This window comes from Juglans microcarpa x Juglans regia, chromosome 6S, assembly GCF_004785595.1.
Source record: "Juglans microcarpa x Juglans regia isolate MS1-56 chromosome 6S, Jm3101_v1.0, whole genome shotgun sequence".
In the NCBI taxonomy this organism is placed as follows: domain Eukaryota; kingdom Viridiplantae; phylum Streptophyta; class Magnoliopsida; order Fagales; family Juglandaceae; genus Juglans; species Juglans microcarpa x Juglans regia.
The window spans coordinates 7,338,566-7,410,654 of NC_054605.1; the positions used below are offsets into that span (position 1 = coordinate 7,338,566).

At 38.0% G+C, this 72,089-nt stretch overlaps 3 protein-coding genes and 2 long non-coding RNA genes across 5 annotated transcripts; 3 read left to right on the forward strand and 2 right to left on the reverse strand.

Moving 5' to 3' along the window:
• The first annotated feature begins 18,978 nt into the window (after nt 1-18,978).
• Nucleotides 18,979-21,755, forward strand: LOC121237820. The gene is made up of 3 exons (XR_005934992.1): nt 18,979-19,204; nt 19,289-19,376; nt 21,416-21,755. It is a non-coding gene; the product is annotated as an uncharacterized LOC121237820 (long non-coding RNA).
• A 2,374-nt stretch (nt 21,756-24,129) lies between these two features.
• On the forward strand, nt 24,130-47,510 carry LOC121237821. The gene is made up of 3 exons (XR_005934993.1): nt 24,130-24,445; nt 39,332-39,337; nt 47,500-47,510. It is a non-coding gene; the product is annotated as an uncharacterized LOC121237821 (long non-coding RNA).
• On the reverse strand, nt 28,134-30,849 carry LOC121237818 (pentatricopeptide repeat-containing protein At1g74630). The gene has a single exon (XM_041134710.1). It carries the CDS (start codon nt 30,765-30,767, stop codon nt 28,836-28,838), a length of 1,932 nt encoding a protein of 643 aa, XP_040990644.1. The 5' UTR covers nt 30,768-30,849; the 3' UTR covers nt 28,134-28,835.
• Nucleotides 47,511-56,357: 8,847 nt separating the features above from the next.
• Nucleotides 56,358-56,870, reverse strand: LOC121236579. The gene has a single exon (XM_041133027.1). The coding sequence runs from the start codon at nt 56,868-56,870 to the stop codon at nt 56,358-56,360; it is 513 nt and encodes a 170-aa protein (XP_040988961.1).
• Nucleotides 56,871-61,847: 4,977 nt separating this feature from the next.
• On the forward strand, nt 61,848-63,559 carry LOC121236451 (protein PHYTOCHROME KINASE SUBSTRATE 3-like). The gene has a single exon (XM_041132879.1). It carries the CDS (start codon nt 62,026-62,028, stop codon nt 63,328-63,330), a length of 1,305 nt encoding a protein of 434 aa, XP_040988813.1. The 5' UTR covers nt 61,848-62,025; the 3' UTR covers nt 63,331-63,559.
• The last annotated feature ends 8,530 nt before the right edge of the window (nt 63,560-72,089 follow it).

The window sequence follows — 72,089 nt, forward strand, 5'->3', positions numbered from 1 at the left end:
CCAGTAACCATGTCACTTCATGACATTCCCTAGTCATGCTTCTGTTCCACACTCTTACACTTGTTCTGCCACTTCACACATACTCCCAGCCATAAGTCAATCACGGTGACACTAGTCACCTCAGACTGCAGGCCACATCACAATTATTTCAGGATACTGTTCCACAGTTCCCGACACTACTCACCACGTTCTTCGCCCATCAACCACACAACCATCCTTATCTTTGTAACACACCACATGGTGTATTGCTGCGTCTCATGTAGTACGCTCCATGTGTACTCCTTCCATACACGCTGTGACCCATCACCACTACGGCATACTCGCCTTATAGTGCATCACTCCACCACATGGAGTACACTCCATGTGTACTCTCTTCACACACACTATGCCTTTATCTTTCATGGTGCCAAGGTAGCACACGTCGAAGACACGGCGGCTCGTGGAGGAGTTTAGGCCGTGAGTCTCAAGGCATGGAAAATAGAGGGGGAGCTTGGCTGGTCGTGGCTAGCCATGGAGGAGCTTAGGAGGTTGCTGGTGGAGCTATGGTGGCGAGGTGGAGGCAACATGTAACACCCCATATTTTAGTGTATTTTCACTGAAGGATTATTTTTAACAATTCAAAAATTTATTTTCTTATTTTATAATTATCGGATATTTTAAATGGGTTATTTTATGACCTTTAAATTGTGAAAATTAAATTGTTATGTTTTCTTAATATTTATTTATTGTTGTACATTTAAATTGTTCTTCTTTTAAATTAATTGATTGTGAGATTTAATTATTTTATTTTCATTGTATCATTACGTTTAAATTATTTTAATTGATTTGCTGTTTTAAAATAGTTTCCGTTGGATCATTTTTGTGACCCAAGATGTGAGGATTGGACCTCATTTCTTTCCCCTTACTTTTCTTTTTCTCTTTTTCTTTTCCCTTCCCCTTTTCTTTTTCTTCCTCTGCCTTTCCCCTTCCCGCGCGATAGCCTCCCTCTCTCTCGCCTAGCCCATCGCCGCCGCGCCGCCGTGGCCCTCACCGCCCCTGCCTTTCGCTTCCCCACCCGCCAGCGACCACCTCCCTCCATTCTCAGCTCCTATCGCGCCGCCGTTAGCCTCCACAAACCATCCAAAGCCGCGGCCTTTACTTCTTTTACGCACCACCGTCGCACCACCTCCGACCACTATTTCTTCACCACTTCATCCTCGACCTCTTAGGAACCCAATGCACCTATCCTTGGCTCCGATCTACCACCGGTGAAGCTCATCTATCTCCATCTTCGATTTTGACATTTTTGGCCTTAAACCACCCTTTGCGCCGTCATCCACGGCAAACCACCACCACCACTAGTTTCACCGACCTCTCTAGGCCATACCCTATAAATTTCGGGTCTTAATTTGTCTCCGTTGAAAAATGTGTTTTTGAGACCCACGGCAGCAGTGTATTTTACACTGTTATGTTGCTGAGTCACCACTTCTTGCACCTCCAGGATCCTTCGAAAATCATATTATAGCGCTGTAAGTATTTTTCCAAAGAACTATCATGATTTAAATATATTGTTACAGTAACACATCTTGTTGTGATCTGGTTGGACATGCCAGACTGAGTCCGAGGAGTTCGGGGGTCGGATGGATTGTGGACGGAGTTGTGTATTTGGTTGGTATTGTGAAATGTTGGTTGTTGGTATGGTGTTGTTCATGTACATGGCATATTGCACGCATGATAATGTTTGTAAAGGAAACTGGGTTTTCGTGTACATGCATTCATGTTCATGTGTTTCATGAAAACTGGGTTTTCATGTGTTAAAGGATTTTGGGTGCATGTGTATCATGACCCCAAGATGGATGCGGCAATATCTCGATGGAGCTCCTCTGGTCACTCGGGAGCGGAATATACTGAGTGACGTCCCTGGGTTGTCGCTAGGCGACAACGGGATCGGACGAGATGGTCTCGTGCCGACTCCGTGGTCCCTCTACTGGCAGGGGCTAGAGGTTGCTTAGCCACGAACGCGTTGGGCGCAGAACTGGGCATCGCTCGTTTTGTAGTGGGTGCTTGGCCACGAACGAGCTGGGCGCGGAACTGAGCATCGCTACGAAGCCAGGACGTGCGGATGATCCTTAGGGGAGATCATGGTGCATTGGTTAATGGAATAATGGGCTGTTTTCTGGAAAAATTGCGTGTGTTGATTAAAAGGATTTTATGTGATTCATTTTCTAGGAAAATGAGGTTTTATTGATTTGGGTCATTTTTTTAGAAAATGACGGAGTATTCTTTTTGGGCCAAAATGGGATTTTGGCGTGTGTTGGAAAATATCTATTTTCGAAAAAATAGTATTTTTGGATTTAATGCATATTTCATCATATGCATGCATGTTGGTCGCATTAATGTATTTTTATCTCGTAGTTCTTTGGTTTATACTTACTTGCGGTACCGTTCTATGGTAATGCAGATTTCGATATAGATGAGGCTGAGGGTGAGCCTGAGGAGTTGGCTCCGCCCGAGGAGTGATTGGATCACTCGCATTCTAGTTTGGGACTTGTAAAATATTTATTTCGGATGACTGTATAATATTTAAACCTTTTTACTGATTGTTTAAATTGTATTAACAATTCTGATACTTAGTTGTATTAATTATCCGCTACGTTGTTTTTGTACACTGTTGCATGTACACACACTTGGCACTAACGTTGGGATGTGTGACCCTGTTGTCATCATCCCGGCGTCTCGATCCCCGTGTCTCCTTACATGGGGGTCGTGGGCGCCACAGATGGTATCAGAGCAGTTCGGCTCTGGGTAAAACCACATGTCCCATAGGTGGAGTACCAGAAAGTTTTAAAGTTGTAATTTGAAATTATTTGGTTTGAATTATGTTATTTTAATGGTTTTAATTTATTTATGTTTTTATATTTTGTTGGTTTTATTTATTTTATCGTATACTACTTGTTTGTTTATTTTATATTATTTGTTTTATTTTATGGCAGGTTATTTTATTTTATTTATTTTTTATTATTTTATTCTGCACTACTTCATTTGTTTTATTCATTTTATCTTATGATATTTTATTGTTGATTTTATTCATTTTGTTGTAGATTATTTATTTATGGAATTTTTTTTTTTATTTTGTTTTGTTTGGAATTGAAAAGCGGGTTAAGAGTTGTCCTATGGCAGGAAGATGGTACGATTGTGAATGTCATTGTTAGACTTGAACACTTAGTGTAGTAGGACTGAACTCTTGGCAACTGGTTTGTTTTAATATCGAGGCTTGAGGGGAACGGCATGATCTGGGTGAACTCTTTGGAGTAGGAACTCAAGTCGCAACTGAGGAGGGAAATAGTTTTAAATCGCTTAGGTTAATTGAGGTCGTAGCCTCCGTAGAAATTATGTAGTGAGTTTATGGAGTAGGAGGTTGTAAGTTCAACGAATTCCAAGGTTAGATTTTTGAGAAGGTCACCTAAGGTTTGAGGCCTCATAGTTTTTAGGAAATAAGTTTATTGGCTTTAAGGTGATAGGTTCAACAAGCATTTGAAGGATTACTTAGATTAGAAGTTTTCGATTTTACCGACTTTGATAAGAAGTTTGATAACATTCAGGGTTTTAGAATTTACAAGTTTTATAAGGTGAATGTTTTAGATTTAAGGGCATGGATCTTCAAGATTTTGGGAAATGATTTTTTATCTGGTTTAAGGTTTTAAAATTACAGAGTTGAAGGGTTGAATTATAATAGGATTTGAGTTCTTAGTTTTGTAGACTTGGTACGCTAGCTTGGTCTATTCTATCAATTGATTAGTTGGTAACCATTAAATTGGGATTGATCAGAGTTGAGTTACTGATATGAGAATTTCTAGGAGATAACTTCTTTGGAGATGGAAGGTAATGATCTAGTTTGTGTATTTTCCGAGGATTGAAGATGTTGATCTAGTTCAGATAATGATTGTTTTTAGCTCGAGGTTAGTGACAGGTTGAGGATTTAATCCATATCAATTTTAAGGAATAATAGATGGTGCAGACGTAGGAAATGATTCTTGTTGATTTCGAGGATATAGGCCCAGATGATGGAAATTGTAGTGACAGATCACTTGCACGTTTGGAGGATTATTGGTTCTGGCTAAGTGTGCATGAGATCGATGCGTAGTAGTGGTGAGTGTGTATGCATTTTGGAGAGTACAGGGGTCCTTGTCTCATTTTTGGCTTAGAAGAAGTGTCTTGGGTAGGTGTTGAAGATGAATAAATACAATAGTATTAAATTCAAGAGATTTTGGTTTGGAGTTTTTATTGAGTCAATCGGAGTGTGTAGTCGAAACAGATTACTCAATGGAATGATGGTTGACAATAATTATTGTGATTATCTATAGGAATTAATTGTGACTTGAGGTTACGTAGGAATTTAAATTTTGAGGTTATACTTTTTTTGGAGATTGAGAATCCAGTTGGTTGAATTAAGGACATTGTTATTTGACTTGAAGAGAGATTGATGGGTCGTCATGTTTGGTGTATGATAAGATCTTGGAAGTTGAAGCTTAGGCATTAGCGATGAATAATATAATCAAGTATGTGAGTTAATCAAGCATTAGGATCCTTGGGTGATTTGCATTGGCTTTTGGTGGATTGATGATTTGAGCAATATGGTTAGCCTTAAGGTTTAATAGTGATGTGCTATTGAAGGAACTAGTCGTACTAATACTAGCTTATAGGAGTAGAAGTAGGCGGGAGAGTTATCAAATAGGTTTTGATAATGTTTTGGTGAAGTCAATGATGGTTCGTAATGAGTTTAGTCACCGCTAGAGTAGATGTTATTCTGAATGTCGGTGATGAGCTTATGGGTTTAGATTATTGGATAGAAGTTTATAGGTGTTCTTTTTGGTTGGTCGGGTTGGAATCAAATCTTTTTAAGGTATGTTCCTTATCGTAGATGAGACGGATATATTTTGGGTTGAGGTTGCTTATTTTCAATTTGGGATGCTAAGGTTGGTTTTCTGTCTATGATCATAGATGTATTTTGCGGAATATTGATTTTGATCAAGGCAGCAGGAGTTAATTGAGGAATATGAGTGATAACTCCTGGTGTTGGGAAAAAGAGTATTTTCTACCAAAAGGTGGTAAGAGTTTTCTGGTTAGTAGGTATGAAGCCACCTTGTACTCGATGGTGCTAGTTTTTATGAGGACATAAATTTTATGCATGTGGCGAATTATCAGAGTGTGCAGCAGAAGCGTGATATTTGTGATTGTAGTTAGGAGTTCGGATTTTGTGCTGATCTTGATGAATTAGTGGTGATTTGAATTTTTAGATGATGCTTGTAGTTGGAGATTAATCTTTTGGTTGTGCAATTTGTTATTGATGGTTAACCTTGGAAGTGACCATTAGGTTACCAAAAGTAGAATTCAATGGAGGTTTAGAAGTTGTAGCATAGGAGCTGATTGAGGTTAGCATGGATTATTGTATGGAGCTATTGATCATTGAAATTTTCTAGATATTGTATTAAGGTTCTTGTGGAAAATAAGATTTTGGTTAGCATTGTCATCTAGGAATACTGGTCGTGATGTGCCACTGGAGGACTAATACGAGTATGTTGGATATCGCCATATTTTTTTTGAGAAATGTGCCACGTGCCGTCAAGTTAAGATTGAGCATCAAAGATCTGCTGGTAGGCTTCAACCTCTCCCTATTCCTGAGTGGAAGTGGGATGTTATTTCTATGGATTTTGTTGTGGGTTTGCCGAGGACTCCTAGTAGAAAGAACTCAGTTTGGATGATTGTTGACCGGTTGACCAAGAGTGCCCATTTCTTGCCTATCAATAACAATGACTCTTTGGGTAAGATGACTTGGTTGTATGTCAAAGAGATAGTGCGTTTGCACGGAGTACCCAAGAGTATTGTGTCAGATCGGGACCCGCGGTTCACGTCCCATTTTTAGAAGAGTTTGCAGGCAGCTTTAGGTACTAAGTTGAAGTTTAGTACTGCATATCACCCACAGACAGACGGTCAATCAGAGCGTACTATCAAGACTCTTGAGGATATGTTGCCTGCTTGTGTCATGGAATTTCAAGGGAGTTGGGAGAATCACCTGCCGCTAATTGAGTTTGCTTACAATAACAGTTTTCATTCCTCCATTCAGATGGCCCCGTATGAAGCTTTGTATGGGAGGAAGTGTAGATCACCGTTGTGTTCGGATGAAGTTGGGAAAGTAAATTGATTAGGCCTGAGATAATTCAAGAAATGAAGGAGCAAGTTCAATTTATAAGGACTAAAATGGCGGAAGCCCAAAGTCGCCAAAAGAGTTATGCAGATACAAGGAGAAGAGACTTGTCATTTGAGATAGGTGATTGGGTTTACTTTAAAGTCTCTCTGATGATGGGGGTTAAGCGTTTTGGCAAGAAGGGAAAGCTTAGTCCGAGGTATGTTGGTCCTTTCCAGATTATAAAGAAAGTTGGGCTAGTTGCTTATAGAGTTGCCCTGCCGGATTATTTTGGGGATGTCCATGATGTGTTCCATGTGTCGTCTTTTAAGAAGAGTTTTGGACAGCTATAGCCGTGTTTTGTCAACTCTGAAAGCATTGAACTTCGGCCTAATCTTTCTTATGAAGTTGCCCCGACTCAGATTGTGGATTGGAAGGAGCAAAGGTTAAGATCTAAGACAATACCTTTGGTGAAGGTGTCATGGGGCGATCCGATGGCTCAGGATTTCTCTTGAGAGAGAGAAGTTGACATGAGAGAGCAGTACCCGTATTTGTTCGAATGATTCTAGCAGTATGTTCTTAAGTTTGCTCCTAGTTGAATCTTATTCATGTCTTAGCCTTAATGTTTGACCTTGCTAATTTCGAGGACGAAATTTTTTTTAAGGAGGGAGGATGTAACACCCCGTATTTTAGTGTATTTTCACTGAATGATTATTTTTAATAATTCAAAAATGTATTCTCTTATTTTATAATTATCGGATATTTTAAATGGGTTATTTTATGATCTTTAAATTGTGAAAATTAAATTGTTATGTTTTCTTAATATTTATTTATTGTTGTACATTTAAATTGTTCTTCTTTTAAATTAATTGATTGTGGGATTTAGTTATTTTATTTTCATTGTATTATTACGTTTAAATTATTTTAATTGATTTGCTGTTTTAAAATCGTTTCCATTAGATCATTTTTGTGACCCAAGATGTGAGGATTGGACCTCATTTCTTTCCCCTTACTTTTCTTTTTCTCTTTTTCTTTTCCATTTCTTTTCTTTCTTCCCCTTTTCTTTTTCTTCCTCTACCTTTCCCCTTCCCGCGCAACAGCCTCCCTCTCTCTCCCCATGCATTCCGTCGCTCGCCCAGCCCATCGCCGCCGCTCCGCTGTGGCCCTCACCGCCCCTGCCGTTCGCTTCCCCACCGGCCGGCGACCATCTCCCTCCATTCTCAGCTCCTATCGAGCCGCCGTTAGCCTCCACGAACCGTCCAAAGCCGTGGCCTTCAATCCGTTCGCGCGCCGCTGTCGCGCCACCTCCGGCCACCATTTCTTCACCACTTCATCCTCGACCTCTTAGCAACCAAATGCACCTATCCTTGGCTCCGATCTACCACCGGTGAAGCTCATCTATCTCCATCTCCGATTTCGACACTTTTGGCCATAAACCACCCTTTGCGCCGTCATCCACGGCAAACCACCACCACCACTAGCTTCATCCACCTCTCTAGGCCCTACCCTATAAATTTCGGGTCTTAGTTTGTCTCCGTTGAAAAATGGATTTTTGAGACCCACGGCCGTAGTGTATTTTACACTGTTACGTTGCTGAGTTACCACTTCTTGCACCTCCAGGATCCTTCAAAAATCATATTATAGCGCTGTAAGTATTTTTCCAAAGAACTATTGTGATTTAAATATATTTTTGCACTAACACATATTATTGTGATCTGGTTGGACATGCCAAACTGAGTCCAAGGAGTTCAGGGGTCGGATGGACTGTGGACGGAGTTGTGTATTTGGTTGGTATTGTGAAATGTTGGTTGTTGGTATGGTGTTGTTCATGTACATGGCATATTGCACGCATGATCATGTTTGTAAAGGAAACTGGGTTTTCATGTACATGCATTCATGTTCATGTGTTTCATGAAAACTGAGTTTTCATGTGTTAAAGGATTTTGGGTGCGTGTGTATCACGACCCTAAGCCGAGATGGGGCATTATCTCGGTGGAGCTCCTCCGGTCACTCGGGAGCGGAATATACTGAGTGACGTCCCCTGGGTTGTCGCTGGGCGACAATGGGATCTGACGAGATGGTCTCCTGCCGACTCCGTGGCCCCTCTGCTGGCGGGGCTAGAGGATGCTTGGCCCCGAACGCGCTGGGCGCGGAACTGCGCATCGCTCGTTGCGTAGTGGGTGCTTGGCCACGAACGCGCTGGGCGTGGAACTGAGCATCGCTACGAAGTCAGGACGCGCGGAACAGAGGGAAATGGATGAAAATTTGCTACTGCATTCGATTAAATCAAAACTTTACACAGTACTGCTACTTTATACTAAAAATAGACCAACAAACCTAACAAACTAAGGAATCTTTACAGCATTGTACCAGCTCTGTTCATCTAAGAATAACAACTTCTAAAATTACAAAATGATACATTACAACTCAGCTGGAAGAAGGACCATTTAGTAATTTAACTACAGATTTATTACAAGAGGTAAGTCCATTTGATGAAGAGTGTGGCTGCATATCAGAATCATCCATGTTGCCACAAGCAGCTACGTCCATATCTGAAGGCTTGAGTGTACTGATGCCATGCTGCTCTAATACCCCCTACAAGATGGAGAATAGATGTTGACTATTCCCATCTTGGACAGATGTGAGTAAAGGAGATAAGATGGAAGGGATTTAGTGAAGATGTCAGCAAGCTGTGACTGTGTATTAACATGAGCAGTATGAATGCTGCCTTCTTGTATTTTATCTCGTATAAGATGACAATCCACTTCAATGTGTTTTGTCCTTTCATGAAAAACTGGGTTAGCTACTATATGTAAGGCAGCTTGGTTGTCACAAAATAAGTCTGCAGCTTGTGGATGAGAGATGGAAAGATCAGCGAGCAACTATCGAAGCCAAGTGAGCTCAGTACAAATAGATGCCATTGCACGATATTTTGCCTCAGCAAAGGACCTTGAGACAACTGTTTGTTTCTTGGATCTCCAAGAAATAGGTGACTGACCCAAGAAAATGCAAAAACTAGTGACTGACTTGCGTGTGTCTGGGCATGAAGCCCAATCTGAATCACAGTACCCTCTAAGATGGATGGAAGAAGTGGAGGAGAGGAGTATTCCTTGGCCAGGTGCATTTTTAAGGTATCTTAATACCTTGTGGGCTGCAGCAAGATGGGATGTAGAAGGGTGGTCCATGAATTGACTTAGCACTTGGATAGGATAACTAATGTCTGGTCTGGTTAAGGTTAGGTAAAGTAAACAACCAATGAGCTGTCTATAAGATGTGGGATCAGCTAGAGGTGTCCCAGAAGATTTGCTTAATTTATGGTTTTGATCCATTGGAAGCTTGAGAGGTTTAGAAGCTAATTGTCCTAATTCAGCAAGAATATCTAAAGTATATTTCCTTTGGCAGAGATGAATACCAGTGGGGGATCGAGCAACCTCAATGCCAAGGAAATATCGTAAGGATCCAAGATCTTTAATTCTGAAGTTGGCATTCAAAAAGGTTTTGAGGTCTAAAATTGAGTCAAGTGAATTACTAGCAACTACTATGTCATCAACATAGACTAGTAGTGATGTAAAACTTGTATCAGTGATATGAGTAAACAAACTATAGTTAGACTTCGATTGGGTGAAACCAAATTTAATCAAAGAAGTGGAGAACTTATCATACCATTGGCGTGAAGCCTGTTTGAGTCCATAGATGCTTCTGAGTAGCTTACAAACCTGTCCAGGTTGACCTTTGGTGTAGCCAGGTGGTTTTTGCATGTATATCTCTTCATTGAGTTCACCATTGAGGAAATCATTGTTAACATCAAACTGTTGCAAGTGCCACCCTTTGATTGCAGCTAAGGCAAGTATGGTTCTAACAGTTACAATTTTCACTACAGGTGAGAAAGTTTCATGATAGTCCACCCCTTCTTGCTGGGTGAAACCCTTAGCAACTAACCTTGCTTTCTTTCTCTCAACAGTACCATTAGAATGGTACTTGGTTTTATAAACATATTTGCTTGCAATGGGAGTTTTGCCAGGGGGCAAGTCAGTAAGGATCCATGTATGGTTAAGCTCTAAAGCTTCAATTTCAGTATCCATTGCCTTACACCAATCGGGGTCCTTGGCAGCTTGCTTGTAAGTGAGTGGATCATGATGTGAAGAAATAGTAGCAGAAAATAAAGAAAATGTAGGTGATAAATTGGCATAAGAAAGTGAGGAAGAAATGGGGAAAGGAATACCTGAAGAAGTTGATGCCATGCTCACTGATTGAGTGGATGAGATGGCAAAGGAAGTCTTTGAGATATTGAGGAGCTCTTCTTATTCGAGTAGATCTCTGAAGAGGAAGTGAAGAGGGAGGATCTGTGATGGATGAGGTGGGAGATTCTGGTGATGGGTTAGTGAGAATAGATGATGTTTCTGAAGGGATGGGCAAGGGAGTGATAATTGGGTGTGAAGGAGAAGAAATAGAGGAAGGTGAAATTGGATGAAATGAAGCAGAAGGTAACAAGTTGGAAGATGATGGGATTTTAGATTGATGATGGAAGGGAAAAATATTTTCATTAAAGGTAACATCTCGAGAGATAAAAACTAACTTGGTGTTTAGATCAAGTAGCTTGTACCCTTTTACCCCAAAAGGATAACCAAGAAAGATGCAATGTCTACCTCGAGGGTCAAATTTTTTTCTGTGTTGAGATATTGTAGAGGCAAAACAAAGACATCCCAAAATTCTCATGTGAGAATATGTGGGGGGTTTGTTAAAGAGAAGCTCAAAAGGTGTTTTATTAGAAAGTAAGGGGCTGGGAACTCGATTAATGATGTAAGCTGCAGTGAGGATGCAGTCATTCCAGTATAAATTTGGAAGATTAGACTGGAATTTGAGAGCTCTATCTATGTTCAAAAGATGTTGATGCTTCCTTTCTGCAATCCCATTTTGTTGTGGGGTTTCCACACAAGTTCGGTGGTGAATGATTCCCTTTTTATTGAAGAATTCTGTCATTTGAAACTCAAGGCCATTGTCACTTCTAAGGGTTTGCACTTTGGTGTGAAATTGAGTTTCAACGAGGTTACAAAAGGCTTCAATGCATGATCTGGTATTAGATTTTGCCTTTAGTAAATAGATCCAAGTACTCCTAGAGTAATCATCTACAATGGTCAAAAAATATTTTGTTCCATCATATGCTGCTACTGAGTTGGGTCCCCAAATATCACAGTGAATGAGTTGAAAAATTGTGTTGCTTTTATGTGAGCTAACTGGAAATGGTAGTTTATGGTGCTTTGCAAGTGGACATACGAGACATGGATTGGTATGGGTAATAGTGGAAACATGATTCTGAATGAGAGGAACTTTGATTACATTGAGTTTAGAAATAGGTGTATGGCCCATTCTACAATGCCAGAGATCAGAAATTAGATCAACATCTTTGAAAGTAGCTGAAACAGAAATATTTTTATGTAATGAAGTAGAAAAATGATCTAAGAGAGCTGTTGGGGACACTGGTTCAACAAACAAGTGGTAGAGACCATTCTTCATCTCACCCATGTCAATCGTGGTCCATGACAAAAGGTCCTGTATGAAACAAAATTGTGAAAGAAAAATAAAATAGCAAGAGAGTGAGTTGATCAACTGTTCGGCAGAAATCAAATTAAAATGGAAAGAGGGAACACATAAAACATTATTTGACGTTAATGTGGTGTTGATATGAACATTGCCAATGTGAGTGACAGGTGCAGTGTGATTATTTGGGAGTTTAACAACAAAGGAGACTTGAGATGTGATAGAAGAAAAAAAGGAGGTGTTGCAGACCATGTGGTCTGTAGCACCAGTGTCAATGATCCAAGGCAAGTGTGTGTTGGAATGATGTGTGGAAATGAAGGAGGTGAAGCAAGAAGTGATACCATTCATGGTGGAGGGATGAGTACAATCTGCCTGGACATTATTGACTGAGTGACTAGCAATGGAAACCTCTTTTGTCTGCAATAGAGATAACAGTTGCTGGTATTGGTCCTTAGTGAAAGTGAAGTTGTAATCGGGTGAATCTGTGGATTCAAGTGAAGTCATATTGGCAGAAGAGATGCCATGCTGCTTAGCCTTGCCATGTAGTTTGTGCCCAGGTGGATAGCCATGTAATTTATAGCATTTGTCTGCTATGGGACCTGTCATGTGACAGTGAGTACAAATGGGGGCTTGGGCATTTCCTGCCTTGAAGCGTGTATCCAGAACATGCCCTTGAATTTTACAATGGCTGCAAAAAAGTCTGTCACGTTTTGGTTGCTGGGATGATTTGAAATTTGGTTTATATGGAGAATATGGTGGTTTAACAGCAAGGGCCATCGAGTCAGGTGAAGGAAGGCCAGACAACATGAGGTGTTGCATTTCTTGCTGCTGGATCATGGAGAAGATTTTAGTTATGGGAGGTAAAGGATCTAAAAGCATGATTTGATCACGGGTAACCAGAAATGAATCATTCAACCCCATGAGGAATTAAATGACACAATCCCTTTGGTATCTGTCAAGTAGGACAGCAAGTTTTCCACAGGTGCAATCAGGCATAGGATCATATATGATAAGTTCATCCCACAGTGTTTTAAGTTTGCCAAAATAGACACTAACAGAATCATTATCTTGTTGCAAACCTGATAAAGCCCTTTTGAGCTGAAAAATCCTGTGACCATTTTGTTGAGTGAACTTGTCTTTGAGTTCATTCCAGATTTGTGCAGCATTATCCACTAAGGCAATATTGGATTTAAGAGAAGGGTTGATTGAGTTGTGAAGCCAAGACACAACTAAGTCATTGCATCGTTCCCATGCATCATAAAGAGGGTTAGTGGTCTTTTTTGGTTTTAGCAACGTTCCATTGATGAAACCAAGCTTGTTTTTGGCACGAAGAGCTCGGGTCATAGCTCTTGACCAGGTTGTATAATTCTCAGAGGTGAGAAGGTCAGGTACCAAGGGTAGTGAAGGGTTATCGCCATGGTCGAGTCTGTAGGGATTGGTAATGTTGGTGAAATCCAAAAAGAAAGATTTGTTTTGATCAGGAGCCATTTGAAAAATATCCTTACTCTCAGCGGCTCTGTGATACCATGTAAGAATAGCAGGAAAACAGCAAAAGAGAGCAGAGGGAAATGGATGAAAAGTTGCTACTGCATTCAATTAAATCAAAACTTTACACAGTACTGCTGCTTTATACTAAAAATAGACCAACAAACCTAACAAACTAAGGAATCTTTACAGCATTGTACCAGCTCTGTTCAGCTAAGAATAACAACTTCTAAAATTACAAAATGATACATTACAACTCAGCTAGAAGAAGGACGATTTAGTAATTTAACTACAGATTTATTACAAGAGGTAAGTCCATTTGATGAAGAGTGTGGCTACATATCAGAATCATCCATGTTGCCACGAGCAGCTACGTCCATATCTGAAGGCTTGAGTGTACTGATGCCATGCTGCTCTAATAATCTCTTTGACAATTTCTTTTATCGATACTTGTGATCAATGTTTTACAAACTTATCATTATCCTTATTTTTTTTATCAATTACAAAAAAATATTAAAAGCCCATAGAGCACCCACCAAGAGTGTATAGCACGAATTGGGTTCCGATATGAGCAAAAGTTTTTTTTTTTTTTTATACCCCTAAACATGTTTAAAAAAAATCATAACATCATTAAAAATATTTCATTAATCATTCAGTACAAACAAATTAAAAATAAATAAATTTCGGGACCAAGACCCAACAATCGGTGAGATTAAATTTACTCAAACCAAAAATTATAAGAATTTAAAAAAATGTGCTATATTAGGATTTAAAACCACAATCTTATTATTAAGAAGTCTGAAAGAGGGAAATAAGTTTGACATGAAAAAATAAGGAATCCAATTATATAAAACAAATATAACACATGTTTTTTATAATTTTTTAAAATATAAACAATATAATTTTTAGAATACAGTTAAAAGTTTACGTTAATATATTTTTCAGTACAAAACTATTAAATTTTTGGCAAACAATTATAAGTTACTACCGGCGTAATAATATAAAGGTTGGCAAAATTTCTGTTTTATCGGCACAACAAATAAGCACTGGCAATAATTTATATTGACCGGTACATACAAAAATGTCAGGAATGTAAACGTCAGCAAAATTTATTATTTACCGGCACAGAATTAATAAATTTCTAATGATTTTATAAACGCCAGATCAATTATATATATGGTTTTGCCAGTGTAACAATGTAAACGCCGGCAAAACTTCTTATTCATCAGCGTAAAAAATAATCGCCGACAATAATTTATATTTACCGATGCAATCAAAAAATGAAATCGGGTTTTTTTTTTTTTTTTTTGTAGTGCAATTATAATTAGAGTATTATATTGTATATATGGTTGTTGGTTGATATATGGAATTATTGTTATTATTATTACTCAGGATTAGCTAGGATAAGACTGAGATTACGGACTTTTAGAGAATTTACTGTGTTGATTTCTAGAGCTTAGAGTGGGGCAAAGACAACAGTTACTTAGAGTGAGATATGCTACTTATCATTTCTATACCACACATAAATATGTGATTTATCATTTTTATTATTCTATTTAAATAGATATATTTACACATTAATATGTATATTTAAATAAAATAACAAAAATGATATATCACATGTTGATATTTGATGTACGAGATAATAAGTAGAATATGTGTAGTTAGAATAAGGCCTAGAAACCAAGATTTATACTTGGATCCCCCACAAAAGCCCAAAAATAGTGACCCAAACAATGACCCAGAACCTTGAACTCGAGAATGACCAACTTGGACGACTTTACCTAGTTAGCTAGTTGTAAAGTAGAGAATATATATCGCTGCATATCTAGCCGAAATACCATCCTATAAATACCTCTCTTTCCCCTTCATGAATTGTTTAAGTTCTCTCACATTCTTCTTCTTCTGCTCCCCTCTTCATTGTGTCAAACTGAGAATCATGCGTTAATCAAGATTTTCAAACTAGATTAGCCACACGAGGAAACTCACAACGCTGCGAGAATTGCAGGAGGGCTCGTTGTCTTTCACTGCAGAGTCGTCGTGTCCTGACGTTCACAAGATTTCCATATATATGTTGTACGTGAATCACCAGTAAGTTTTCACATCACAGTAATACGTACGTACTACATAAAACACACATGGATCACATCGTGTTTTCCTCGTTTCCCAGGGAACCACTATAGTAGCAAGACTAATCGTTACGAATGCTTCCTGACGTTGACAGACTGCATTTGGATTACTGTTGTTCTTTACCGTCACTTATAGCATGTAAACTTCCCAGTCATCACATCTTCACCCTACATCTATGCACACCACTACGATAAGTTTCTTTTCATTCTCTCGGATTCATGTGCAGTCTCCTTTTGCATACCGACAGTTAGACTGACTATAGGACGTGGGATTAAGGTTTGGTAAGGGGAATGAAGCTACAAAGTCAGTGTTGTGTGTTGTGTAGGAGAAGAGTTGTTTAGGTAAGTGACCGAGGATTATGTTATTTTAAGTAAGGGGAAGTTAGGTTAAAACTGTGCAATAGTGTAATGGCTCTCTCTTTTTAGAAAAGTTTATAGAAGACTTTGTCATGGGTGAGTTTCTGAAGAAGCAGTGGATAGCAGTAGTAACTATTGGGCTTAACGGCTATTTGAAGGATAACAGTTATTTGAAGAATTGAAACAATGCGTTGCATTTAAGTTTGAAGAAGGAAACGGCTACTTGAAGCGGTGCGTTGCATTTAATAATACGGGGCATTTTGGCCAATGTAGATAGCCGTTGTTTTTATTGATTAGTTGAATTAAAACAGCTGCATTTTACTGTGTAGCCTTAGTATAAATAACAGACTCTTGTAAATGGAAGGGGGAACTAATAAAGTAAACTACAAAGTGAATTTTCATTGTTGTAAAGAGTTTGGAGATTACTCGAGAATCTCTCTCAGGAAATCGAAAGTAGATTTCTTGGTTTGATCTTGTGTTCTTTCTATTTTCAGTTTTATTTCCTTATTGTTCTTGTTCCTGCACATTACTGGGTTCTTAATTCAGAAAGACCATTATAAGTAGTTGGGTGAGAAAACAGTTGGGCGAGGAAAGAGTTGGGCAAGAAAAAGGCAAACTATAGGCGAAGGAAAGTCTTAGGCAAGCAAAGTGCAGTAGGCGAATAAAGAGTTTGGGTTTAGTGCATGATTCACATTTCGCTTAATGTATAACGATTACAAATGCTTAAATCATTACCTAAATATTATTGGTTTGGGCTAAAGCTTGGAGCCATGCATTGTTAGCAAAATTTATAAGAGGATCGAGGTAAGTAACTATGACCATAATATTCTACACATGCATAGAAAACTTGGTGTCTACCGGCTCTGGCCACATCACTTTTTGCCTCGTTCAATTAGGTTCCATTGGTCCTTGTCACATCATCTACCATTTCAGGAGAATAGTAGTTGAGACTGCTACAGTGAGATTTATAAAATCTTAGTAGGTAAGGCTGCTAAACTACCAACAGTATGAATAGACATGCATGACAATAAATGACATATATGCTTCATGATATGAGCTTGAACATGAGTGATGTGACTTGTGAATAACATGACTATACATGAACATAACATGACTTAACTTGAACGTGGCATGACTTGACATGAACATGACCTCGTTACATATACATGTTTGATTAACTTGAACTACGGATGCTCCATAACTCCCCAATGACGGTGCGCTCTTATTGGTACCGTATCACATTATAGGCATCTGAACCTATTGTGAGCAGGTCATGATAACTAAACTGATAAAATTGTTAAACATGTAGTTGGTAGCACCGGCGTTGGGTGCCTGACTTCACCATGTCACTAGTTACTTAGGTCCAATTACTTAGATCCCATTCGAATGCCATGTTGCCAATTACTTAGGTCTCATTCGAAACTTGTTGATTGTACTTCGTTAACCCAGGTGATTCCACATCCAATCTAAACACTCCAACGTGGACAAAAGAGTTTCACTAAAATAATTCCTCATCTTACCACTTGGGGTCGTGATAAAATAAAAGACTCATGTACGACATAGATGTAACTCATGACATACTCATGTAACAAATGACATGGTAATCTTGGCATGTAACAGAATAACATGTAATAGATGACGTGATATTCGTGGCATGTGATAGTGACATGGCATTCATGTTATATATAAACATGTAACATTAATAGATGACATGTCATTTGTATATAAAATAAATGTGTATCAGATAACTGATGACATGGCATGGTATGTTATGAAAATTACAACAAGCATAAGTGGCATGAATATAAATAGCATAACTATTACCACCATACATACATGAATATACCCAGAGTAAGTTAGAAGCTAACTTACAAAATTGTAGCATAACTTAAAGCGAAGCATAAAAATGCATGAGCTACAATGAGATATTTTCTAAGGTTATAATATCTCACTAAAACCTTATAAAAATACAACTTGCTAAATTAGGGCTAAATTTTCAAAGTTACCCCTCAAATTGTGGAAAATTATAAATTTGCTTCTAAAATAAGAATTTTGCAAATGAGCTCTAAGACTTACCAAAATTTATATTTCTTATGTAAATCTCATCCTAATTCAAAAAATGAACTCTTAAAAATTTAAAACTAATCATAACTAGGCCAACTCTCTTTACAGATCTTGTTGCTAGGTTGTGTTTTAGGCTTCTGGTTTTGTGATGATCGTTTTGATTTTTTTTTTTTTTATGGGTTTTGGTTTTTCTTTCGAAATGGGGTTTTAGATTTTTCTTGAGTTTGTAATGGTATTACTTGGATTGTAGGAGAATGTACCAATTGAAGAGGGTTTTCAGACGTTGTGGTGTAATAAAGATGGTCACACAACAGAGGCTGCTCAGGAGAGGTTGGCCATTTTCGGCTACAACAAGCTTGAGGAAAAAAAGGTACACCACTTCTATCATTTATTCTCTAGTTGTTTCAAAGGAAAATATTTAAGAAACTTTTACATTTCAGTTTTAAGCAAAAATGATATTCTTCTGGTGTGAGATACACTTTGAAAGTTTCCAACAATTTAGCTGAAATGAAAATAAGAGGTCTTTCCTTATCTTTACTCTTAGTTTTGCACCAAGACGAACAAAAAGGAATTTCTTCGAAGTATTTACGAATGGAACAAACAGAGACCAATTTCCTCTTATATTGTTCTCACTTTGGATTTTGATTGCTTTGGTCTTATTGGTTGTTTTCATATTTTTAGTTCACAGGAAAGTAAGATATTGAAGTTCTTGGGCTTTATGTGGAATCCTCTCTCATTGGCCTTTTGTTAGCATGCCGGAAGTAGACAACCACCTGTAAAAGGGTTGTGTGATGTTGGAGTTCAAGAATGGGACGGAGAGGTCAGGTCGTGTGGAAGGACAACAGGCTGGGGGTGTAGAGAAGGTAGAGGGGGAACAAGGGGAAATGAACACTACAAGAAAAAGCAGCTTTTGCTGCCAAAAACTGAAGGGGCGAGTAAATTTTGGCCGCAACAAACCATAATTTACTGTAGCTGCTTTTTTGTAGTGGCGACTGTGAAATTCGTCTTAAAACATTTTTTTTTGCGGTGACAGGATATGTTTTGCGGCAACTTTGACTCTTCACAAATAATAGTACTGTGTAAGATGAAAAATAGCAAGTTATTTCTTAATGCGGCAACATGTTTATCACTGCATTAAGTTAGAAGCGTGCAAAATAATTCTCCCCGTAAAATTACAGAAACCCATTTTCGCAGATACTGATCTCTGTCTTCCATTTTCACCGATACAGAAACCCATTGCTGCAGCCATCGTGAGCCTCCACCACCAAGCATGAACCAGCTGTGCCTACCCACCTTGCCTTCACCACCGAAACAGAGCAAAACCCCCTCCATCAGTCCATCCCAGTCTTCACGTTGAACAAGGTCTGAGAAAACAACGTCGTGTGCCGCGTTGATCTCTATCTTAGTCTATTCTTCTCTGTGACATATTGACTTCCCTGCTGCACGGCGTCGCCTCCTCGCCTAGCTAGTAAGTCTCGTATGTCGCTCTCACAATCAATTCACCATCCTTCTCTCTCTCTCTAACTTTCACTCAGTCCCTCTCTCTCTATAGGCTACCCAATCGTGTTCCACCGTCGCGCATGGCTTCTCCACTCGGTCCCTATTTCAGCAAGCTATCTCCTATCCTTTCAATCTGTGTGGTATTTCTCTCCTTCATTCCATGTCTATCTCTCTCTATTTTGGGTATATGCATTTAGCTATTTTTCTTTTTGGGTTCAATTGCAAGTGAAAGGTAAAGTCATTGGAGGCTTAAATATTCAGATACTAGTTTAAATTGATTGTGAATCTATTATAAATTGCAGTGCTTTATCTACATTAGGAACTTTTTGATGCTGAAGGATGGGTTTTGATCAGTTTTTAGATGCTGATTTATAATTAATTTGGAGTTTTGGGAGGTTTGGTGAATGTTGTTTTGGGTGACCAAGCAATAGTTAATTTAGTCAATTCTCTCTTCCGTATTTCCTAGATGGTTATCACAACTTGAAGTGGTTGCTATGTTTTTACCGCAACCCCAAACAATGACATATATATAGATCTACTAACATGTGAAATCAGCAACTTTAAGTACTGATTGGAGAGCATGAAAACCATAATCTAGATCCCAAATGAATATGTACCCTCATCTCCACACGTTTCATGGTCATACACGAGACAAATAAATAATTAGCTCATCACAAACGGTCCAAGTGGATGAATTTACATTGACCAAAAGTACTAGGAACCTAGTTGGTATGTTGTAAAAATATCCGTGTGTGTTGCATCCTAAGTTTCAAACATCACATGGACTTAATTATTTTTTAATTTTCACCCAAGTATTTAACATTTTCCACTCAAAATTACTAAAATTCACATATTGCATGCATTACCAACTTATATTTCAGTCTAAGGTTTATTTTGAATAATAAATGAAAATAGGTAATGTAGCATAATTTTAACAATTGAATCTTTACATGTGGTCTGAGTTTTAATTTTTATTAGTGTAATATGCCGATGTTCATAATTTGGTGTGCGAACTGATATGTTTTGAAGCTTTAGTCAAAATAATTATGGCTCTCCAATTAGTATTGGATGAATGGTCGATTAACATGATGTTATTAACTTCATTCATACCACTTGAAGCTGTCAATAAATATTTCCACCAGATGGAAAACATTGGCCGTATGGAAGGTTCTGAGAAATAACTTTATTAATTCATGTATATGATCTGCCTAGCTAGATCAACTACAAGTCACTTGTCTTTCTATTTTCTCTTTCGCCTTTATCCTTCTTTTCATTGTCATCTTGTTGTCACTATGACCCAAGCTGATGCTCTACCACTTTTAAACTGTAATAGTAGTGTTCATCCAGATGATGTTACAATTACTTCCTTTTCTTTATAAATATTGCAGGCGTATACACTAAGTTTTGGTGTCCCACATTTTTTATTAGTTTACTGGTACGTACCCTCATCTGTCCCATTTGGGTTTCATAGTGCTTAAGCACTATGAAATGGCTTCAACCTAGCTAGAATCATCATGTACAACATCTATTTTTAAAACTCAAGAACCTGTCCAATGCGTTTTAAGTTTTTTACATGTCCAAGCCCATATAATATATATATATATTTATATATATCTATACACACCCATAGATCTACATTATCAATAATATGGTTAATTTAAATATGTTCATCTAATTATACTTATAATAGGGGTACTGTCTCAGATAAATGCACTAGTTAGAAAAACGACTTTTAGATGGTAATTATGGTGGTGGTACAGGTACTTGATTAATCTATAATGTCTTGAAAATCAAGGGAAATGCATAGTTTTCTTTTACCCTCTATTGCAGGATACGAGTAATTAGCATGAGCTTATATATATATATATTAATATACTTTTGAGAAACTATCTGATCTTTAGCTATGAATTAGTTCCTGTAAGTTAAGCTAATTAAGCAGAGTGCATGCATATGCGGCATATGTAGTGGGCTGAACTCAGTTTTTTCAGTACCTTTTGCTCTGAATACTGAAATGAACTTGTTGGAGATTTTGTGTGCATAGTGATTGGTTTGTGATAAGAAAATGAGTTGTTTATGTCAAAACATATATGATTTCTACTCCATTTATTATATTTAGTTATTATTTATTTCTACTCCATTTATTTATTTGCTCACACATTGAATTTGTCTTTTTCCATAGTGCTACTGAGTTTATTCTATATAAGCTGAAACTGGTGGGGAAGATAACTAAAGTCCACAGTTTGGCCGAGTTTATGGCTTAGTACAAGCTTAAATTGATAGAGAAGATAATTGAATAAGACATTTCACTTGTAAATTTGTAATGGAAGAGTTTGAATATCTGGATGATGATCAGTCTGGAACTTTTTCTGTGTCTGATATAACACATGGTCAATTATCTACTCTGGTCAGGTGACCATACCATGGAAACAAATGTTATTGTTTTGTATACATGTATGAAATACTTCATGTAAAATCAACTTTTCTGCATGGATATGTACTTGATCTTGGGATTCTTGGAAATTAAAGATCAATCCTAAGACTATTATGTTTGATGATCATTAATTTGAATGAAGATGCAAAATGTATCGTCATGCAAAAATTGGGATTCTTGGAAATTGTATGCATATGGACCACTACCCTCCATATTACGCACTTCAACTTGCACTGTTTTTTTGGGAAACAATAACATTCAAATTTGAGGCTGGCATATTACTTCCAACCTCTTGAGATGATTGATGAACAAAACGAGTTGTGATGTGGTGATACCCACTTTCATTTATCTATATATGCTAATTTAACAGTTACCATCACAGTTCTACACTATCAACTTTTTACATGTTTTATGTACATTTATAGGACCTATTTATTGCATGAAGGATTGTCTTTTGGAAAGACCATTTCTCAATTTGATTTTATTTCCTTTTGATTTGAATTGATTTTATAAAATCATTCTATTGCTACATCAATATCATATACCACATCAATATCATATAAACACTGTTAGTTGTGCTTTTCATATCAACATTGTAATATTATTTTATAAACAATATAAGCAATCTTATTTTATAAAATTAAATAAATAGAGCTTGAATGCTACTTAAACAAAAAATACCGGGTTCAACCCGAAACCAATGGGTAAATATGTTTTGTTTTTAGTTTCTATACAAAAGTGGCATGCTGACGCCAGATAGAATAGCGATTATTCTGCAGGCTAGTTTCAATAGAGAATTTTTGGGAAGAGAACAAGAGAATCGTCAAAAAACACAGAGAATTGTTCAAATCAAAATTATCAAATCCAAGAATGTAAAAAATTAGCCCACAAGCCAGGCCATTATAATAACTGCAAATCGATAAGAGAACATTTTTTTATCCAAAAGTAGCCAAATTCTAATAATCATGCCAAAATTAAATAGTAAAGGAAGAAGTAATCAGCGCAAAAATCTAGCTCGGGACAACTTAGCTTCATATGACTCGGATCCTCATGCATCAAATACACAGACATTAATTCCCTTTTATTATGAAAAGATATCGGAATCTATGAAAAGGTATGGAAAAAATAGCATACGAAATTTATGGGAGCTTGGGTTAGTGAATAACATATATAGTGAAATACAAAAATGATCTTGATATTTGTCCAAATGTAATTTTATATTTTTTAGTATTAAATTATAGGAATTAAACACTAGAGAATCTAACATAGTGATATGTATTTTTTTTTTACATATAATCTAATTTAATGCTCAACATTGTATCCAAATGGTATAACGTTTGAAGGGCCTGGTTTCAATATAATTAAGTTTTTTTGCATAGTAAAGAAGGGGTTGTTACTTGTTAGTTTTTGAGGAAATAGTTGATGTGTACCGTGTCAATGGAGGGTCCCACCCTCAAACCTATCAATAGTGAAAGACCTCTTTTGGATGGAGAGTTAGTAAGACGCGGGATAACCAAATATTTAGAAGCCAAAATTGGAGGGAAATTAGCCAAACTTTTAAAACACTATACCAGATGCAAGTCACTCCATGACTTTCAGACCACTACATGAAAGCAGTACATAGAAAGTTGTGAGTTGTTTACTTTAGAGAAATCTGCTTAGACAAGTTTGGCAAAGGCACAGATGAATGTGGAGGCCATTGGAGACGTTCTTCCCTTTCAGACTCACCTTTAAGCACTAAGAGATCCCGATATGTATATTCCTACCATCTCTTAATGGGTAAAAATCTCCACTACTTATTATAATAAGTAGCTTCTTGTGGATGCCACTACTTATTCTCTTTTACCGGCATAGTCTTTCCCTCTTCAAAACCTTTAAAGGAATTAATATGAGGTTATTTATAGGTTGATGTTCATGATACACAGAACTGACCAGTTTCTCAAAAGTTTGCTAAGGTTTGAAACTTCTAAGGCTTCATATGATGTGGGTACAACAGCTCCAGCTTCTCTTAGTGCTTGATTTTTGGCTTGAGCAGACTCCATGTCACCACCACTTTTAGCTCCCTGATTAGACAATACCAAGATATATAATTATTCACGAATGCGGCACCTTTCGTAATATATTGGTACAAAAAATAGCATTATAAATGGAACATTAAAAGGCAATTGAGGTGGTTACTTACAGCATGTCCAAACTGTAATTTAGATTTGATGAGTCGTGCACAGGTTCCACTAACCCAAGCAACCACTGGTTTGGATACTTTGCCCTGCTTTAGGGCTTCCACTAGCAAATACTCATCTCACCCACCAAGTTGATCAAGCTAATTGATCAAGCTAATTGATTACTTGATTAGCTGAAAACATGACCTTCTTTTGTGTCTGTTTTGTTTGAAAGCTGAGAACGTTCTGCATGAAAATTAATTGTTTGTTTAGCCGGAAATAGCTATTAAAAAGAATTTGTCTCATACGTTCAATTTGCTTGTTGATGCTATATTTTTCAAATAGCTTTTTTGTTTTTACCATAATGGTGATCAAAGTGCACATTGATCAGATAAACCAAGCCAACAACCAATTAGTTGGGTTTTGTTAACTATCAAACAGGTTTAGATGTTAAATGAGTCTGCAAAAAATAGACTAAATCCAGTGATAATAATGTGATTATACATTTAACTAATTCAGAATAGATAAAATGGTCATGTACACTTGAGATGTGTGGTTCTGGACCCAGTAGTTGGTTTAGTGATTCTTATTTGTTAGTCATTGATGTCAACATGTCAATGTCAACATTTAGCAACCACTGGTTTGGATACTTTATAAACTGGGTCTTTTTTGATATTTTGCTAACATTTGCTAGCAGACACATATTTTGTTTATTAGTTGTCTACAAAATGGTGCAAGATTTATTTCCTTAAATCTATACTTGCTGGATGTTGCTTGGTGGAATTATAAAAAGTCCTAGACTACAATATTTTGGTGGGATTACTTTGTTAAAGGTTATCAGAAAACTTTGTAAGTATGCTTTAAAACCTCTTCCAACTGCATGTTTTGCTTTATATTGGGAGATTTTTTAATCAGGTCTAACATTGTTTATTCACAAGAACTGGTCATTGGGTCACTCTTTGAGAGTATTTATGTAAACTTAAAAAATAAGACTGTCTATTAAATGGGATTTATGGTGGGTCAACCAGAATTTATTTTAATTGAAGTGAGGTTTGGCTTGTCGATATTGGGGATTTTTAAACATGTTGGTGTTTTCTTCTATATATCATATGGTAATTAGTCCTTGCGTGCATACATAATTATAAAGCTTAAGAAAACTAATTGGGTAGCACTATTTCCATATTTGGTGGTGTGGAAGAAACAAAAATGGCATGAAGAATTAGTTTCCTGGAATTTTGTGCTTAGGTGGTAATTTTCACCATTCATTCCCCTGTTTTTGGACAGCCTATATAGTTGCATATCATATGGCCTCAAATGTAGTGGTTGAAAATGCAGTGCATATGATATACTTGCATATCATAACATACTTGCATATACTTGGACAAGTCATCCATTTTGTGCTTAGGTGTGTGCTTGAAAATGTAGTTTTCATATAATAGGGTTGAAAATAATTGTTTGAAGCATGTCAATTTTGCAGGTAGACATAAGCTGTCAAATGTTGATATTTGCCATTAGGAATTTTTTGATGCACCAATGAGCCTGCTGGATGCTAATATGGATTCACTCCCAGGTTTAAATTAATGTATAGCCATGTTGACAACAATTCCAATGATATGCACATATTTTGAATGTGTTTAGTGCCAATAGATGTTTTCAGGAATTTAAGCAATTGCATGACAATTAGAAATCTGTTATAATGTATGATGTGAAAGTAAATGAAATGTTCACATTCAAGCTTATTTGTATGAAACTGGATGGCAATGTACATGTAAATTATTGGTAAAATATATGGTGTTTGATTTATATTAAATCTAAAACAAAAGTCCACAAATACAAGTTTGGCAGAGTAAAAAAGTGAGAGGAATTTCAAAGATAAGTCTAATTTGCTATTGGGAAAGCTTCAATTATTCCTTGGTCTCGTACGTGACTACTCTTTAGAGTTCTTTCTTCTTTATCTTCTTTATTTTTCCCTAAGTTAGTGCAGTATAATTCAGCTTAATCTAATTACATCCTGTTACCACCAAGATGTTAAGAAATTAATAAACACTGCAAAGTGTTACAAAAATTAGTTGTAAAGGTCCTTTCTGTAGACATTGTTTCTTTAATTCCAGGATTTATACAAAGAATCATCGATATGCATGAGAACCTCATCTTAAATTTCTAAATAGACTTGAAGTACTGATGTATGCTATTTCCCTAGCTCTTCTTATATATAATATTGCTCCAAGCTTCGAATTTATTTTTGGCAAATTCATGAGTCACACGGCCCTTCTTCTCATCATCGACCTTAGCTAGGTAGCTATAAGCTCCTCATGATCAACATAGAGGACATACTGAGCTATTGGGTTCAATTAAATTAGATGCATCTACTAGTATCTAATTTCCTAATGAGCATATTAATGTTTTTGAAATGATCATCTGCTTGGGTCCGATATTTTTTATGATTGGTCATTAATTCATGAAACATATACTGGGTGGCTAAATTGGCAAATAATCAATATTTTAAACATTTAAGTTATGCTTGGTGAGAATCAATATGCCAAGATGCAGGGAAATTGCGATAGATCAGGACAAAAACAATTAATTGCATATATCTATTGATTTCCATACGTACTCGGGTTCAAAACATGAGCTTTCAAATAACGTAAACGTTGCTGCGCAGCATTCCAAGAAACCCATAAATTTGCTCAACTATTGTTTGAAGCCAACATTCAGAAAACCCATTCCTTTTTATTCTGCGAGTGGGTTTCTTCATTTATTCACCACAAATCTAGCCCAGCAACTGTAAATTTTAGAAAGCAGTGGTTTTGACATTTCCTGCGCCATACATCCTCACCGCATGTAGAATAGAAGAAATTGCGGCGTTTAGGAATTCACCAAATCTTTGAAATTGCAGCATCTACGAACTCACCGTATGAAGAGTCCAAAATTGCGGCGTCTACGAATTCACCGCAAATGGGAACAAAGCTTCTTATCGCCAGCCCCAAAATCGCCGTATGAAGAGTCTGAGTTTGCAGCGTCTACGAATTCACCGCAAATAGGAACAAAGCTTCTTACTGCCAGCCCAATAAATCACTGAATATTTGGATTTTACAGCGCTGCAAAATCGCCGTAAATGACCCAAATTTGCGACGTCTCCTCACTGTACTTGCCCTTCAAACCAAATTGCCTAGGCAATTTTGTTGCGAGAAATGTCCGCCGAGTTAGCTGCAACAATTACGGGGGTCCATGATTTCTCACCGAAATTCCTCTGAGCAGACGCTTTATTTTCGACCGATTAGCGAAAAGTGAAAATCGCAGTGTGTGAATTGTTCCCGCGAGAAAACAGGGGAAATGCGGCGATGTCACTCTCCGCGAGAAGGCAAAATTCCTGTAGTGGAATCATTGTTTTATACTAAAAATAATAAATAAATAAATGCCACGTTGGCTGGTGTGGGAGGTTGAGAAAGAATGGAAGGTTGTGTAGAAGAACTGAAACATTAAATCTTGCATTTTGACAATTTAAGTGCATTATGCATGACTGTGAGTCCAATACTGAATGCTCGAATATATCACATAGAAATGGACTATCATTATGTTAGCGAGCGAGTACCCCTCTAGGCTCTTTGGAGACTCGGTTTGTCTCTTCTCCAAACCAGTTGGCAGATATTTTCATAGAGCCCCTATCCAAAGCCCACTTCCAATCTTCACGAATAACTCGGTTTGTCCCAATCTTCAGTCACATTTGAGGGGTAGTGATAGGAGTATCTCACGCATGGAAGACTAGCACACCATGATCCCAGCAGAATCTCTTTCTATAATTGTATTATCTCCTTTACGAAAATGATATGTAGACAACAATAGTATAACTTTTCCACAATTACACATTAATATATTGATTTATATTAAAGTTATCTGAACTTTATATAATTTTAATAGATTTGAATTTAAAAATAATAATAAATTAATAGATAGTTGTATATAAGTTTGTTTTCTAGTTGTCTATCTATCATTACTCCTTTCTTAATTCTTGGATTGCAACCCCAAGTAGACGACATCTGTGACTGTACAGACCCAACTAATGGGCAATATTGAATATACAGTATGTAGTCAGCTGCATATATATAAATAATAGAAAGCTTGTCTCTATCACATCCCGTGAGATAGAATTTCTCAAAAAACTCTTCAAGGATATATCATATGGGATGAGGTTATAATTATTGTTTTCACTACATGTTATTACCGGTAAAGTTGAGAATGTAGATGGAACCGACTTTCCATTGCCATCTTTGTTGAAAAAATAAAATAACAAATCTACACAGCGAAAATAATGTCACAAATCGAAGGATAAATCTATACAGGTGAAGTAGTGTCAAAGAATGATGACAACATAATTAGGACTCTCTGCCTCTTTTGGCACTAAATCGATAATATTCATATCAAATAAAATGAAAGAACATCATATTCTGCAGATGACAACTTTTAATGAGGCTTCACAAAATAGAAACTATTATATGGTATTGATGAAGTTCGATTTTACCGACACCAACCTGTCTATATATATGCTTGTCCGCATCATCTGTTCTAGTACCTCTAAATTAGATAAAGGATCCACAATGCAAAATGCAGCTTTTAGTTCTTGCTACTGAATGTTTGGTTAGTCCTATAGATGTACTCTCAGCTTCTCTTCTTATGGCGATGGGCAATACTGTATCACTCAATTGCTTGTTTCACTACCCATTCTTTTCTTTTCTTTCCATGGTTTTTTCCTTGTTTGGCGCAATAGATAAATGTCCTCTTCAAGGATATAATTGTTATTCTTCATCTTGTTTTTCTCCTTTGAAATACTGGTTCAACTATTCGCACTAACCCATGATTATCAACTTTCAACACATCAAATGCCCAGTTTTCTCGTTTGTTTATGCTTTTCTTGGTTCCAAGGCATGGTTTCTTCGATCAATGATGTTGATTCAGTTGTTTTCCTGAATTCGTAGGTCGTTTCCTTCTACAATTAATTCATTGGCCAGCTCTTACCAGTAGTCTCCGCATGAACAAGAGCCATCTTTGAAAGAGTGGAAGCGACTTCTGTCTCTAACCACAATCTCTAATCTATATATTCTAGAAATCAGTTTCATCACTCTGTGGCAGTCCCTGCACACCCTCAAATTCTTCACTATTCTTATAATGCTTCCCTCAAAAAGTTTTGCCATCCCAAAAGCTACAGCAAGCTTCTCACTGTGTCTAGACACAGAATCTTCCTTGTCTTCTTCTTCTATGTCATGGAAAACAGTCCTAACCTCTGGAACATAACCTCCTTCAACCCGAAGCTTTGACATTATCTCCTTTAACTTCTCATAAGCCGCCTCTGTAATTTTATCCCCTTTTTCACCTGCCACAAATGTATACATAATCTTGTCAACTTCAATCACACTCCAACCGGGAGTTTTCCTGATCATCTGGTCAGACATTGATCTTCTCACTGCTGCAACATCTTTCCATTTTCCTGCTACGGCATAAATATTGGACAAAAGAACACGGTCACCAGAATTGTTGGGTTCAAGTTCATAAAGCCTTTCCTTCACTTTCTCCGCCAACTCGACATTACCATGAATGCTACAAGCCCCGAGAAGAGTCCGCCATATAATAGCAGTGGGTGAAATTGGCATTTTACAAACAAAATCATATGCCATTTGCAACTTACCAGCTCGACCGTATAGATCAACCATACAACCGTAATGTTCAATGGCTGGTTCTACACCATATATCTCTATCATGGTCGAAAAGTATTTACATCCTTCTTTTATCAATCCAGCATGACTACAAGCATATAAAATAGAAATGAAGGAGATACCGTCGGGCATAATCCCAGACGCTTCCATATCATTGAAAATCTGTATTGCTTCTTCTCCATGACCATGCATTGCAAGTCCTGCTATCATTGTTGTCCAAGAAACAATGCTTTTATTTGTTGGCATTCTCTCAAAGATTAATCGAGCCATGCCTACGCTACCACACTTAGAATATGTGTCCATGAGTGCGTTATTCACTGAAATGATCCAGAGGAATCCAGCTTTCTCCATAAAACCATGCAATATCTTCCCAAACTCAACCGCCCCAGCCAGGGCGCACATAGATAGAACCGCTGTCAAGCTCACCTCATTTGCTCTTATTCCAAGACGTTGCAGCTGCCTGAAAAATCCCAAAGCCTCATAGAAGCAACCGTTCTGAGCAAACCCAGAAATCATAGTACTCCAAGAAACATCGTCTTTCATAGGCATTTCAAGGAACGCCATTTTAGCCAGCTTAAGCTCCCCCGCTTTGGCATACCCCGCGAGCATTGTATTCCACGAGGTCAAATTTCTGATCGGCATCCTACCAAACGTTTCCTCCGCACCCTTTACATCCGAGCATCTAAAACACGCAGTAAGTAGCGCATTCCATGTGACAACATTTGGTGCACTTATTTCCTCAAACACCTTCTTTGCAGAATGCAGACGTCCACATTCCGCGTACAAACTCACAAGAGTCGTCCCAACAAAGAGATGGGTGTCAAGTCCATGCCTTACAGTTTGACAATGCAACTGAATCCCTGCTCGTAAAGACCCGTAATTAGATGCCGCTTTAAGTATGAACGCGAAAGAGAAGCTATCAGGTGGGCCTATCGATCTTCGACGCATTTCGACGAACGAAAGGATAGAACTCTGAGGTGTATCGGATTCGGCGAGCCCTCGGATGATAGCGTTGTACATGAAAACATCAGGACACGGGAACTGAAAGAGAAGACGGCAAGCGTAGTCAAGAGCGTCGGAAATTGAAACGGCACAGCGGAGGAGGAGCTTCCCAGCGACTAACCGATCGGTATCGAGGCCGGCCTTGCACATTAAGGCCTGGATTTGCTTCAAGTTTTTGACGGTATTGCAGTGGTGTAACACAGAATGGCAGAGCTCTTCTGTGCTGTTCATTTTTTGCTCCCCAAGGGCGAGAGAGACATCAGAGATGGTTCAGAGTCTCACCTATAGCATCGCTCCACTCTGTGCGTGAGCATTGCCACGGCCCACGCTATATAGAGATCCACTGCAACAAAAGTAGTGTGCATAGTTAAGTTTGTCCAATCAGATTTGCGTATACATCTCACAAGGTAAAACTTACAACGGTGTCGTGCATCAGGTTCAAAACTTTCTGTTTTTTTTTTTTTTATAAAAGAAAATTTTCATTAATAGAGAAAAACCAGATTACAAATGAATGAGTAATTCTACATACAACCGTAAAGTACGTAAATGCCGCGTAATTGTTTTGAAAAAGAGTCAGATCCACTATTAAAAAATTAATTTTTTTCATGTGGATCTTATGTTTTATTCATTTTTTTTAAAACGATTATGCGACAGTTGCATAATTCACGGTTGCAAATATATTTTCTCCAAATGAAATTGATCCAACCAAACATATTGAGAAGCACACATTGTGACATAGCCCATCCACATCCACACATCTGCAACTTTCCAAGCATATCTAGCCAATTGGTGAGTAACTTGATTTCCCATCCTCAACACATGCTAGACCTGAAAATCATCGAAATTCCTCAGCATTCTCTTCACATCCTATAGTAGATTACCTATAGGCGATAAACAGTCATCCCTTGCATGTAAAGATTCAACCATAAGCATACCATCACTCTCCAATATATGCTTTGATATACCCAACTGAGTACTAAACTGCAAACCACAGAATTAGGTTCTAGTACTTCATGCTCTATCTTGCTGACTGCCGAAACCACATTTCCCTTTTCATCCCTTACAACAACACCAACACCAGCTTTGTGAATGTCAAAAAACATTGCAACATTTACATTTAGCTTGAAAAAATCACAAGGAGGAGCATTCCAACAGTACATCTTATCTACTCTAAGAGAACACTGCAAATTTAAAGCATGCTTAACAACCTGCAAAGGTTCCAACTTAATATGCTCAATGGCCATCTTATTGTGCCTATACTAGAAAGCCCATGCCATAAGGAAAAACCTATCAAGCAAATCATGATCCCCTCTCCTCGACAGAAATTCTACTGCACATTTTACAATCATGACTTCAGTTAACTCCCTCATAGCAAGCATAAAACTCAGCCAAGTATCTTTTACATCAAGGAAATGTAGAATAGCTTGAGCTATATCCTCAATATGATAGTTGCAAAAATCACAACATGTACTGTCCACTATTTTCCTTTTGCACAAATTCCGTTTTGAAGGTAAACCCTCTCTACAAGCTCTCCATGCAAAGACTAACTTTATTAGGGACCTTATTTTCAAGATATGTTTCTACAACTGTTGATCCTCCCTAGCAGTTAAACTCTCTATAGTCTCTTGTAAAGCAAGCGATCGAAAATACTTATAAGCACTTCTAACACTAAAATTGCCATTCCTTTCATGCCTCCATATCCACACATCAGCATGTTGCCCAGGGCTAAAAATAATCTTCAAAATATCAGAAGCTATTCTTGGATGGAAGAGGGCCCAAACTCTTTCAACATCCGACCATCTTGAATCATTGTTAATAAGTGAAGCCACCCTTGCTGTATAATCACTATCCTCCCTAAGAGCCATTTCCAACTTCAAAGGTTGATGCCCAGGAACCCAAATATCCTCCCAAATTCTAGCCGTAGCCCCATCACCAATCCTCCATTGGCAACCTCTCATCAAAAAATTATGTCTTCCCAAATTTCCTTCCAAGCATAAGATGGGTTGTGTCCCAACTTTGAGTCAAAGAAAAAACTTTGTGGGAAATATCTTGCCTTATGTAGTTTGTGAAGTAGAGTGTCCTCATTCTTTAGTACCCTTCAGGCATGCTTAGCTAACAAGGCAGTATTAAACACTCTTAAGTCCCTAAATCACAAACCACCCCTATATTTTGACTCACACATCTGCTCCCATTTTACCTAGTGGGTCTTTCTCTCATATGATTTTTATCCCCACCAAAACCGAGTCATCATCCTTTCTAAGTCCTTACATAAGCTAACGGGCAACTTAAAACAACTCATAGCATAAGCTAGTATGGATAAAACCACAGCTTTTAACAAAACTTCTCTGCCTCCTTGAGACAAGAGTTTCTCCTTCCAAAACTGTAACTTTCTCCATACCCTACAAGTGACTTCTGCAAAAGCAACAGGCTTAGCCTTTCCCTCAATAGAAGGTAACCCAAATACTTCTCATATTGTTGAATTGAGCTACCACCTCACATAGACATATTATCCTGCTTAACTGATGCTGTGACATTAGGACTAAATACCATGGTTGTCTTTTCCTTCTTAATCTTCAGACCAAATGCTAGCTCATATTTGTTTAATACCAGTTGAATATTAGCGCAAGTATTCACATCTGCATTGCAAAAAATAACAGAATCATCTACAAACAACAAATGATTCACTCAAGATGCCCCTCCAGGTTCTTACACCAGGAACATATTTTTCTCAACTCAGCATCCTTCAATAATCAAATCAAACGCTCAGTGCATAAGAGGAAAAGGAAAGGGACAGTGGATCCCATTGCCTTATTCCTCTAGAAGGAAATATTGGGTCAATAGGCACACCATTAACCATTAGAAAGAAAGACACGGAAGTAACACACTGCATTATTAGTCCAACCAAACCACTAGCAAAACCCGGCTTCAACAAAATGCTTTCCAAAAAATCCCACTCCACCTTGTCATAGGCCTTAGGCATATTAAATTCCAGTGACATAAATCCCTTCTTCTTTTTCTCCTTTACTTTAGATAGTGCACTTAATCACATGCCACTAGTACATTATCAGTAATTACCCTTCTAGGCACAAAAACACTTTGAGTGGCAGAAACAATAGAGGGCAATACTACTTTTAGTCTATTACCAATAACTCTAGAGATTAGCATGTAAATGACATTATACAAGCTGATGGGTCTAAAGTCAGAAACAGATGTAGGGGATTTATTCTTGGGAATCAAAACTAAAACTGTATGATTTAAATCATTGGAGAACACACCTATATTAAGGACCTCTAACACAACAACAGTCACAGTGCCTCCAATAATATGCCAATATTTTTGAAAAAATATTGAGGACATACCATCTGGACTAGGGCTTTGTTTGAATGCATTTGTTTCAAACCCATAGTCACTTCCTCCACTATAAAAACCCTTCCCAATTCTGCATTCATCTCACTAGTTACCCTTTGATCCACCCCATCCAATACCTCCATTGAGCCCTGCTTCAGGAGAGGAAGTAAATAGAGATTTAAAGTAATCTCTAATTAGTCTATCCCGTTGTGAACCGTCTTTCCATTCATCTTCTTCATCTTGCAACTTCGAAATAAAATTTTTCTTCTTTCTTTGAGAAGCTTTGGAGTGAAAATACTTAGTGTTCTGATCACCACTATGCAGCGACAACACTTTTGACCTTTGCTTCCACATGAATTCTTCCCTTTCCAAACATAACTGGACCTCTTCCCTTACAACATTATGCTCCCCAATCTTCTCACAAGTAGGATCCTTTGCCTGGAGCCTCTGCAGCTTTGACTGTGCTTGTGTTAACTTCTTATGGACCACACCAAAAGTCTTTCGATTTTAAAAAGCTGACTTACCACTGCAATTTTTGATCCTATGCATTGCATTAGCCATGTAACTGCTACTAGACTCCCCTTGCCAAGTGTCCTCTATAATCTGCTCACAATCTGTATTACCCACCCACATAGCCTCAAACCTAAACATTATTTTTCCTCTTCTATTTTGAAAAGCACCATTTGTGTCCAACCAAACAGGCACATGATTTGAGTAAGAACCAGACGCATGTCGAACATTAGTAGTAGAAAACAATTCAACCCACTTAGCATTTGCTAAACACCTATCCAACCTCTCACAAATTATGTAATCAGGCTCTCTTCTATTGCACCAGGTATAACAAAAGCCAGCAAGACCCAGATCCTTCAACTCACAATCATTTAAAATAGATCTAAAAGCCTCCATTTAACTCTCTGGTCTCACCCTTCCACTCCACTTCTCAGTTGGACCCAATACCTCGTTAAAATCCCCATAAACTAGCCATATTTTATCAACTGTAATGGAAATAAACCAAATTAAATCCTTGGTTTCATTTCTACATGTTCTCTCAGGGTGGCCATATATGCATGTTAGGAACCAATCCTTGTTTCTATCAAAATCATGCTTAATCATAGCATGAACGTGGTGACTAGAGTAACTATGAACATGCAAATCAATTTCCTCTTTCCACATTAGCACTAAACCACCACTCCTAACCCTACAATCCACTGTTAAGCAATTAACAACACCCAAACAAAATTTGTACCTGCCCATTATTCTGGATGTCACCTTTGTCTCCTGCAAAACGACAACTTTAGGATCTTCCTTCTTGATAATGTCATGAAGGGTACGAATTCCTCGTGGGTTCCCAAGCCCATGAGAATTCCATCTTAAAAGCTTCATGGTTCCCGGTGGGGTTGACTTACAGTGACCACCAATACATTCTCATCACTCCCCTCGAACAAATCCTTAGGTAAGTGCAAGGAGGCCTTCTTCATAGCCCTCTGATCCTCCTTCCCTAACACTAGTGCTTCCCTCTTCCTCAGGTTCTTGACCATCGCTTCTCTTGTTCAAAACTTATTTTTAGAATAAAATAGCATATTATATAGAGTGATGCTATTGGGTAGTTGGGCGTGCTCGTTAGTGTAAACATATTATTTTCTTTTTTAAATATTTTTTAACATTTTTTAAAAATTTTAAAAAAATATATAAAAATCACTAGTGGTATTTTTTTAAAACATTTTAGAAAAAAATTAAAATAATAAATAAATAATAAATGAGCAGTCAAACATAAGGGACAAATTCAAAGAGCAAACTAACATTTTCATGTTATATATAATCACATCAGTTTATAACATTTATTTTTGTGAGATCTATTTATAAACACATCACTTCAATTCAACAATCATTCTCCCATTATTCTTTAATATGACATCAATCAGGAAAACTATATATTTTATTTTATTCTTATCTTCTAATTATTTGAAAAAATATAAGTAGTCATAGGATGATTAGAAAGATGATACATTGCAACACAAGTCATCTATTAGAGTCCATAGAGGCAATGCTCTATTATATCTTAATACATCCCTACCATTTTTTTGTGGTTCCATGGCAACATGTCTCTATGCTAGATAAGGAGTTGTTTCATTCACTCTTTGAGCTCTTGCATAATTCGCATTCCTATATGTGCCAGGGCATTTGGTTAGTTTGGGTACAAGGCGACCAATTCTAGCAACTCAGCAGCTTTTCCCTGTTTAAGGTTCTCTTCGTCCCGATTCTATCGCCTACTTGATGACCTTTGGAGGTGGGGGAATCTCGCCTCATCCATTGCATTCTTGGCAATACAAATTTCTAATCCTCCATTCTTCAGCTCTTACACATAGCATTCGCGCACCAGCTTGCTCACCACATGCCTCCCCAATACTTGCATCTCTCAGGAACTTCATCTTTGGCCAATGGGCTTTCATTACCAAAAAGTTTGTCATTGTCATAGTCGTGTGGGACCCATCTCCTGCCGTGAAGGTAATGCGATGGTGCCTGCTGGCTGCACTATTTCTCCCAAAAACTCCTTTAACAGCATATGGGTGAGTTGTGATCTATCCTACTCACTGCCTATCTTCAAGTATGTGTCCCAGAATATGACATCCATTGAAATCCCATTGTCAACTAATTCCTCGTTTGTTTGAGACGAGTAAAATAAAATGAGATGAGTTGAGATTAAAATTAAAAAGTTGAATAAAATATTGTTAGCATATATTTTTTACTATTATTTTTGTCTTAAAATTTGAAAAATTTGAATTGTTTATTCTACTTTGTGTGAAAATTTGGAAAAGTTGTAATGATGAGATGAGAGGTTTTCAAAGTTTTGAATTTTAGTCTTGAAAACAAACCAGACCTAAGATTATGTGAGTAGTGTAGTTCGAAATGAGTAGAGCAACTACCAAAGCATCCTCATAAGGGTACAACACGCCCTCGCAATCTTCATTAGCGAAGGCTATGGGAGGCTTCCTAGTTTTAGTTTGCTTCAAAGGTTTATCAATAATAGAGACTTCTTCGTAGCTTGCCCTTTTGCCATAAGCGTTTCTTGTAGAAGATGATGCTCTGGTCCTAGTGACTTCTCCTGTTATAGTTATGATTTCGTCAAGTGGTTGATATGGTCTAGGAGGCCATAGCGGAGGTACATTTCCTTATAGTATTCTTGCCCCTCCTAGGGCTCTTGCTCTTGTGCTGGCCTATTGATCTTTCTCTTCGTTTCCCCACTGGCTACCTTGGTGGCATCTCGTGTTCAACAACGAGTTGCTCCAATTCCACTTTCTCCTGCATAATCTATATCCGGTGCTTAAGGTTGTGACAGTCTTTATGTGACCAACCGCTCATTTTCTTCTCGATTAGTCACGAGTTCGCCTTTACGTTTTAAATCTCAAATCTTTATTTTTAAATATAGCGGATCATTTTTAAATCAAACCAAGTATTTTAAAATCCTCCAAAAAAGTCCAAAATTATTTTAAATGAAATATTTTTAATGTTATTGAACCAAACCTAATTTTTAAAGCTAGTCTCTTTATTTTGGAGCCCCGAAAATAATATAGTTTTACAAATTCATTTTATTTAAATGATTTTATTCTCTTGGAAATATTTACTAAGATTAATTATTTTATTTATGTTAGCAACTCTATTTATTTAGATGGATTTATTTCTCCTAAGAAATATTATAAAACTCATCATTTTAATTGATGATGAAAAATAATATTTTTTTTATCAATAAAACAAAGTTGGATTTTAAATTTAGTTTCATTGCATTTCTATTTCACTTTCCTATTTGTTTAGTTTAGTTTATTTCTCCATGTTTAATCTCCCCTCTTGGGTTAGAGTTAGGAACCCCAAGGTGTAGGACTAGTATCAATTAATCCCTTCCCTTTTCTCCCCGCACCCCCCAACCAGAGTCCTCCCCTCCCTCCCCCGATCTCTACCTCTCTCGCCTCACTGCAAGCTGGCGTTGCTGTCGTTGATGGCACAACCTCAAACCTACGCCGTTGCGCCTCATCGATGACTAGCCCCTCCTCCCTCGTGGCCTCACCCTCATCTTGCAGATCCCTCTCTCTCTCTCTCTCTCTCTTGTCCTCCTTTATCCGCACCTAGCAGCCACGCCCAACCGCCAACCACCTTAGGCTGTCGTGACCACAACCCCTCAACCCCATGGCAACTTCAGAGCAAACCCCTAGCCACTGGTATCGCATCTCCTCTTGAGCCACGATTGTCTAGCCACCCTTGAAATCCAAGCCTCGTCGCATCCTCAAGCCACCTTTGTTCACCCTAGCTCAGCCCAATGCCTCTATCTCCCTTTCTTCCTGATTTCTCCCTTTCACAGCCTTTGCTGCCACCAACAACCAAGCAGGCCACCACTAGCAACCTCCGCCACCATAACAGGCCACGACCACCCCTCCTCTCCCTCAGCCCCTCACTCTCTCATCATAAGTTTCCCTTTCCATTTCTCTCATTCTTGGCCTCCACCCACAGCTGCCAATACTAGCTTCCAGCCACCACCTACGACACCATCGGATGCCTAGCCCCACCGTCGCCTTCATCCATAAACCACTAAATCCATGAGGCCCAGCCCTAATGCCTCTACACCTCCATTTTCTGTTTCTTACCTCCTCAGGCCACCATGAAAAACTGTATCAAATAGCCTCAATGCTAGCAGCCATTCCATGCCCCCGTAGCACCAACATAGCTACTGCTGGAACCCAACTCCTCCATATGGCAACCTCTCCATGTTCAGCCTAGAAAACCAACAAGCCAACCCCACTATCACTGTCACCACAAACCACCTTTGAACTGTCGTGGACCAACAGGGAATAAGCTGCCCAAGTTTATCACTGCTACGTCCAGCCTATTGCACTGCTACCCAGCGGATCCCCTGATTTATGGTATAAATCTCTAGCTCCTTATTGCAAGAAATATTATGTTGTGGACCTGAAATGGTGTTGTTAACTGTTCTCTATGTTGTGAATGGTGTAATTTGTGATTTTGCTGTGTATAGTGTGAAGTGATGGGGATCATTGTGTAGTTTGTGATGTGGTTATGTGTAGTGTGAAGTAACAGAGCTATTGTGTAGTTTTTGATATGTTGGTATGTTGTGAAGTGATGAGATTAAATGTAAAGTTGGGATGTGGTTGTGTTGTGTGAAGTGATGGGGCGATTGTGCAGTTGTGAAGTGGCCAGATGCCATGTAAAGTGATGGGATCAATGTGCAGTTTGGAAAGTTGTTGCAAACTTTGTGAAATGATGGGATGTGGTGTAGTTGTGATGTGGTTCTATGTCGCGTGAAGTGTCAAGATAAGCTATGTAGTTTGGACGTGCGGTGTGAAGGGATGTGTTGGTTGTGATTGTGATGGCTTGTAGGAAGCTTGTAAAAACAAATGTATGTTTTGGGTAGACTGTATGTTGAACTTAGGTGACGAAAGGGCAGGGTACATATGTAACTTGAGTTGGATGTTAGTGTTGGTTTCTATGCAGCTTGTATACCCAAGTGGACGTTTTAGTGAATTATATGTTGATATTCGATGATAAAAGGAGTAGGGTACATGCATAAATTGGTTGGACTCATGTGCCAGATAGATTTACCATATGTAATGGAAAATCTGTCTTAAGTATGAGTGTACAATATTTAAGCCTCAAAGTTGGCTTAAGATTTGTATTATGCATGGTTGGGGTTATGATGATGTGTCAGTTAGAATATGCATGAATGGAGGAAGGAAGTGATGAGGTTGATGGGATTGTGCCTTCACCTTAAAGTGAATCATGGAGATTCACTTTAAGTTACAAGGACATGAAGTTGAATGTGAAGTGTTGGAAGTATGACTTGAATGGGTCTAGGTGAAGGAAGTATAAGTCAATGGTTGTTTTATGCATTTCTAATTTTAAGTTGCATAGGCATTTGAAAAGGAAATGATGTTAAGGTTAAGTATAAATGTAGTTTGCCATCTAACACACACATGAATGGACTGCATGAAATTAAAATAGCATGGAGTCTAAGTAAGTGTTATGTTCATACTGTTTTAGAGTTTTCTAATGATATGAAAATAAAAAAGAAATGTTTCTCTTTATGATGCTTTATGAAATGAAATGATACTTTATGAAAGTATGCTAAGTATTAATGTTTAAAGGTATATGTATGTAATGACCTTATTTGGCAACCCATATTTATACACCTCAAGAATAACTTAAGCATGTGAGACATATGCTATATGTAGTAGCTATTGTCTTTATTTTCCATGCAATGAATTGTTGAGGTTCATGCTTGATGCTTAGAAATGATGTTTAAATGAGGCTATGAAAGGATATTAAATTAGGCTATGAAATGAAATTTAAATGAAGCTATGAAATGATGTTTAAAGGATGCTATGAAATGATGTTTACTGATGATATTTATGCTTATGTGTTGAAATGATATTTATGAAATGAAATAGACTAATGAATGAAAAGAATGAAAATGAAATGATTGAAATGAATGAATAAAAGGAAATGAAATGAATAAATGTTTTAATGTATGAAACTACATAACGATCATGACTGAATGAATGATGGTACCACTGGACTGAGCAGATTGCAATGCCAGGTAAGTAGTACTGGTAATGCACCTAGTGCTGCCCCATGATTGAAAGGGATTCCTAACCTATGTTCACAGGTAGAATCCGGGTCCAAAAGACCGCTAACCCCAACACACAGGACACAACAATGTGTACTGGCTAGAGGAAAAGTGATAAGAGTAATTGAATGTATGAATGATTTAGTATCTTTATGAATGAATATACAAAGTGTGAGAAAGGTTTTAGCAGAAAGGAAAAGATTTTTAAAGAAAAATCTCACCTTGTAATGTTTTCAAAGGACATAAATGTTTTATGTAAAGTATGTAGGGGAATGATAAATGCATGAATGAAAACTTATATTAGTATATTTTTATAGTGAAGTAATACTTACTGAGTATTTGACTTATTTTTGGTTTTATGTATGTCCCTCCCCCTCCTATGAACAAAATGAGGAGGAAATTTTAGGACAGACATGGCCCAAGAGAAAGGTAACAGAAGCCTAGGCAATATTTATGTAATGTATGAAAGAGTATTTTGTAGAATGACTTTGTAATTTAATTTAATGATTTCCACTATGAAATCTCTTTTAATTTACAAAGCAGGCTTTAGTTTTAAACTTTGAATCTTTTATATCTTGGGAAGGAAAGAAAAAAATTTTAAAAGTTTCGGTAATTCCCGTCTCATTATCTAAAATTATTTTCTAAAGTTCCACGACAAGGACGGGTGTTACACTCTAGTCATGTGCCTCTTCGTTATGTGATAAGCGCAATAATGATTAGCCCCCTTCCGTCAAAGGTCCTGTCATCATTCCAGTGCGTCCACACCTACTCATTCCCTTGCACATTCATACTTGAATGAGCCATCTTGGAATCTTGCCTGTAGGAGTGGGAGCCTCTTTCCTTTCTCCAGTCATAATGGTTATTTCTAGCTTTTTCATCCTATTCCCGCCCCTTGCCACGTTTGCTCGCCTCATTTGTCATCTTATTGCATCATCTACTTTGGCCATTTGGTCAAATCTCTAAGCATGTCTTCCATATTGACAAAGTCATCCGCTCTATCCATGAATTCTCGTAAAGTCATTGGTGTCTTTCTTGCAAATTCTGCCATGAAAGGACTTTTGGCCAAATCCCATCCAGAAGCGCCACCAGTGTTATCTTTTCATGTTGGTCATTTGCCATCAAATGTTCCTTCTTAAACCAGTAAGATAGGTCCTTAGGCTTTTATCCTCCCATTGTTTCACAGTGAAGAGGTATGCGACAAGCCATCTCCTCCACCAGATCAATGTGAATTGCATCAGTCACTATTTATGAAGCTCCTCGAAGTTGGTGATTAAGTCAACCTGTAAGTTCCCAAACCACCCTCTCGCCATGCCTTTAAGGGTTAAAGGGTAAGCCCGACATGTGATCTGTCATAAAGATTGACTTGTGAGACTTTAAACTTTGGAGGGAGATGTACTGCCATGGTCTCTACACTCTAAGGCAAGTTGGTGCTATTGAGCAGACTATCGAACGACGACGGTGTTCCCACTCTCTTTGCCATCTCCTCATACTTGTCCATGAGATCTCGTAGGCTTTCATGCATCCTCCTCTTCTCTTCTTGGTTGCTTGAAGTTGGTCCTCATCGAGTTGTTTGCTTTGATCCTATGTTGTGTCCCCTTCAAACCTCACATCTTTTCGCTTTAAGGCATTGTTCACCCTTTGCAAGGCCTCTATTTCCAGCGGCATCATCTTCAATCTTTCTTCTACCTCTGCAATTCTTCTCTCCGCTCTGTCATTCACCTGTTCATCTGTTGTAGCCATTTTTGAGCCATAGATCATATGTGAGCGTGTAGTTGTTGGTATCCGGACTTTGATTTACTAGTTAATCAATCAATCCCACAGATGGCACCAAACTATTGATGCAATTCCTAGTGATGCCTGCGACACACTTTGATCACCTACAAATAGAGTATACGCCTCGAGGTACTAGTATGGATGATTGTGATGCTTAACTCAAAGAGTAATTCACTTCCCCCAGTCAATAAAAAGTGTCTTGAGAGTGTGCCTAGTAGACTATTGATAAGGACTAGGATGTTCCATTATGGCATGATCCCCTTTGGGAGCATGATTCATGGTACCCAATATGGTAGGTTACCTTCTGGAGTATGATTCAGCTGTTGGTAGCTCCCTTCCAGCATAGGTATCTTGCTTCCATGGGTGGATCCCGACTTTTAAGGGATGTGGTTAGTTAAGTTTCCCATTGTTTACTTTCCTAAACCTCATCTTTGAGTCTATATGGTGCGTTTAATATCAGTTATCCTTTAGTAGCCTTATATCATGTGGTTCCCTTTTGACTGTGGCTTTTGATCACATGTTATCCTTTCCTCGCCAATTATGCCCTTGAGTTCTCTCAGTAGTTATTTGCAGCTCTTTTCTTACCCATAGAGGGTATTTAGATCCAACATGTTCCTTTCAGAATATCTAATGGATCCATTCCTGGAATATTTGTTGAGGCATATAAGGAGGACAACCAGCCATGAAAGAAGCATGTAAATACTTATAAAAAGATAAATAAATCTTTGATGGGAGATATTGGAATAATATCATGGATAGGAAGGCTGGTTTTGGAAGTTTTTGTGACAACTTGGACTTTGCCAAATCCCTGTTCATATTTTATTCGAATTTTATTTTACTTATTGGATAAGTGCCAAGTGGTAGAGGAAAGCCTTAAGGAGTGTTCTATTTTGGACCTTAGAGTTCTAGACTTAAAAAGCCCACAAGAGAAAGAAGAGGAAAAAGCCCACAAAGGCCCATGTGGATTTTGGCCAACTAGGATGGAATTAGGGTTGGGAAGCCTAAAGTTGATTTTTAAGGGTTGGTAGAGGCTCCACATGGCATAAGAGACACTTTTGTTTTTTTTTTTTTTTTTCTAGAAACACATCATTTGGAAACCTAGGAAAATAGCAAATGTGACACTTCTATAGCATGCATGAGGTTCTAGGAGTGAGTGGAAGAGTGGTCATCAAATTAGGGCTTACACGCCCACATGCAAAGCTTCATTGCTGTAGTGGACACACTTCAAGCATGTAGAGAGTCCTTTGGAGTTCCAAGAAGATCTTACTTGGGAAGAGGGAAATGCATGTTCTAGAAGAATTTTGGAAGAGCAAGAGAGAGAGAGAGGGCCAAAGATCACCTTGGGAAGACCAAAGAACATTTTGGGAAGAGCTAGGGACTTCGGCCAACACAAGGAACACACACTCCACTTGCCACATGGCAACCATGCATACATGTATAGTTTCAAGGATGATTTAGGATTTCAAATTTTACCTTTTTGCCACTAAGTTTATTGACCCTCGACAAGTGAGGATGGGCAAAGAGGGAAGAGAGGATTTTGGTTGGTAGGCCACACGCCACTTGTAAGAAGGGACTTTTAGTTTTCCATGGCAATCCCATCATAACGAAGAGGAAGAGACTCCTTTGTCAAGAAGCCAAGTGGCATCCATGCACAAGGCCTTTGATATTTCAAGAAGAGATGGAGACTCCTATACGAGGTTGTAGCCAAAAATCTTAGAGGCCTTTTGCTCAAGTTCTCAACTTTTCTTCTAAGGAGTTTCGGCCACCATTATTTTATCTCGAAGTTCTCACACTTTCTCACCAACCAAACGCCACCATTTCTCTTCACTATTTTGAGAATCACAAAGGATTTCTCCTACACCATTAGAGAAGAAGGGAACACATGGAGGTAAGAACCATTCCACTATTTCTTGCACTTACATGCACGGCCTAGAGAGAGAATAACACCAAGAAGTTATAGGTTTAGGGTTTCCAACACAACCACACATGTTCACGTGGAAAATTAGGGTTTTTCTTCAAGTAAAGGAAGAACCCGAAATATTCTTCTTATTTCAAGCACATGAACACGAAATATAGAGTGAATGAAGGCCACATCCACCACTTGGAAGAAAGGCTAGGGTTTTATCTTTGTGGGTTTCAGATTCTTGGATTTCTCTATGAGAAAGTATTTTCAAAAACCTTAGACTGTAACACCCGGGCCCAGCACCTGTCCCGTTTTATTTTTTAGTTTATAGGTATGGAAAACCCATTTGGGATTGTGAGTAAAATTTTTGGAAGAGAATATGGGCTTAAGAGTTTTTTTGGCTGAATATTATTTTTCAATAGGTTTGATAATTAGGTATAAAAGCTTTTAATGGACCAAGTGGATTTTCACTAGAAAAATTTTTGGGACAAGTTTTATTTTTTATTTTTTATTTTTTTCAGGTCGAGTCGAGGCCCAAAATTTAGGGAAAAAGGCCATGTATTAATCCCATGCAAGATCCAAGACGTGGGCCATTTTTTTTTTTTTTTTTTAGCTTAAAGAGCCCTAACCTGTGAAAAAACTTTCAGGCTCCATGGCATATACAGTTTCACTTATGTTCCCATTGCATACACGCTTCAATCACGTACGTGTTCCTCAACTTGCCCATGCATGTCTTTCCTTCTTTCCCTCTCTAAGGTTTTTATATTCAATCCCTTATATATATGCGCATCGCAATCATCCCTCATGCATGAAGAAACCCTAAGCTACCGCTACCCTCTTTTCATGACCTTAGCCATCCAAACTCCTCAGAGCATCTACCCTCCATGTGAACCACGACCACGACCACAATCGAGAGCCAAACGTGCTGGAAATCACCCAAGCCCCACCATACACCACCATCCTCTTCACGAACTCAGCCCGTTCTCCCCTATTTTGGCACTCCTAAAACTAAGTCATGCCTCAACCAATCGAGACCTCCACTCTGCTGCCGCTAGCAAGGCCAGCTCGAGATGACTGATGGCATGTTCGTGGTGTTTCTGTGTTAGAAAGCCAACTTCGTGCATCCCAGCCACCGTCAGCACCACCACAAACCCAACAACTCCTATTTTTAGCAACTGAAACAGAGCACCTACTCCCTCCACGTTGAGCCACAACCCAGCCTTCTCCGCATCGTCATTACCTGCCTAGAAAATGCCAACTATTGCCACCTCGGGTCTGTCATTCATTGACCTTCCCGATAAGCCCATGGGCTCGTTTCCCCTACGACACCTTGTGTCCATTGCGTCTCACAATGAGTTTCATCTCTCTCCCTAACATTTTGCTCTCTCACATCGTGCTTCTCTCTTTCATCACTTCTCTCATTCTAGTGTTCAACTGCTCAACTCGACGGTGTCTTCGTTAACCACCCAGTTTAGCCACGCTGTGTTCTTTATCACGGGTCCTCTGTGCTCTTTGGGTAAGCCACACTACACATCTCTTTGGTTCTAAAATCAATATGTTTTTTGTTTTAAAATGGGTGTTTAGTTTTGATTTCAGTTTGTCAAACGTGGGTGTATTTTGTTTTTTTCCCAAAACACCTTTTTTAACAAACTGGTTTCAACTGGGCTGCAGGTTTTTCGTTGGACTTAGACACTTGTGGGCTTATATTGTTATCTTAGTATTTTAGGATATTGATGAATTTGACGAAATATTTATTAAGAGAATTTTAGACATTTAGGAAAAATAGGTTATTTTAGTATTTCAGGTTTAAGAATCCAATTGAAAATTATGTGAGTTACATGACAATTTTATAGGTGACGGTTGATTTTCATTCATTACTGTTGTGGAGAAATTCTGATAAGCTAAGAAGTCCAGGTAAGCGGGAGTTCCTATGCTAGATTTTGCCTAAAAATAAAATGGGCTGGGGTTGATTTTTTGGAAAATATGCATGCTTTGTTATGAAAATAAATATGAAACAACCTCAGTTATTTGTTCAGCATTACTCATGAAATTCTATATAAGAAGAAAGTATTTTTTGTCATGACTGGTGTGGATATGAGCTTATTTTTTACATTCTGTTTCTAAACTATGGAGAAAGACTGAATATGAAGAATATGAAAATTTGTGCATAACTTATATTTTGTGATCTGATTTTGTTAAGTTTTGATTATGTTTAGTACTCTGTTTTGATAAGATGTGGCATTTAAAAAATCTTTGGCATGACTATCTGGTTCTGTATCTGATTCTGTTTCTGCTCTGTTCAGTTAGAGAACCTACCATGGGCTTCTTTTCCTATATGATACGGCCCTACCATAGGAAATAATAGTAGGATTTTGTTTTAGTTCTGATATGCATCTGTTTGGTTATCCGCAGATGCACAACCTTACCATGAGGGTAAACATGGATTCTGTTCTGATATGGTGCTCTGATATGATGATGATGATAATGAATCAGATATGTTATGCCAAAGTAGTTTTGAAGATTCATATTATGTTTCTGCTCGGTTAGTCATCGGGGTTTGCGCAACCCTACCACGAGAGTTAAATATGGTCTATGTTCTGATTTGATAAGATAAGATGTGATATTTCAGTTTTACTATGCCAAAGGGATTCTGAATCATAATATTTTTGGACTTTCGCTCTGATATTTTTTATAACATGTTCTGATTATGCATTCTGTAACATAAAAAGTGTTTTGTTGTGCATTCTGAACTCTATAAATGCTCATGTTTGCATACTAGTATATGTTCTCTACTTACTGAGTTGTTAATAACTCACCCCTTATCTCCAAACATTTTTCAGATAATCTTAATGGTTCTGCTGGAGAGCAAGAGTAGGCAGTGTTAGAGAGGTTTGACATTCGTAGAAGAATCAGTGTTTGAGAGTACAAGTACTTATTTGAGAGTCATAGTTAGTAAATTGATTATTTTCAGCTATTTTGATATGACGAGTCAAGGGTATTTTCGAGTCTTTGGAGAGTTTTTAATTTATTTTATTGAGAATTTCTTTGTTGTCTCTATGAAGGAACATGGATATTTGGGTTGAACAGATGAATTAATATTTTATGGTATTTTTTGGATTTTATAATTATGATATTGGAGAGGAAATTTAGTATTATGAGCTAACTCTTCGGACCTCTGGGACCGGGGCATTACATAGACACTCACACTCACCCTTATTTTGAGATTAGGGTCTCTCTAGTCATCTTCTAATATGATTTCATGTATATTTTTCAGACATTTGCAATTTTATGCATTGGATTTTTGTAAGTAAACTACCAACTTGCCTTTGATAACGCTTGTATATATTTCGTGAGCTCTTGTTTGTTTATCATTGCTTGAATCTTGTTATTTTGTTACATGTATGCTCGGTTTTGATGAAAGGATGAAATGCTATGTTTCATGACGGTTTGTATAAGCATATTTCGAGTATGACATGTTAGGGTTTCGGTTTTGACATGTATAAGTGCTATGCATGCTTGTTTTGATATATGAATGTGTAGAAGCATGAGTTTATGTGTTGTGGTGATGAAAATCCATGTTTGAAGGACTTGTATGAATCGGCCAAGGCCATAACAAGGGTATTCGAATCTATTTTGTGTTTTGGAAAGTATTATTCGACTATTTTTACAAGTATTTGTCATATGATCACATGTTCTAATATTTTCAAACCATATTGCGAGATGCATATTGTTGATTAGGCTATATGTTTCAATTTTTACATGTTGCATGAGTATGATTGATAAGTGTGATTTTTATTACTCTTTTATTTATGAAAAATTTCATTTTTCCTTCAATACTATTAATTTTTCTTTATTTCTATATATTTTTCTCTATTTTCTTGTATTGAAGGAATGAGAAGATTTAGTACATAAGGATAGCATTTTGGTACAGAAGAAGAAATTACGGATCCAGACCGATGAGAGGCAGTGAGATCTGAAGAGAGTTGAGGAGATTTAGGTGAGGAGACTCGCGACCAGAAGGTGTAACCAGAAATGGCGACAAGAGTTAGGTGATAAACGAGATATTTACCTTTTGGGCAAGAAGACTTGGCGCAAGGTTCAGGGCGATTAGATTGGGTGACTAGTTTAAATGACCAACTTAAGCGACCAACTTAAGCGACCAATCTTAAATGACATCATGGGCAACAACTAGAAAAGGCGAGCAGTTTTACCGCATGGTAGGTTGGTGAAAGGGTTTTATCAACCCGGTAGAGAGTCTTTCCTCTCAATAAACGAGGAGACCAGTTATATTCAGCGCACATGGCATCTACCTGGTGGGACCCTTCCGAGTTTCTCAATTCCGTGTTTATTACTTGCTCTTCATGCTAGCAATTTTCTAGCTAATCATTGTTTGATCTATTGAATCACAATGAGACCGAGAAGTGATTCGTCATTAAAACTCTAGGATTAAGCACCATTAGTTGAGAGAAAGTAGAGATACTTTACCGCGACTAGTGTGATTTTCAAGAGAAATCCAAAGAACTTAATGAGTCTTCAATTAGTTAAATTCACATATAGATATGAAGTTATTAATTAAAGATAATTTTAGTATTGTTTGAAAGAAAATATAAAATAGTTAAGGGATTTTTATCATCAACTTGGGATAATTGGAATTATATAACAATGAAAAATAAATTGTGTGAGATTTGCTAGGTCAAATCAAACGTTCTATATCTATTTTTATTATCTTTAAAATCTTAATTTTAATGCTATTTTCTTCAGTTTAATTTAGATAATCTATTCTTCAAATTTTAGTTTTCCAAATAGTAATTAATTTAGTAAATTTCAGTACTCAATAGCATAATTAATCTATGTGGGTTTGACATCCATTTTCTTTAAAACACTTTACTACTTGTTACGATTCTGTGCACTTGCTAATATTTTCAGCACAATAATGATAACGTATAGCATCATGTGTCCATGTCTCATGCATTTGAGTCTATGTTTTCAAAAAAAAAAAAAAAAGGTCAAAATATGTTTTAGCATGACCCCAAATGCTAGGATGGGGAAAATGCCCTAGTGGAACTCCCTATCCACTCTGAATGGTTTAAAGTCGAGTGGAGACCCCTGGGCTGACAAAGTACAGTCGACGGGCCTAGAATGGGGAGCGAGGTTGCACCTAAAGCTAGTGGGTGTCATACGGTGAAGGTGAAGTAAGCGAATTGTCGTAAAGGAATATGTTTAAGTTATGATGTAGTCACCTCGATCAAGTGGATCATTGGTTGATACGGTAACTAGCGAGAAACACCCGGTGCTTAGGGGAGCCATGATGTATCCAACGATTGAATTATGAAATGAACAATGCATTTGAGCTCCATGTTATGATATGATATGACATACCATGATATGTTATGACATGCCATGATATATTATGATATGACATGAAATATCACAAAAGAATGTGATATGATCACAATATGATATGTTATGAAATGAAAAAATGGCATGATATGTTATGAAATTATAAGAATGGCATGATATGTTATGACAAGATCAAGAACCCGAGCTCAAATGATATGAACATGTGTTAAGAAGTCTAAAAGATGAAAATATGTTTTATGAAAAAGTCTATAATGCATATGTTAAAGTTTTACGTCAAAGTTCATGTCCATGCATTCATTTGTGGTTTACTTGTATATGCTTGTGATATCTACTGTATGTTGACTGTTTACTTGCTAGGATTTTTCAAAATCCCACTGTGATAGTTTCCATTACCATTCCCCTGCCCAAAATGGTAGAAGTTGTTACAGGTTTAGAAGACTACGACGAAACGCAAGAGGATGGTACCCCTGAACATCGAGGACGTGCCCAAGACCAATGAGAGCTCGATGGAGCCCTCTTTATTGGATTGGATGGAGAACTTTGACTGGCTCATTGTCGAGGCCTTGCAACTCATTGAAGAGATGAAGAAGCTAAAGAATCGATGCAAGGACCAGTTTTTTGAGAAAAGAAAGAAGTCGGACTAAAGACGTATTTTGGGAAAAAGGGGACCATGGAAATAGCTATAGAAAAGACATGACTTATGGGTTTTGTGAAAATAGTTTTTTATGGTCCTATGTTTTGGGAGTCTTTTGAAAACAATTACCTATTTTGGAGTACTTCAATGAAATTTCAACTTTTAGGATGCTTACATTCTGTACCATGATTATTATATTACCACCGTCCCTATGTAGTTAAAAGAATTTTTTTGCTGCGAATTACTACATACTGCTAGATTTATAGGTGCATTGTATCTTATTTATCATATACAAGAGGTGTGTAGATTATGAATCCCAAGCGGGGCTGGGGGCGTCACAGTTTAACTACTGCCCTTAAATCTCCATAGTTGTGGATTATGAATGCTGTGACTTGAAAAGATGAGGGCAGTTTTGGTTTTCATATTTGGGCATGGATTGATTGGCATATATCATTATTGGTAAATTATGTGGTACGTCTTTTCTGTTTTGCCATTGCTTTACATGCACAATTGGTTGGCTGTATTATTGGTTTGTTAGAGAACCCAGATCGCAAAGCCTTAGCTGAGAGCTCTTATACCAATCTTGAGGACGACAATGGCCTGCCATCATTTCAGTTTAATATTTCTTCATGGGATTAATTTTCCTGTATGGGATTCATTTTCAGCGACCAAATGGATTTGCTGATCAAGGTGAAAATAATTGTGAAAGGAATGAGGAGAGAAACAAAAGCGGTAGAAAATGAGGATGGCCCTCACGCCCCAGAGAAAACATTGTTTGCTGTCAAATAGTAGTGAGTTTCAAGTGAAAAACTACTCAATATTCATGGTGAAAGGAAAGAAGGGGGGAACTTTTAGTGCAATCATACAATGAAACTATCAGTGAGTCAAGTTCAAAGAATATATTTACACCAATCCATTGGTTCAACATGTCCTACAACAATTGAAAAACAGATTTTGAGCTTTTACCACATCTATTATTTTGTTGGTTTAATTTATTAGCTCATTTAATAGATAATGGCAAGGTTGTGTTTTTTTTAACTATCATTACTAAAATAGAAATCCACGGTTTAGCCGAAATAGAACATTAGTCTCAGAATCATATAATGTTTCAAAATTTGGCTGAACTAAAGTTAAAGTTTCTTCCCTGATTACTCTAGCAACAATGAACACCACAACAAACAACAATTTCTCTAATCAGTTGAAGTATGCCATAATGTGAATATTAAGAGGTAAAAATACTTGAAAAAGCTTATTCACTTGTAGTCCAGCAAGGTTTGCCATTATAAATGATAAAGGTCGTTTGAGGAAAAGTGTGATACCTTATATGATAAAGCTAAGGATAGGTGGTGAATGGGATCCCACGTTGCTTGAAAAGGAAAAGTTCTTAGTTTCTATAAGGTTCTAATGAGGCTCAAATTGTATCATTGATTAATCCTTTTAGAAACTAAGCCATGTGTTTTGTGCCTTCCATTGGTGTGTTACAAATAGTATCAGAGCTAGGTTTTCTATAACACCCCGTTTTCCAAAAAGACATTTTAGAATTTTCGAGGAGCCATTGTGCTACTACTAAACTTGAACTTATAACTTTTCCTTTTAACAACGCGCCTAATGCAAAAGTTTCCATAAATAAAACAAACTTTAATAAATACATAAAATCTAAAATAGAGTCTACGAAAACACTTATTTAAAAAAAAAATGAAAGTCTCATGTGCTTATCAAAATAATTTATTTAAACCTTAAACCATAAAACTAATCATAGCATAATTTGTCTAGGCCTCTACCTTGCCTCCCGGGGATAAGTCCTGTCCTGCAGTCTCATCCTCATAAATGTCATTACCTGGGGTGGTTTAAAAACATAAAAATATACAAAAATGAGTCAAATACTCAATAAGTAACACATCATACAGTAAACATAATAAGCATAAGGTTTCTTGAAAAGCAAAATGCATTCTCATAAATACATACGTAAATAACATGAACATGAACATGAATTTATCTTTCACTTATCATAGGTTGTTACCCACTATTGACCCCTATGAGTTAGGGTTAGTGAATCTAAGTAGATTCCGATTCTACCTGTGGCTGCGGGTTGTGGAATCCGTACATATGGAAGACAAAATGGATGCACTACCAGCATGCACGACCTAGCAATGCAATATACCCATAACATAGGTACCATTTTCATATCAAAACATAGTCGTTACATATCTTAATGATAATTATACTTCATCATAATCATATTTGCATACTTGTCACATCATAGATTTCAAAATAAATCACATATATATTTGTCATATCATATCATAGATTTCAAAAGAAATCACATTTTTTCATAAATGTTGTGATATATGTTTCCTCACATAAAATTATGATTTTTTATAAATATAAAACTTCACATAAAATCATGCATGGCTTTCATAAATTATTTTAATGCATAACTCTTGCATAAAATCATGACTTTTCATAAATCTTTTGATGTATAGCTCCTTTCATAAAATTATGAATTTTCATAAATAACTTAATGCATAATACTTCACATAAAATCATAGATTTTCGTATTTTTTCATGTCTTGGGTACGTAAAAATAAAGGGCTTCCAATGAAGGGCATACATGTAAAATATTTTTATAAAAGACGTGTCGTTTACTGTACATATGTGTAAGGGTATGATCACGCTACTTACCTTGTAGTGTTGATCCAATATTTTCGGAGCGTGACTGATAACCTATAAAATACACATAACTTGCGTAAATTTCTAATTAAACATGTGATTTTATTTCAAATCTAAACTACTAAAATAACCTATATTTCCTAAACATAAAGTCATCAAAAACTCTAAAATATCGCCATTCTCCAATTATTTTACCTTTCGCATAATTTCACAATTTATCTGATGATTAACCTTAAAATACTTAAGTATCTTATTTATCCCGATTTCTGCCATCAACATGTAACTTAGAAATAATAATAAAAAACTTCTTGTCGTCCAACATCTCTTTTCTCTTGGTTTTTTTTTTTTTTTTTTTAGGAACCCATAGGCCCTTCTATCAACACTAACTGAGCAGAGATACTCTTGTAATTTACCATAACACACTTCCTACTATTAGTGATAAAATCTTACGGAATGGCCTTACTCGAGAGGTAGTGGCAGTGGCTTACCATGATCAACAACTAGAGGCGTCTCGTGGCTAGGCACGGTGGCAACTCCGGTGAGTGGGCGACTTTGCTACTGAGAGTGAGAAAGAGTTATGAGAGAGAGAGTGAGAGAGAGAGATTACGGGAGAAACTACATGCCGTGAGTGATAGAGGGATAATAGAGAGTGAGAATCACGGTGTGAGGGAGATGGATTTATGTGTGGTTCGGGGCGTAGAGTAACCGAGCTACAGCCGTGTGGTGTGGACGTTTCTGGCAAGGAGCGACAGCTACCAAGGTGGAGACTTAGCTCTACGGTGGGCTCCGAAATTGCTCTGTTTTAATGGAGCAAAACAGAGGTCCTTTGGTTTTGGTGAGGCTGCATTTTCTGTGTTGTTTTTCGACTTGAGTTTGCGGCTGGCTTTGATGGTGAGGTCTGGGTGGTTGGTTGGGAGTCACGGTGGGGCAACTAGAGGATCCTATGGTGGTGAGACACAGGGAGAGAGAGAGTTTTCTATCAAGCCGAAACAATCAGATAGAGAGGAGTGGCAGACGATCATGGGCTTACCAGAATAGTATGAGGCAGAGGGAGGTGCCTGGTCGGCGGGTTTTGTGGCTACAGTGAGGTGATCCAACTCTTCTAGTGGTCGAGGGAGGATTGAGTAGAAAACATGGCTGTTTTTGGTATTCATGATGGAGGAAAAGTGACATGATGGTCTCGGGACGAGAGGTGGTGATTTCAGTTCTGAAAACCCTAGGATGTATGAAAGGCAGTATGTGCAAGGTTGTGCATGAAGTGTATAAATAGACACAGTGACGTGCATGTGTGACTAACGGAGAGAGATGTGCATGGCTTGAAATTCAGGGAGGAAAATCAGTTAGGGGTTTTATCATGAAGAGGAATCTAAAACGCTAACAATGTTTGGAGTCTAACACTAAGGCATTTGGAGTTTTTTTTTTTTTTTAAAAAAAAATGGAGCCTTAATTCTAGGTTGAAATAAAAATAATAATTTATCTGATAACTCTCTTATGGGCTTTAACTTATTTATTGAGTTTAAAAATATATCCGTAATTTATCCCTTAAAATATAGGATCGGGTCGTTAATTTTCAGACAACACATTGTATTAGAACATAGTACTAAAGAGCTGTAGAACATTTCACGTACTTAAAATAACTGTTTTAAATCTCATATTTGCTCAATTCAGAAAGAAAATGCAGCAAAATAAGCACATGTCTACATCAATCATGATAGAAAATACTTCATTCTTATATAGATTTCATGAGTATGCAGAACACTTATTCGAGGTTGTTTTCAAGTTCCTTTCCAAACAAACATGCATATTTTCAAATCAACCTCAGTCATTTTTCGTTTATGCAAAGTTTAGTATAGGAATCCCGCTTACTTGACTCTTGTCGTGTATAAGTTATGCCTTCGGTCCGTCCTATAACAGTAATGACAACCTAAAACAATAAACATTTACCAAACAATTAATAACCCAAACAAGTATACTACTAAGCATATTTAATAAAACCCCCTAACTACTTTTTAATCCAAAATCCACCATAAAATAAACCTAAACAGCCACCTCTTCAAACTATCAATATTTACAACCAACAAGAACAAAATAATCTCCACCCAACAGTCACTTATCAAACTGTATAGCTTTATAATAATCCACCCCATAACATCACGACAAACTAGTCACGTAAAGCTCCAAACAGCCAACCATTACTTCTGGCCAGCCACATACAAGAACACAACACCGTTTATAGATCCAACCATTCAAACATAACCCCATTAAAAATTTCCAGCAGCTTCCATCATTCTTATCACACATAACAACTCTCGACAATCTCCTTAAACTCAAACAAATCAGCACACAACACCAATGCAACCAACCTATAAATCACAATATCCTAATAACTATCATTCATTAAACTTTCAGCAAGCACACTTTACTCATTTAGCGCACGTAATTGACCAATCAAGTCTAATACCAGGTGAAGTGTCATACCTAGTGTCGTGAAGTGGTCGATAAAATAAGCTAACTGGGCGATGATGTCTGAAATCGTACGTACAGTCCTATGAACTAGCACACAATGCTACTATCCAGTTTTGTATTCAACAATAACATATGATGGAAATGATTTGATAGATGAAACCTTACTGATGTTCCGCTAAAAGTCTGACAACTGGTTGATGTCAACTGACAGAAACAAAACACTCGAACCAGGGGTTTCCCATAGCTACTCAGTGGAAAAGAAATCAAATAAATTTTTGAGAGGTAAAATTGAAATAAACCCATAGTTATTGGTGAAGAGATGAAGTTAATGAGGGGGAGAGGGAGGTCTGGAACTTAAAGAGGCAAAAGTGCAGTGGCTTACCGGCTTGGGGCGTTCAACAACGGTGATGACCGTGGTGTGTGGCACTGCTCGACGAGGTGAGACTATCTATGACAAAGATTGTGAGTATGATTCAACATGTGTGTGTGATTAGTGTGAGAATCCGTGTGTGAGTGTATGAACGAAAAAAAAAAAAAAACAAACCATGAGAGAAAACTAGAAATTAAAAGATGAAGAGGAAGAGCTTACCAGTGTGGAACAAAAATCAATCAGTAATGGCCCTTGATGGTGGAGGTGCATAGCTGGGAGGTGGTGAACTGCTCTACGAAGGGAAACTGTGAGGATCGAATACCAATCGTAATTGAAGAGAAAAAGAAAAAGAAAAACAAAGCTAATAGTAAGAGGGATTTGAGTAAATGGGAGGGAAGGAAGAAATTAAAACTGTGTGGATGTGAGGAAGATGGAGATCGGGGTGGAGTAGTGTTCTGGTTGAAGAAACTGAATAGAGGGAGAAAAATCTAGGCGTGGGGAGGGAAAATCGTGAGGAGTTTTTGGGGAGAAGAAGAACAAGAACTGAAGGGGAAGGCACTCACCCAGAACGACAATGTCTGGTTTCAAGGGTTGGGTTGTCGTGGACCTGGGCCTGGGCCTTGAGCCTGGATAATACATCCTCCCCCCTTATAAACATGTTGTCCTCAGAATTTGTCACAAGTTACAATATCTTTATTAAACAACTGTGGATATTTGACTTGTATCTCATCTTCTAATTCCCAAGAGGCTTCCCTGATAGCATGATTATTCCATACCACTTTAACTAAGGGGATGGTTCGATTCCATAGCACTTGTTCTTTTCTCTCTACAATTTGCGCTGGCTCTTTTGTATAAGTCAGATTTTCCTGAATTTGAAGTGGCTCGTAGTCAATAATGTGGGTGGGGTCAGGTATATACTTCCTCAGCATAGATATACGAAATACATCATGTACCCCTGAGAGTGCTGGTGGTAGGGCTACCTTGTAAGCCACTGGGACAATCTGATCAAGAATCTCAAAGGGCCTGACATATCTAGGACTCAACTTACCCTTCTTTCCAAATCTCATGACCCCTCTCATTGGTGCAATCCTCAAGAATACCTTATCTCCGAATTCAATTTCTAATTGGCAACGACGATTATCTGCATAGTTGTTCTGTTGACTCTGAGCTGCTCTCATTTGGCTCAAATGGTCTCTATCTTCTTAGTTGTTTTCTGTATGATTTCAGGACCCAAAATTTGTCTTTCTCCCACCTCATTCCAATCAAGGGAGATCTACAACTCCTACCATATAATGCGTCATATGGTGTCATCCCAATGGTAGCCTGGTAGCTGTTGTTATAAGCAAACTCGAACAAAGGCAAGTATCATATCTAGGTTCCCATGAAATCCAGCATACACACCCTCAACTTGTCTTCCAAAATTTGAATGGTCCTTTCTGACTGACTATCTGTCTGTGGGTGAAAAGTAGTGCTGAAATTTAACCTAGTGCCTATGGCCCTATAAATTTTGCCAAAATTTTGAAGTGAAACGAGGATCCCTATCCGACACAATGAATGACTGTATCCCATGCAATCTCACTATCTCCAATGCATACAACTCGGCTAGTTTCTCCAGCTGATAAGAAATTTTGATAGGCACAAAGTGAGCGGTCTTCGTCAAGCGGTCCACTATCACCCATATTGCATCCTGCCCAATCAGTGTCCGTGGTAGGCCTGTAACAAAATCCATAGAAATATGCTCTCACTTCTATTCTGGAATCTACAGTGATTGCAATAATCCTACTAGTCTTTGATGTTCCATTTTCACCTGTTGGCAAGTTAGACACGGTTCCACAAATTTGGCAATCTCCATTTTCATACCATTCCACCAAAAATACCCCCTCAAGTCCTGATACATTTTTGTACTACTTGGGTAAACTATGTAAAGAGAGTAGTGCGCTTCTTCAAGGATGATTCTTTTTATTTCTTCATTGTCCAGCCCACACAATCTACTTCTGAATCTTAATATTCCATCTTCAGAAATGTTGAACTCGGATTTATTCCCTTCTTCTACTTCTTCCACTAATCTTGCTAACCCTGAATCTTCTTTCTGGGCATGCTTAATTCTGTCTTTTAAAGCTGGTTGAACCATCAAACTGGCTACCAACGCCCACTGGTCACCAGTAACAACCTCAATAGTAGCTCTTTCTAAGTCCATTAATATGTGGTGCTGAGTGGTAAGAGTTGCAACTGTTGGTCCCATGGACTTCCTGCTAAGTGCATCAACAACGACATTAGCTTTGCCTAGATGGTAGTTATTGGTGCAATTGTAATCCTTGATTAGCTCAAGCCATCTCCTCTGACTCATATTCAGTTCCTTTTGAGTGAAGAAGTACTTCAAACTCTTGTGATCCGTTTTGATTTCGCACCTTTCATTATATAAATAATGCCTCCAGATCTTAAGTGCAAAGACAATAGCGGCTAACTCCAAATCATGTGTGGGGTAATTTTTCTCATATGCCTTCAATTGCTGTGATGCGTATGCTATAACTTTCCCGTACTGCATCAATACACACCCTAAACCCAACCTTGAAATGTCACTATAAACCACGAATCCTCCTTTCTCGCTAGGAACTGTCGGAACTGGAGTTGTCACCAATCTCTTCTTCAATTCCTAGAAACTCTCATCACACGTTGTAGTCCACTCAAACTTATTATTCTTCTTGGTAAGGGCGGTAAGAGGAACTGCTATTTTTGAGAAACTGTCAATAAACCGAAGGTAATATCCAACCAAACCCAAGAAACTCCTAACTTTATGTACATTGGTTGGTTGTGCCCAGCTAACCACTGCTTCAACTTTCCCATGGTCTACTGAAATACCATCCTTTGAGACTGCATGTCCCATAAACGAAATGCACTTAAGCCAAAATTCACACTTATTCAACTTAGCAAATAACTTCTTATCCCTGAATGTCCCAAGTACCTGTCTCAGATTCTCTTCATGTTCAGCTTTGTTCTTGGAGTATATTAATGTGTCATCAATGAACACCAACACAAATTTATCCAAGAATTTATGAGATACCCGATTCATCAAATCCATAAATACAACTGGGGTGTTGGTTAGGCCAAAAGGCATGAACAAGAATTTATAATGATCGTACCTGGTTCTGAATGTTGTCTTAGGCACATCCTCTGCCTTGATCTTCAATTAATGATACACCGACCTGAGATCAATCTTAAAAAATACCTGAGTACCTTGCAAATGATTGGATAAGTCCTCTATATGGGGTATCAAATATTTATTCTTTACAGTTACGCCGTTAAGTTCTTTGTAGTCAATACACATTCTCATTGTTCCATTCTTTTTTTTTTTTTTTTGAACAAACACAATTGGAGCTCCCCAAGGCGACACACTGGGCCTGATTCATTGTTCCATTCTTTTTTTTTTTTTTTTTTGAACAAACAAAATTGGAGCTCCCCAAGGCGACACACTGGGCCTGATGAAACCTTTTTGTAATAAATCTTGCAGTTGTTCTTTGAGTTTGGCTAATTCAAAGGGTGCCATTCAGAAAGGGGCTTTGGAAAGGAGTGTCGTGCTTGGGGCTAGTTCAATGGCAAGCTCTACTTCCCGCTCAGGTGGCAGTCTAGACAAATCCTCATGAAATACCTTCGGATATTCCCTCACAATAGGAATCTCCTCTAACTCCAATTCGTGCTTTGGTTCATCCACCACATAGGCACCCCTGACACCCATCACGTATTAACTTGCCATCTTGAAAAGTAAATATAACTAGTGGAAGGGCATGCACTCTAGAACCCATACACCGAAGCACCTCTCCTTCCGAAAAATTGAACACCACCTCTTTCTTAAAATAATCAATACTAGCATAACTGGAAGCTAACCAATCCATTCCCAATATCACATCAAACCCTATCATAGGAAAGACTATCAAGTTAGCTGACATTTCTCTCCCGCTAATTGTTATTGGACACTTACTCAAAATCTTGTTGCATGTCGCTGAATCTCCTGCTGGGGTTGAGACTATCAAATTGTAATCCATCTTTTCAGCTTCAACTAGGCAAATCTTTACATAATCCATTGAAATAAAAAAGTGGGTAGCCCCTGAGTCAAACAAAACAATAGCTTTATTGAGAAAAAGGGGAATAATTCTTGTGATACATCATATAATCCATAGAGATAAATAGATAAGTAGTCCTAAATTTTTAACAAAATAGTAACTTATCCTGTGATTACGTCATTCTTGTCCTCAGGTTCTCCTGATGTTAAAGAAAACATTCATGCCAACACAGTTCTCTGCTAGTTGTTGCCCTGATTGTTCGGCCTAAAACTTTGAGGTGGGGTTGGGCTTTTTGTTGTCCTTTGCAAGCAATGGACATTCTCTGATGAAGTGACCAACCTAACTACATCTGAAACATGATGCCACTTCCTTTCTACACTCCCCGACATGTACACGGTTACAAAACTTACATGGGTTAGTTGGTTGATTTCCTTGCATCTGTCTCTGACTTGAGCTGCTCCCTCGTTTCTCTTCTTCCATGGCCCTTGATCCATACTAAAGGATCATTGTGGAGTAGCTCTCTTCTTCTGTGCTTGCAACTCAACACCTCTCTTGAGATTCTGCTCAACCAACATTGCCTTATGCACTAACACTGAAAAATTCTGAATCTGTAGGACCATCACTCGTTCATATATCTTGTGGTTCAAACCACTATTTTTGATCTCGTACCATACCGGCGGTACGACCGGTATTTTCCGTACCGGCCACTGGACCGGTACAGGTATCATATATATTTCGTACCAATCCAAATACTGACCGTTCCGGCCGATACTAGCCTACCGACCTATATTTCGGCCTGTATCGGCCGATATTTCGGCCTTTAATTTTTTTTATTACATTTTTTCAAACTACAAGTTTATTTTTTTGACCCCCAATTTAGATTAGGATATTTATAATTTTTATATATATATGTATTTATATATAATTTATTCATATATAGACTATTATTTTAGAATATAATATATATATTTATATATATAATTTATTTATATATCGACTATCCCAAAACTGTACACGAAACGGTATTGGTATCGAAATATTTCATTCTAGTGCCTTGACTGGTACGGCATCCGGTACGGTATTCAAAACATTGGTTCAAACCCTCCTCAAATTTCCTGGCCTTCTTCTCTTCGTTAGAATTAGGTATGTTGTGAAATGTGATAATTCCGCAAATCTTGCAGCATACTGGTGCACAATCATGTCCCCTGCAAGAAGTTGGTGAACTCTCGAGCTCTAGTTTCCCTGTCCGATTTAGGGAAAAACTAGTCAAAGAAATTATGCTTGAATTGAGGCCACCTAACCACTCTTTTCCCCTCAGCTTCCCTGATGGATTCTCCATAATTTCACCATGTCTTCGCTTCTCTAGTCAATTTAAAAGCTGTGAACGGAACTTTCTGCTGATCGGTGCACTCCAAAACACTGAATATTTCTTCAATGTCTTGAATCCAATCCTCCATTGCGTTTGGATCGCCCCTTCCATCAAAGGTGGGAGGATGCGTTTGATTAAATTGCTCAAACGTACATCCCCCTTCATTGTTGTTTTAATTCAAATCTTCAAGACTTCGGACTCCTGAAAGCTTAAACTTGGTGAAACATTCTAAGAATAGAAATTAAATAAATAAAAATAAAATATATGTATAAACAAAAATATATCTTGAACCAAGCCGAATATGTCATCGACGTGCATATGTTAAACTGTTGTTTTTGTTATACTGTAAACAGATGCATCTTTTGACACTTTGGTTTTTTATAACCAAATCCATTGAAATAATCAGCAACTTGCACTTTTCACGTTGTTCATTTGCTAACAAGATGGCACTTGAACAATGAATTACGGTATCCTTTTAAACTGATTTTGACTCTTGCCATCACATTAGGCAAACCCTGTTTGAAGGAATGGTCTGAGAGCAGCTGTTGTAATGATATCCACAGATCATTGAGTTCAAGAGAGTGCACAATTACAACCACATGAACAGTAGAGATCATGTCCACATTGTTGGAATCAAAGCTTATACACACCATAGTCAGTTGATGAAAGCATTAAAGGCTTTTAGATCTTGTGGAAAACATAGACCATATTTAGAGTCAGGCTCCAAGCAAGTAGGACCCAAACCATTCTTTATTGCACCCCCTCCACGAGCCTACTTCTAGAAAGTTTTTTCCAAGGCAAGTGTATCTCCAAGCCTCACTCAGATGTAAATTCTGCTATGTATCAAATTCTGTATAAGCATATTAGAAACATTTTCAGGCTTCTCAAGCAACCTTCTCCGTTACCATGGACACTGAAAAGAGAAGCGCCAATCTCAGTAATGCTGCTTTGTCTTCTTTCCTTGGCACAGCCGGAGAGGGCTCTGTACTTAAGGTTGCCAAGTTAGTGCAGCATCATTTTCCTGCCACCACTCCTAGCCGAACCGCTCCCTCATCCATATGCGTAGAGAGAACCAAGACTGAAGAGGGTGAAATCAGTGTCTTTGGTGCTGAAAGATACTTCAGCATGAAGCTGGATGAGGACAGTCCTAGAAGTATTGATAGTCTTGCGAGTAAGCATGGGCTTAAGAAAGATTACTGCTTTGATCTACCCAATAGAAAAGCGAAGAGCAGGACAGCAACTCGTAGCTTGAGCTCTGAATCGAGTTGGAATAGCCAAGCCGCTTTATTACCAGGTTTCCACAGGCAACCATTCCAAAATACCGAGAAGAAGGTAACTAGAAAGATGCATTTTTCTGGTTTTATCTGCAATAGGTCTTGTTCAGTCGAGAGATCACTTAATATCCACAAGCATATTGAGCATGGAGGGATTCATGGAATAGGGATCAGGAAAAGAGCAGTTCAATTTGATCACAATCAGGTCAGACAACTATTTCAGGTCAATGATGATCTTCATAGCCCAAATTTCGGGAGGTCAAACAGAGAAAAGTACTTTTCCTTCCCAATTTCAAGTGCTGGGGTGCAAAATTCGACAGTTAAGTCACAATTGAAAGTGGACAAGATCAAAGATGAAGAACCACGAATATCTCTCGAGGTGTTTGGATCCCATATCATGAATAAGAGTGACATTGCAATGAACTTAGAGAGGAAACTCTCCATCCTAACTTGGGATGCCATTCCAAAATCTAAAAAACTTTCAACTACTTCCGGAACTGAAGTTGTGCATGGAGATATGGGTAGTGACGCTAGTTCAGATTTGTTTGAGATAGAGAACCTATCCGGGAGTGAAAACCCAGTGTTCACAAGGCAAGAATCTGATGGCATGTCCAGCTGTATCACCTCCACCACCAAGTATGAGCCTAGTGAGACCAGCATTGACTGGAGTGTTGTCACAGCCAGTGCTGCTGGATTCTCGGCCAATACAGCCTTTGATGAAAAGAAACCAGAGGAAAGTAATAACATTCATGGTCTGGCTAAAACCAAATCCATAGTTGACAAGGTGGTGCGAAAAAGCCGTCCGAGTGGACTGCTGGGTTGTAAGAGTCAGAAAGCAGTGAGTATTGCTGAAACTGCATGCAGAGCCAATGAGAGGACAAATCTGACTCCCTATGGCAGAAAAGGTCCAATTCCTCGGTGTAATTGTGGAAGTTAAAATTAAGGCTATGGTTGATGTTTTTGAGTTGATATGAGTGTCTGATCTCTCGTTTGCAGTCTGCGTGTGTATCTGTGTTCATGTTGTAGCGAATGTAAGGAGGCTTGGCAGCACATTGTTGAAACTTTTCTGTATTGCACGAGTCTACAGAAAATTGTGCAATATTCCTCAATCTGAAATATACTTTTTGTACTGATTTTTCATTTCATATACCCCACTCAACTACCAATTTCTCTCTACAATGTTGAAACAAAGCTTTATATATCCATGCTTTTGTGTCATTTAAAGGCATGCAATCCTCTGGCAAGGCCCTCGGACTAAAACATATTAGTTAAAAACAAGTTTATGGCCCCCCTTGTCTAACCCTTTCCTTCAATAGTTCAAACTTTTATTCTTGTTCTCTACATTTACTACCTAGGGGTCACTCCTGTTTTGGAGGCTCTCTGTAATTTGTTAACCAAATCAGCTTAATTTTGGCTAACCACGTTTGCCTCAGTTCTGAATCTTCAAATCATAAACTTTTGGTATTGGCACGTATCCATCTTGACTAAGACAATCCTCTAAAAATAGAAGTGCAAGCTTCAGAAAGTAGGATTTGGAATCTAATCCTTCACTATTCCCTCAACAAAAACTATCAGCAATAGAATAATTCCTCTATCAGCAATAGAAGATAGAAAACTCATGATATATCAAATGACCTCAAGACGTTTTAGTGTTTTTAAGACATATATTTGCACAGAACGAAGCACCATTTTGTGAACACAAGAATCAGTTCTATGGGATTGAACAAAGGGTGTGGATACACAATGACTATATCAGTCATATGATGGAACTGTTAAGGAATGTTGATCACAGTGACACGTTCGAGTCATTGCTGTCAGGCCATTATATGCATAACCAGCTGCATTCAATTTCGTAGCCATCTTACAACCAAGGAGCATACCCATTCTCTCACTTTCATGCCACGGAAACCAGGTTGGGAAAAAATATATTGTATGTATGTGTATATATATATATATACACAATCACTAAATTACATTGAAAAAAAGTAGAAAAGTGCCACAACTTCAAAATTGCTTAAACAAAGTGGAATTCTTGATTAGTTTGTTGATAGTAAGCGGGTTTATGTAAATTTAAATCCAGATTTAAATTATTTCAAGTTCGCTGTCAATCTCTTTTTTTAAGTATGGATATGTTAGATTTTGCATTTATTAGCTCTTATCAAATTGTGAACGTACGTGGAAATTATTCATGAAAGGAATCCCAATTAAGATATTTGAGAGTGAGGCGGCCATGTGCACTACTATTTCATGAAGGGAAGCCTAGAAAGTGATGGCAGACAAGCCATAAATGCCCATGAAACGGAGAAAGGAGATCAAGAGTTTGCCCATCAGACCCAATCTTAAAAGACGGACATTAAAGATAGGTGGGCAATGGAATTATCTGCGTCATCTAATAAATACATAGTCAGCTGAAATTTAACCGATCAAGAATTTCTTAAGAGAATTTTGAGAATGTTTAAAAAAAATTGAGATATTTTTTTATAGGTTTAGTGAAACTAGATAAGAAAGTTTGGATCAACCATTTTCGAAATGAAAAATTCTTCTCATCAACCACTATTTATCATCTCACACTCCATATCCTATGAAAAATTCACACTTTATGAAAAATATTCTCACACCCTGTGAAAAAGTTGTAGCACCCAGCTCATTCCTTCTAACGTAAGTAAGTTCCGATGATGGAAATTATGTAACAGTCTGCCTCTTCTCTCTAGCGACTGCGAGCCTCGTTATGCATGTCGAACTTCGATGGTGTGTTTCTAAAGATATTATATGATTTCTAAAGTACGTCCAATGTTTTAAATGCACTGAAAATATTTATATGGGGTATTTCTAGTGTTATTGAACTAAGTTCGATTTTAAATAAGACAATTATAATATTTTTGAAGAGCTCCAAAAATATTATAATTGTCAGAAATCATTTTAATATCAATTATTAAAATGATTACAATTATTTAAAATATTATGGGATTTGAATTATGTTGAAAACTCTGATTAATTAAATGGTTTTATTCTTTTGAAGATATTAAATGAGACTTCATCATTTTATTAATGATGAAGGAATATTATTTTATAAACTAAAGTTTAGTTTAAATAATATTCTACCTTAATTCATCTCAGTACTTTTAATTAAGTTAATATTTACGCATTTTCACATCAGTGTTTTAATCCTCCACCGTTAGATCGTTTTGAAGATCCCAATATGAAGGGATCAGGGTTAAAACCAGACCCTCTCTTTCTCCCTCACTTTTCTCTCCCCTCTCACTCTCCACCCGTTCTCCCTCCCATGCAGGTTTCCCCCTCCCCCTCACCTGATCTCCTTCTTCAACCTCCAGCGCTGCCATGCACCACCATGCGGCGACATCGACCACCTCACCGGCCTTCCCTCACGCCGGCGAGCATCCCCCATCATCGAAGTCTGGCACGACAGCTTCCTCTTCCCACATGCGAGCCCCTCTCTCCTCTCGAGTTCCTCACTTCGCACCGTCGTAGCACCACTGTCGTTAGCCTCTAGCTCCACCGAGCACCACTACAGGTCTCCCTTTGGCCTCCCCCTTCCTCCTCCCCTTGGCCCAAAACCCATACCCACGGCTGAGCTCCGCCTCCCACGGCCACTACACCACCACCAAAGGCTTCCCCTCCCACCGGCGATCTCCCCTAGCCAACCCCATGCTCAACCGAGCCACCTAGCTCCCCCACGCTCTCTCACTCTCTCACAGGTGTTCATCCACCTCATGGCTAGATCCGCCGCCTCCAACCACCGTGCCGCCACTCCATCGCCACCATGCCCCTCCACAGCACCTCCTAAGTCCCTCCATGGCCAGCTGTAGTTCCCAGCCGCCCCTTGCTTCACACGAACCCTTATCCTCTCGGGTGCACTGTACATGGCCAGATCCGCCGTGCTCCGCCACCGTAGCCACCATGAGGACCACCCTCAGCCTCATTTGGCCTCCCCTAGCCTAGCCCTAAGCCCAAACCGCCACTTCACGTGGTGGAAAGCCACTATACATGGGTTAGTCGCCACGTACAACCCTTCCGACATCATCAACCATGATGGTCAGCAAACAACGCACGGGTTATCCCATCGATGGTATAACCCTCTCTCCCGTGTTATTTATGTTATATGTTAGTTGGTTGGTTGGTTAGGCTGTGGACTATGCTGTTAGTATTGTGGGGTTCGCTGTGTACTGTGGTAATTGTGATGTGCTGTATAGTGAAGTGTTGGGCGTATCTATGTTGTATGATGTGTAGTGTTGTAGACTGTGTTGTGAAGTGTGGTTGTGAGGTATATGTTGTAGTGATAATGTGGCGTTGTGTAGATTGGGAAGAGAGTACACGTAAAGTGTACTCTTGTGGCGTAGTGTAAGATTAGGAGAGTATATATAAAATATACCCTCCTAGAGTAAGGTGGAAAGAGAAGAGTACACATAGAGTATACTCTGTGAGGTGTAGCGTGTGTGAAGGGAGTACACATGGAGTGTACTCTAAGTGGTGGAGTGATGCACCATATGGCGGGTGTGCCATAGTGGTGATGGGCATTAGCATGTATGGAGGGAGTACATGTGCAGCGTACTCCATGAGGCGCAGCAATACATCGTGTGGCGTGTCACAAAGATAAAGATGGTTGTGTGGTCGATGGGCATAAAGCGTGGTAAGTAGTGTCAGGAACTGTAGAACAGTGTCCCGAAGTAGCTGTGATGTGGACTGTAGTTTGAGGTGACAAGTGTCACCGTGATTGACTTATGGCTGGGAGTATGTGTGAGGTGGCAAAATAAGTGTAAGAGTGCATAGTGGAAGCATTACTGGGGAATGTCACGAAGTGACATGGTTACTAGCAGTTGTGCTTGTGATGGGTGAGGAGTCAGTATATGAATGACGTAGCAGGAACATGACGAGATGTCATGATGTGGCAGGAGTACGTGAGGGACCGTACTCATGATGAGTTAGGAGTTGGAGTAGAAATGACGTAGCGGGATGTCAGGTGACGTGACACAATCATGGTGTAGCTTGGGAGTAGTCTCGAGCTATATGACGTGGCGTAAGGCATAGTTGTGAATGGAGTCTTCTAGTGTTGAGTGTTGAGATAAATTGTCAAAAGGGACGGATAGCATGAAGAGCCATGCTAGCCGGGTTAAGAGAAGGTTGGTATCGGAATATGGCGCTTGTCCCTATGAGCATGTGATCAACGTCTTATATGTTGGTCTTAGGTGATGAATGGGTAAGGTATATGTGTAATCTAGTAAGACACATGTGCCGGACGGATTCACCATATGTAATGGGTAATCTGTCCTAAGCATGGTTACACAGTGCTTAAGCCTCGGAGTTGGCTTAAAGTCGTGTGGTGTGTATGGATGGGAATGAGGATTTAGTGTGAGCTAAGGTGCATGGAGGTAGTGACGGGGGTATTGTCTAGGATTGGGATGCGTGACTCCGTCGGTCAGAATCATGCGTTGAAATGTGGTCAATAGAAAGAGTAAGATGAAGCTCTTAGTATCTTAATTCTAAGGTGAATCATGGATTCACTTTAGTGAATGGACACTCGAGGTAAGACCTTGAGTTTAGAAGATGTAGTGACTGTAAGTGGATCCCGAAGGTTTTAACATGGTAAAAGGCTCGTAAGAGCATGAGATATAAGGAGAGTGTTCAAAGTGAATTGTAGTTTATGTCTTCTAAGTTTAGTTGCTTATGCATTAGATAAAAAATGATGTCAAGTTTATGTGTATGCATGTAGGTTGCCATCCGACACGCACATGAATGGATTGCATGATATGAAAGTAGCATGGAGTCTAGGTAAGTATTATGTTTATACTCCTCTAGAGTTCTTCTAAAAAGATATATGAAAATGAAAACGAAGCGCATTCTCTTTACGATACCTTACGAAATGACACGAAAGATGTTTTACGAAAAACGTGCTAAGTATGAGTGTTCAAAGGTATACGTATGTATGGCCCTCCTTGGCCCTTTTTACGCACCTAAAAGTATTAATTGTACGCATGTGAATGAATGACTATATGCTGTATCTATTGTATGTATTTTCCACGAAAAGAAACATTGAGGTTGGTGCATGATGCCTTAACTGATGCTTTAAACGACGCGAAGAAAGTATGTCGTTTTAAAGGTCCCTACGAACTAATGTTTTAAGGATGCCATGAACCGATGTTTTAAATGATGCCATGAAAAACGATATTTAAGCCCATTCTTTTAAATGAAGTTTTCCATGATCGAACTGTTAAATGAAAGATAGATCTGAAATGAACTAACTGAAAGGACTGAACTGAAAGAAATGACTAAACATTTAATGCATGAAAATACGTAACGCCACATGAATGAATGAAAATGGTACCGAATGAATAGGCAAATTACAATGCCGGGTAAGTAGTACTAGTAGTGCACCCAGTGCTACCCTCTGACTGAAAAGGGATTCTCAACCCATGGCCACGGGTGGAGTCCTGGTCCAAAGGAAGACCGCTAACCCCAACACACAGGACGTAATAGTGTGTATCGGCCAATGAAAGTGATAAGAAAGAATGTATAAATCTACGACTGCATCGCATTCTTTGAAAAATGAAGGTACTGACGGAAAAAACGTTTTACGAAAAGAAAGTCCATTTTTAAGGAAAAACTCTATTCAGTGATGTTTTAAAATGAACACACGCATGCATGTACGTATATTATCTATGGTATGATAAATGCATGAATGAAAACCTATGTTATTATATTTTAACTGTATGAAGTAATGCTTACGAGTCATCGACTCATTTTAGTTTTTATGTATGCCTCTCCCCACACAGGAACTGAATGAGTAGTACGCGTCAGGACGGACACGGCCCATGAGAAAGAGCACGAAAGTCTAGGCATCAGTGCTTAGATGTATGAGAGGCCTTTTTATTGTTAAAATTGATGTTTTTCATTGTAAACCTCTTTTATTCTCAAAGCACAATTTATTTTATAATGTAGAGTCTTACACCCAGGGTATGGAAGTAAAAAGTTTTAAATCGAACGGTAATTCCCGTCGTCATTTTCTAAAATCATTTTATAAAAAAGTCCAACCACAAGGACGAGCGTTACAAAAGCTATAGGTGTGGGGTGTGATAATGAATAGTAGCTAATGCATAACATTCCTCTTTCGTATTGAGGTTTTGGAAAATAGATAAAATAGATCTGACAAATTGTTTGTATATAACTTTTTCAAGATTGCTTTTAAGGATTTTTGTGAAATTTGTTTTCGATTTCATATACTTTTATTTATAATGAAACCTAGGGAAAACTATGATGAGAATTGTTTTGGATGTTTTATAATATTTTTGGAATCTATCAAATATGGGGAAAGAGAAAAAAGAGAACAATCCATAATAAACCCCATTTCAAATATATTAGAGGGATATAGTGGTGATTCTACAAAATAGTTGCAAAAAAGCTATTCATGCCCTTATATATAATCACACCTAATGTACTTACGACGTTGATAAGCACCTCTATAAATAGATGTTGATTCTCTATCTTATTTGAGAACTGTCACCAACTCATCATCAGAGTGATGTAACACCTGCACCTAACCAAACCCGATTTCTAAATATTTTTGGACTTGTGTATGAAAAGGCTAGTTGAGTTTTCGAGTATTTTTTTTTTAAATATAGATTATGGGTATAATTTATTTCTTTTTCAAGAATCCAACCTATGATTTAATTTTTTTAAAATGTTTGTTATTTTTTTTAAAACGGATTAAGGTTATAACTCTAGAGTTTCGTACACATTAAAATCGATAAACCTATTATACAACCTCGTGCATTATAATAGATGTTTTACTTTCAAACCCTAGTTAGTTCTTTGTTGCCGTTACCACGTTCCCCACCATTCACGTCTCTACCCCACTAGAGTTTACGGCAGTTGGTATCATGATTTTGGAAGTTCATCAAAACCTCTTTCTTTTTTCCCAATCTAGGTTTGCCGTGCACCTCTACCAAACTACCTACCGATTTCCTTTACTACCAGTCGTAGTAGTTTTGTTACCAGTCATAGTCGTTTCTCCTTAAGACTCAGGCATGCGGCAAGCCACCAATTTTTCTTTGCTTTTATTCCCACCACCATATGATGCAAACTCCTTTGATTCTCGCAAGACCACCATCACCAAAAACCCTGACTGAATGCATGCACGTTGCACCATCATTCAGACAGTTGCCAACTACTGTTTGTCACTGTCCCTGCACCACTCAACAATCGTCGCAGGGGACCATTGCGCACTACGGCTGCATCGCAAGCCCCCAGCCTCCATCTCCACGTAAAATTGACACCACAACCAGCCCACGCAAAGCCATTTGTCCCCTGTTTTTGCCACCGCTCACGTCGGTTACCTCAGTCACAAAAGACAACACTACCACCGCTCCCAGCCACCTTGTCGCCGTTTCATCACTGCCCGCAAGGTGAGTCCCTCACACGTTGCTCTCTTTCTCTCGCTCATCTCCCTCTTTCTCTCTAACCAGTGTCTTCCCGTCACCCCACCACTCGTAGTTGCCGTGTCCTCCATCTCTCAATGAGCATGTTGTTGCTTTTTTTTTTTTGTGTTTTCTCTCTATCACATGAAATGTTTATAGTTTGGGTAGTTGAAATTCCATGCATGGTTATTTTTTAAATTTCAGCTTGTTATACGTGGGTCAACTTGGGTCAATTCCTAAAATACCCATATCATCAGATTAATTATAGGATAGTCATGTTTTGATCTTTTTATATTAAACTCAATTTGTGTAGGTTTTGTTTTTAATACAAGATTTTATAAAGAAAATAATTAAAGATTTGAAATGTATTATTAGTATTAAGATATGAGTTTTAAAAGTACATAGTGAGTGAAAGATTTTATTTTGAACTCTTTAAGGAGATACTAATTAGTCTGTTTTTATTAAATGAAATTGTTGCTTTCCAAATTTTGATCAATATTGCTTTAATTATGTTAAGAGATTTTTTTAAAAATAGAGATGTATTTTTGTGGTATAGTTATAATTAGTAAGAATATTAATATGCAATTTTAGAAATATTTAGAGTTTAATAGTCAGCGAAATTATGTGGATATTGAGGAATTTGTGAAGTGATGATATTTTAGGGTTATGAGAATTGTAAGTATTGAGGAATGAAAATAGGTAAATTTTAGCATTTTAGGCTTAAATATAAAAATGCATGTTCGACTGAAAATTTATGAAAATTACATGATTATTTTATAGGTGATGATTAATATTTGTTCGGCATTGTTGAGGAAATATTCAAAAGGCTAAGAAGTTCAGGTAAGCAGGGTTCATATACTAATTTTGCATAAAAGAAATGAAATGAGATTGATTTTGAAAATATGCATGTTTTTTTTTTAAAATAAATCTGAAAACGACCTTAGATATTTGTTTTGCATAAGCATAAATTCTATCATGACTGGTGTAAACATGAGCTAATTTTGTGCATTTTGTTTCTGAACTATGCAAAAAAAAAATGAATATGAAAATCTAAAAGTTTTTTATGTGAATAACTAAATAAAAATGTTCTGATTCTGTTTATTTCGAACATATGAAATGATCTAAATCTGCTTCAGTTTTCAGTTTTGATATGATGTGGCCTTCGAAAACCTTGGCATGAATTTCTGAGTCTATATCTTTATATAATATGGTTTCGATGTTGTTCTGTTCTGTTTCTGTTAAGGCCCTGCCATGGGTATAATGTGAT

Bases quoted from the DNA above. Each gene is read 5' to 3' on its own strand.
- LOC121236451 (XM_041132879.1), top strand. From the start codon at position 62,026: ATGGACACTGAAAAGAGAAGCGCCAATCTCAGTAATGCTGCTTTGTCT.
- LOC121236579 (XM_041133027.1), bottom strand. From the start codon at position 56,870: ATGAGAGCAGCTCAGAGTCAACAGAACAACTATGCAGATAATCGTCGT.
- LOC121237818 (XM_041134710.1), bottom strand. From the start codon at position 30,767: ATGAACAGCACAGAAGAGCTCTGCCATTCTGTGTTACACCACTGCAAT.